Source organism: Ursus americanus, chromosome 10, assembly GCF_024610735.1.
Source record: "Ursus americanus isolate L20-20 chromosome 10, mUrsAme1.1.p, whole genome shotgun sequence".
Classification (NCBI taxonomy): Eukaryota; Metazoa; Chordata; class Mammalia; order Carnivora; family Ursidae; genus Ursus; species Ursus americanus.
Window position 1 is genome coordinate 488,036 of NC_142136.1, and position 60,276 is coordinate 548,311.

General features: G+C 59.7%; 1 protein-coding gene across 1 annotated transcript; it reads right to left on the reverse strand.

Annotated features, from left to right (window-relative positions):
• Window positions 1-39,514: 39,514 nt before the first annotated feature.
• GRK1 (G protein-coupled receptor kinase 1) lies at window positions 39,515-57,433 on the reverse strand. The gene is made up of 7 exons (XM_045772987.2): window positions 56,707-57,433; window positions 54,913-55,040; window positions 49,723-49,880; window positions 49,112-49,195; window positions 46,411-46,535; window positions 44,158-44,359; window positions 39,515-43,119 (listed from the first exon to the last, which is right to left on the reverse strand). Exons 1-7 carry the CDS (start codon window positions 57,403-57,405, stop codon window positions 42,821-42,823), a joined length of 1,695 nt encoding a protein of 564 aa, XP_045628943.1. The 5' UTR covers window positions 57,406-57,433; the 3' UTR covers window positions 39,515-42,820.
• Between the last annotated feature and the right edge of the window lie 2,843 nt (window positions 57,434-60,276).

The following is a 60,276-nucleotide window of genomic DNA, read 5'->3' on the forward strand; positions in this document are numbered from 1 at the left end:
CCCTCAAAGCACGGCTTATTTTTGCTTTTTATTTTTCTATTTGTCTCAGGGACCTGCCAACATGCCAGGCTAGGCCAGGCTCTCTTTGGTGTTGTATTTGAAAAAGCAAGGAAACCGCTGGTTCCGGGGCGCCTGGTGGTGCTGCCGGCTAAGCGTCTGACTCTGGATTTGGGCTCAGGTCATGATCTCGGGGTCATGAGATTGAGCCCCACGTCAGGCTCCGCGCTCAGAGGGGGGTCCGCTTGAGATTCTCTCTCCCTCCGCCCCTCCCCACGTGCACGTGCTTCCCCGCTCCACTAAAATAAATCTAAAAACCTTTAAAAACCCACCACCGGTTCCTCCCCTCCAGGGGCGTCTGTTCTGGGGTGTCTCTCAGCCCTCCTGTGGCAGCAGGAGGGGCTGACTCCCCACAGGTGCTGCCCCAGAAAGCACAGCACAGGGCTGGGCCGCCTGGTCACAGGGATTTCTGGAGAAGTGCAAATAACACCGAAGCCCCCAACCCCTCCGGGCCACGCTCGTGAGCTCACCGGGGGACTCCAACTCTCCAAAGAAAACAGGACGTGGGCCAGCCACCTGTCGCCCCACGAGGGGGCCGCGGGATGGAGCCCTCCCCAGAGGGAGGCTTGGGGGTCCCAGACCAGAGGTGCGTCCCTCCCCACGATGACAGACCTGGATCCCCTGACAGCATGGGGCAGGCCCCGCTGCATCAGGGAGGGGCCTCGGTAGCAGAGAGGGGGTCTCTGAAAACTCGTGGCTGCCCACTGAAGTAAGTGGAGGCAGGTGTTGAGCAGTGGGGGTGGGAGGGGACCAGCAGAGGGGGTGGCAGCAGAGAAAGCAGAGAGCACACCCATGTCTACCCGCATGGCTTGGCCTCGGAGTGAGGAGTTTGCTAACCCACTGTCACCTCCTTGGTCCCGCCCTGCCCCGGGGTGGCCTCTGCACACTCTGACGGGCAGCTAAGGACGCCGGAAGAAAGAACGGGAAACTGGGGGCGAGACCCACAGCTTGACTGCCGCTTCATGACCACACGTGCCCAGCACCTACTATGCGCTGGCTATCCTGGGGGACTAGAGCCACGCCCACGGAGGGGTGCAGGGAGCATCTCGGGACTTGAGACCTGCTTTGTGGGGGAGCACCCCGGCTGGAGGAAACAGCTGCATCCCGCGGCCTGGGGGCTGGGCCCAAGCAGGGCTGGTGGCGGGCTGTTGTGGGCTGGAGAGGGGCTGCCGGACCTGACTCTGTGTTTGTGCCATTTTGGGGTTTGGAGAGATGAGCGGGGCTGGCAGTCTCCCATGAGGGAGCAAAACGTGTCGGCCTCGGCGGCCCCGCTCTGCTGGGGACACTGGGAGTCCAGCGTGGCTCAGGCCTCTCTCCCCGCACCTGCCCACCTGGCCCTGACTTGGCCCGGGGCCCAGCCGCGTGCATGAGGACTCGCGGCCCACATTTCTCACCCAGCCTGGGTTAACCGTGCTGCCACGTTCCCGAGGCCACCCCGTCCCCGGAGACCCTCCTGCAGCCCCAAGGCCTCACACTCTGCCTCTTAGCGCCCGCCGCGGGCAGGCATCTGGCGGCAACCCTGGGGGCCTAACGAAGTGCCTTCGTTCCTGAACATAGTCTTTAGATTATAAAATCCGTTGAACTTACAAGACTACCTGCTCAGTAGGTGTAAAAGTTTAAGGCATCTCCTTCCTTCTCTCTTAGAATACCCCAGAGCTTTGGGTTTGAGAAAGACAGCCTCCCAGAGTGGCGCTTTGACACAGCTCTGTGGCCTCTGCTGACCGGGGGCCCTTCTGGGGCATCGCTCCGTTCCCAATAGGACGCTCCAGCAATTCTGGGGGGGACTCGGTTCCTAAACATGGCCGGTGACCAGCGTCTCCCGAGCCCTCGGGAAGTGCCAGCTGTGGACACTAGTTTGAGGTGGCCTGTGGGGACCGGTGTGCCTGTGTGTCCACACTCGCCTGTCCCAACTTAACCGGGTGCCCCGCTGTCTGGAGTCCGCGGCCGGCTTCAGGAGGGTGGTGCGGGCCACGCGGGAAATCTAGCTCAGAGCAAGCGGGTCCCAGGGAGAAGACAGGACAAGGGCGAGCGGCTCCCTGTGCAGAGGGAAGCGGCGAGGGCGCTGCCCAGGGAGGCTCGAGGGCGGGGAGGCTCCGCGGGCCCGGGGACTGCCGCAGCGCCCAGCCCTAAGGCTCCCGTTCACCCGTTGGCACGTCGGGATCACCCCTAATGTGGGCACGCGCGGACCCAAGCCCTGGATCCGAGACAGGAGGCTCGGGGGGGTCCCTGCGCAGCGGCGGGGGGGGGGGGGCGGCCGCAACTCAGAGGAGCTGCTTCTGCGACAGCGGCGACGGCTGGCCGTGGCACGAACGCCCTGCTGGTGGTCCTCGAGAGCCTCTGTTTCCCCACTTGTAGGTGAGGATGAGGAGGCCCACCCTGCCCACCTCGGCGGACGGGGCCCCCAGCACCCGGGGCCGCTCACCATGTCCTTGAAGGCCCCCAGGACGGCGGCCGTGAGGATGCCCAGGAGCACGCCCAGCACGTTGAGCGCCGCAGAGGCCCAGAGCAGCCGGTGGAGGTGAAGCACGTCCTGACAGCCGCGCACGCCCACGAACTCGTAGTAGGTGGGAGGGGGTTCCGTGCTGCCCAAGGACAGGCAAGTGTCACGCACGCGGCAAGGGGGTGACAGGGCAGGGCACAGCGCACCAGTGCTCAAGCCAGTGCTCCGACGCGGGCAAGCTATGGCGTCTGCCGTGAAGGCCCTGCAGACCCTGTTGGGGGGGCGCCCTGGGGCCATGGTGGCAAGGCTGTCCCCCACGGCATCTGGAAATCCCTCCGGGGAAAGAGTCCAGGCCTCTGAGCAGGAAGAACCATCCGAGCCCGCCCCCCAAACCCAGGCCCAGGCAGAAGGGTGATGACTGGGTCCCCTCAGAGCAAGCAGCACTCATGAGCACGGGAGGGTGAGCCCCCGCGGGTCTCCGTCCTGCCCTCCCAACACGGGCCTGTGGGGCTCCATGCACAGGTGCCGGGGCCGGGGGCCTGCAGCCACGACCCACACACGTGCTGCTTCTCCCGTTTGGGCTTGGAAATGGGATGGAACCCTCATTTGGGGGAAGGGGGTTGCTGCTAAAAGCCCTGGGGTTTTCAACAATTCAGGGGAGGGGTCCCCAAGAAGCAATCGCTAAAGTCCCTGCTGGTTTTAATGTCGGCGTGCCCGCTATTCACACAAAGCCGGTGCCCCAGGGCCTGTCCTGGGGAGGCCCCCACAGCGCTGTGAGCTTGCCGGCCGCCTGGGCATGTACTCCCAGCCCGTGTCAGAGAAGTGTGCCCTCCGCTGTCCACAGAGGACGGGAAGGGAAGCCTTCTAGAGCCAGCCGTGCGCCGTGTTCTCACCAGCCGGCCAGGCCCAGGGAAGGGAGCCCCAGCTGCAGCCGCCCCAGCCAGGCTCTGCTAACCCGGGAGAGATCCCTGGGAAACTCGGGACACTCACATCCAGAGACTCAGGCTCCCACAGAGCCACGGCCAGGGGGTGGGAGGCCATGCCCTCCCCCATCCCATACCACCTCGCTGAGCCTCAGTTTCTCATCTGTGACATGGCGTCAGCTCCCCTTCCTCACAGAGGAGATGGCGGGGTGTGGGGCCAGGGCCGGGGGCTGGGGGACCGGGGCTGGGGGCCCAGGGGGTCAGGAGGCCGGGGGACCAGGGCCGGGGGCCCAGGGGGTCAGGGGTCGGGGGACCGGGGGGCCGGGGCCAGGGGCAGGGAGCCCCACCTCTGGCAGTCGTAGAGCTCACAGCAGTAGCAGGTGCTGCTCCTCACCTTCAGCAGGCATGTACCGCTCAAGGAGGGACAGGTGACCTACAAGCAGAGAGACCTTGTCAGGCGCCTGCCTGTCCTCACCCCAGAGTGGGCAGGGCTGCCGCCCTGGGAGCCAGGACCCGGCCACAGCTCCTGGGTCAGTCAGGCAGCTCCTCTTCCTGAGCCTTGTCTCTTGACCTTCCCCTCCCTCCACCCATTCCAGGTGTAGTGGATGGGGGGTGGCAGGGCCCTTCCCTGCTGGAGGGGTTCAGGACCCTGCTTGGCCTAGCCAGGGGGTCCAGGCAGCCATCGTTTAGTTGTTTAGTCGACAAGGAGAGGGAGGGGGTTCCAGACACGAAGGCTGCGGGCAGGGACTGGTGGGGGTGTCTCCAGGAGGGACAGGTGGGGGTGTCTCCAGGAGGGACAGGTGGGGGTGTCTCCAGGAGGGACAGGTGGGGGTGTCTCCAGGAGGGACAGGTGGGGGTGTCTCCAGGAGGGACAGGTGGGGATGCCTCCAGGAGGGACAGGTGGGGGTGTCTCCAGGAGGGACAGGTGGGGGTGTCTCCAGGAGGGACAGGTGGGGGTGTCTCCAGGAGGGACAGGTGGGGGTGTCTCCAGGAGGGACAGGTGGGGGTGTCTCCAGGAGGGACAGGTGGGGGTGTCTCCAGGAGGGACAGGTGGGGATGCCTCCAGGAGGGACAGGTGGGGGTGTCTCCAGGAGGGACAGGTGGGGATGCCTCCAGGAGGGACAGGTGGGGGTGTCTCCAGGAGGGACAGGTGGGGATGCCTCCAGGAGGGACAGGTGGGGGTGTCTCCAGGAGGGACAGGTGGGGGTGTCTCCAGGAGGGACTGGTGGGGGTGTCTCCAGGAGGGACAGGTGGGGGTGTCTCCAGGAGGGACAGGTGGGGATGCCTCCAGGAGGGACAGGTGGGGGTGTCTCCAGGAGGGACAGGTGGGGGTGTCTCCAGGAGGGACAGGTGGGGGTGTCTCCAGGAGGGACAGGTGGGGGTGTCTCCAGGAGGGACAGGTGGGGGTGTCTCCAGGAGGGACAGGTGGGGATGCCTCCAGGAGGGACAGGTGGGGGTGTCTCCAGGAGGGACAGGTGGGGGTGTCTCCAGGAGGGACAGGTGGGGGTGTCTCCAGGAGGGACAGGTGGGGGTGTCTCCAGGAGGGACAGGTGGGGGTGTCTCCAGGAGGGACAGGTGGGGGTGTCTCCAGGAGGGACAGGTGGGGATGCCTCCAGGAGGGACAGGTGGGGGTGTCTCCAGGAGGGACAGGTGGGGATGCCTCCAGGAGGGACAGGTGGGGGTGTCTCCAGGAGGGACAGGTGGGGATGCCTCCAGGAGGGACAGGTGGGGGTGTCTCCAGGAGGGACAGGTGGGGGTGTCTCCAGGAGGGACTGGTGGGGGTGTCTCCAGGAGGGACAGGTGGGGGTGTCTCCAGGAGGGACAGGTGGGGATGCCTCCAGGAGGGACAGGTGGGGGTGTCTCCAGGAGGGACAGGTGGGGGTGTCTCCAGGAGGGACAGGTGGGGGTGTCTCCAGGAGGGACAGGTGGGGATGCCTCCAGGAGGGACAGGTGGGGATGCCTCCAGGAGGGACAGGTGGGGATGCCTCCAGGAGGGACAGGTGGGGGTGTCTCCAGGAGGGACAGGTGGGGGTGTCTCCAGGAGGGACAGGTGGGGGTGTCTCCAGGAGGGACAGGTGGGGGTGTCTCCAGGAGGGACAGGTGGGGATGCCTCCAGGAGGGACAGGTGGGGGTGTCTCCAGGAGGGACAGGTGGGGATGCCTCCAGGAGGGACAGGTGGGGGTGTCTCCAGGAGGGACAGGTGGGGATGCCTCCAGGAGGGACAGGTGGGGGTGTCTCCAGGAGGGACAGGTGGGGGTGTCTCCAGGAGGGACTGGTGGGGGTGTCTCCAGGAGGGACAGGTGGGGGTGTCTCCAGGAGGGACAGGTGGGGATGCCTCCAGGAGGGACAGGTGGGGGTGTCTCCAGGAGGGACAGGTGGGGGTGTCTCCAGGAGGGACAGGTGGGGGTGTCTCCAGGAGGGACTGGTGGGGGTGTCTCCAGGAGGGACAGGTGGGGGTGTCTCCAGGAGGGACAGGTGGGGGTGTCTCCAGGAGGGACAGGTGGGGATGCCTCCAGGAGGGACTGGTGGGGGTGTCTCCAGGAGGGACTGGTGGGGATGCCTCCAGGAGGGACTGGTGGGGGTGTCTCCAGGAGGGACAGGTGGGGGTGTCTCCAGGAGGGACAGGTGGGGGTGTCTCCAGGAGGGACTGGTGGGGGTGTCTCCAGGAGGGACAGGTGGGGGTGTCTCCAGGAGGGACTGGTGGGGGTGTCTCCAGGAGGGACTGGTGGGGGTGTCTCCAGGAGGGACTGGTGGGGATGCCTCCAGGAGGGACAGGTGGGGATGCCTCCAGGAGGGACAGGTGGGGGTGTCTCCAGGAGGGACTGGTGGGGGTGTCTCCAGGAGGGACTGGTGGGGGTGTCTCCAGGAGGGACAGGTGGGGGTGTCTCCAGGAGGGACAGGTGGGGGTGTCTCCAGGAGGGACAGGTGGGGGTGTCTCCAGGAGGGACAGGTGGGGGTGTCTCCAGGAGGGACAGGTGGGGATGCCTCCAGGAGGGACAGGTGGGGATGCCTCCAGGAGGGACAGGTGGGGATGCCTCCAGGAGGGACAGGTGGGGGTGTCTCCAGGAGGGACAGGTGGGGGTGTCTCCAGGAGGGACAGGTGGGGATGCCTCCAGGAGGGACAGGTGGGGGTGTCTCCAGGAGGGACAGGTGGGGGTGTCTCCAGGAGGGACAGGTGGGGATGCCTCCAGGAGGGACAGGTGGGGATGCCTCCAGGAGGGACAGGTGGGGATGCCTCCAGGAGGGACAGGTGGGGATGTCTCCAGGAGGGACAGGTGGTGATGCCTCCAGGAGGGGGCAGTGATCAGGGTCAGATGGGGTCATGAGGACAGTGAACAGTGCTGCACCCAACCCAGAGGCGGGCTGCAGGATCGCTGGGTGTCACCAGAGGCATCTGGCAGCTGCCACCCCACAGTGCCACGAGGCGTGGTGTGTCCGTGGGTCAGGAAACATGCTGGAAGCAAAGCATTCAGATTCTGACAGGGGCACAGAGAGCCTCTGGGGCCTGGATTAGCAGAATGAAGCCACCCATGCCACTCATGTCCCGCGTACCTCGGTCTGGTAGGCGTCGTGCACGTACCCCGCCTCGCTGGCGAAAAACTGGCATCTTCCCGTGGTGAGGGGCCTGGGCTCCTGGGCACAAAACACGCGCGTGGAATGCCGTGGTTTCAGCCCCAGTCAGGAGGCCCGGGGCACTGTCAGACCCTTCCACCCGCATAAGCCCCCCTTCCTTCCTCCCTCCCCTCCCTCCTGCCGTCCCCCCACCAACCACTCAGCACACATGCACCACGGCCCTATTCGGTTCTCCCTCCGCAAGCCTGTCCCCAGCGTTCATGGAGACTCGCGGGGCCAGACTGCAAAGGTATCAGGTTAGACACAGGCCGCCCCGCGGGGACACAGCAGTAACAAGGAGTTTGGGCCCCATCACTGTGTGTTTCTCCGTTAGCCGTTTTTCTCAGAGCACTCCCATCTCTGACTGAAGAAGAGCACAGGAAACCACCCGTGACAGCAGCGTCCGGACCGCACAGGAGCGGGGCTGAGCAGCCGCGTGGGTCCACCTTCCCGCAGGAGACGGCCGGCGCTTAGGAAATGGGAAGGATGGACGGAGGCGGACGACAACAGGGCTGTGTAGGGCCCGGGGCCGGGAGGCTGGTGTCCCCACCGTGCAGGTGCCCTGAGGCCCCACAGTGACCACCCCTGAGCCCTCACCAGACGCTCACTGATACCGCTCTGCCTCTCCCTCCGGGGTGCTATCCCTACAGGGCCTTGATCCAGCAGCACCAGCTCAGTGTCCCACCGACTGCGGGCGCTGGCGGCCCAGGTGACAGACGGCAGCATCCTGCGGACAATGGGGTTCCCGTCCTGCTGGATCGGCGCCCTTCCTCACGCCAAGAACCGCGTGGAAACACTCTTTCTGACTCTGCATCATGGCCTTGCTGTAAGGGTCCAGACACACAGGTCACCCTGTCCCGGGCTGAGTCCAGCCCCGTAGGAGCGGCGGCCACCGGTCTGGGACAGCACATCTCACGACTGTTTCTGCTTCGGTCCGCCGGGCCACCATAATACATGCCACGGACGGGGCGGCCTGAATCACGGACCCCTGTTCCCGCAGCCCTAGCGGCGGCCCGAGACCAGGGTGCCAGCCTCTTCCTGCCTTTCCTCCCATGGCAGACAGAGGGCTCCGGTCTCTTTTTGTCCAGACACTAATCCCACCGCGGGGGCCCCGTCCTCATGACCCCGTCTGACCCTCATCACTTCCCAGTGGCCCGCCTCCTGATGCCACCACATGGGTTCTGGGGACACGGACGTTCAGCCAGCTGGGCACCACCTTCAGTCAGAGACCAAGAATTGGTGTAAGACTCGGACTTTTCAGTAAATTCCTTCCTCGCACAGAAGCACTGGTAGCTTGGTTTCATTTTCTGTCTAATCTTCAGGGTCCAATCAGGACGAAATAGTTCTTAATAGTTTGAATTAAATAAAATCGTGACCTATTTTAGTCCCAGCTGTCACACAAACTTGGCTTTCGAATGTCTGCTGACCCTGGAGATTGAGTTTCTCTGTGGATAAGCCCCATCTCTGCTGGGGCTGGAGAGAGCCCAGAGTCCCAGTCCTTCTGGTCTAGGAAAGTGGGCGGTGGGTGTGCAGAAAGACCATTGACAGGGTTTTTATTCCTGTTCCACATAGATTAACATCAAGACACCATACTCACTAATATCAGACTCTAAGTCCCTAAAGCTCAGTTAAAACCCTGTGTGTCTCCCGCAGGATCCGGTCCCTACAGCCCTCGGGCCACATCTGGCTCATCGCCTGATTTTGTAAATAAAGTTTTATTGGCACAAAGCCATGTTCATTTGTCCACATATGGTCTGTGGCTGCTTTTGTGCTGCGACGGCGGAACTAAGTAGTTGTGGCCAAGGCCACGTGGCCATAGGCCTGGTGCCCTGACCCTGACCCTTTCCAGAGAGGGCGGCTGCCCCTGGCCCGTTGCACATGTGGAGGGCAGCTGTGAACGAGGAGCCGGGGCCCCCGGGAGGAAGAGGACACCGTGACCTCGCCGTCAGTGCAGCGTGGCCAGTGCCAACCGCAAGGCTGGTCTGCAGGCCACAAGTCTGTCCTGACCCCATCACTTCCCGTGTCCTGTGATGAAGCAGCACCACGAGTCCCACAGCCCAGGAGGTCCGCTTGACGGCCCCGCTGCGTCGAAATCAGTGATTCCTGACAAATCTGCCGGCGACCACCTTGCGAGTCCCGGGGGCGGGCGTTCCGCTCCACGAGGCACCCAGCCAGTTTGGAAGGGGGGAGCCCGGAATGATAGCGGGTGACATTCACGCCTCGCTGCAAAGACAGACCACGTCAACAGATCCCACTCATCCACGAAAGGAGACGGGGCGGAGGGAGAGCACGCCTTCCCTTGTCACTCCCACAGCGCGGTGTGGAGATCCCTGCTTCACAACGAGTGGTTTTGAAGAAATTTCTCTCCGACATGTGCTGCGTGGGAGGCGGGGCTGGCAAACACCCGTGCACAGGGCTAACCTCCAAACCCAGGGTTCCCCAGGCTGTCTGCCCGACCCAAGGCCTCCGGGCTCTGCTCAGAAGCCACGGCAAGCACGGCCGGCAGCGGGGAGAGAGGAGCCCGAAGCGGAGGCCGTGAGCAGACTGAAGGCCTGAGGCTGGGACTGACCCGGGAGGGGAGCTGATGCCCGGCGGGCACTGGCGCAGTCCTCAAGGTCCAGCCACATTGTCACCGTTCCTAGGTGCCGGTCAGGCCGGCCGCAGGCGGGCGCAGAGGGGCCGCGGCACAGGAAGGGGCGTCCACCCTGCAGGCCCAGTGGTCCGGAGGCGACTGGCCTGAGCTCTGCAGGCCTGCGTGCTGGAGCCTGTGCTCCCCACATCCTGGTGTCCCCACGTTTTGTCCCCCAGTTGTTGGCATCTTAAAATCATAATTTAGGGAAGCGGTAAAAGCTGGTGACGAGTTTGTAGGAAAGAGCCTTCGGTCAGTTGATTTTATCATCTGTTGGACGATCACCCCCAGCCCCCGAGTCAGCTGCCCACGTTCAACCTGAAACTCAGCTCCTTCGGACCCACGTCCACATCTTCCCCAACGCATACGCCCTGCACGGGAGGACGGGCCAGCCCTGCGGACACCGGCCACGTGCAGCCAGCGGAAAGCAGACAACCAAGCCGAGGAATAAAGGAAGGTGCCAGGATGTGAGGAGTGGGCAGTGCGGCGGGCTCAGCCTGCGGTCTCCGGGCGGGGGGCGGCAGCCCTCACTTCCAACCCCCAGCCGGGGGGAATGGAGCCGTGCACGTGGTCCTAGCTTTTTTACAGACTTTTATTTGGAAATGATTTCAAACTTACAGAAGAGTGGACAGAAGAAGAAGAGGTTACTATAAGGCAAACCGGATGAGGCTAAGATTAACACCGGGTGCCAGCACTTCCTGAAGACCTGAGAAGTGCTCACGTTTATGCAGGACACGATGGAGCCTCAGGGAAGGGCTGACGGCTTTGCCTTCTCGGGGCAGAGATGGGGCACCAGGTCGGGACCACCGTGGACTGACAATGGGGCCGGGCCCCTGCTCCCCCCTCTGACTCTGCCCCCAGGGGGCTGGGCCTCACACACCGTCCCTGAGCTGGGAACCCAGAGCCACCGTGTACACTCCCGCAGCTCCCTGCGCCCAACCACCTTACCATGCTCCCCCAGCCCCTTCCTCTCCCCGGTCACCAGCCAAGCAGGACCTGGGGTCGAGCAAAGACGCTCATCTTCAAACACCATGTCACCACTTCTCACGAAAACCCAGCCATTTCTGGCTCTGTAGTTAACAGAGGAAAAAGAGGGTCTCATGAAACCCTCTGACCAGACTGTGGGTTCCCAAAAGTCCACATCTCGTTTCAGCTGGAAGAACAGGGTCTGCCCGGGAAAGGGTGGTCTTCCTCGATTTGGCAGACCCTGAAAGGCACACGACTCTAGGTCACCCTCAACCGCACCCTGGGAGAAGAGCGTCACCCCATTGCAAGTAGGAACGGGTCCGAGCCCACAGCTGGCACCTGGGTTTCTCTGACTGAAAAGCCTGCACCTTTTTATCCGAACTTCCCCGGACTCCCTAGTCGGTGGCCCTCTCGGCATGGGCTCCGGGCGGCGGTGTGCCGCTTGCTGGCCACCCGGCTGAGTCCAGGCTGCCTCTTCCGACGGCTCCATGCCTGAGGCAGGAAGGCTAAGGCCAAGCGGGTCCTCCCTGCAGGAAAACTGTCTCAGGGAAACAGACACCCTCGGACGCCCCGTCTCACAGGACATGCGGAGACGAAGTTTCCCTGGCCTCGACCTCAGGTGGGAACGTGCCGCCCGCCGTCAATGTCAATGCTGAAGAGAGTCCTTCCTTGGGAAGGGGGCAAGTCCTGCGTGGTGGGGTGACTCAGGTGAGCCAGGGTCCCCCAGCTGGGAGCCATGGCTCAGACGGCTCACTCCCAGATTTCCACTTCATTTGCATTTATGGTTAAGCATTTGCCTCTGTGTCTCGGTGTCACGTGCAGACGTGTTTGAAGGTGCGTGTGGGGCGGTGATGCTGACGACACATTCCCGTTCTCACGCAGGCCGGTGACTTGAGTCATTGCTTGCCATGATTCGACATCTCACCGCTGTCAGACCTTTCTCTCGTGCTGCGGGACTCCGGGCCTGTCCCCACGTGGGGTGAGTGCAGGTCTCCTGCCGGCAGGGTGGGTCACAGGACCAGGCGACGGCCTCTGAGGACTGCCCATCCTTGCCCGCACGACGGGAGCCTCCAGAATGCCAAGGGGGCACTCACAGCACAGCCGGCTCACCACAGTTTCTTCTCAGAATGTGTCAAGTGTGCACTTTTAGAAGGAAAAGAACACACACGTTGAGAAGGGCACATCTACACTCAGAAGCTTTCCACACACATGCTCTGAGGCCTCAAGGATGGCGGTGCCCCGCTCAGTGGGCAGAGAGGCCCGCTGACCCGCGAAGGTCCGTGGACCGGACTGCTGGGCCCCAGTGGAAAGGGTGTCCTTCCACCCACCCAGGCTCTGCTCAAAGACCCCCCCCCCCCAAAAGCCTGCCTGCCCTCCGCCCCACGAGGGACACTGTTCTCCACCGCGTCAGCCGCGACCACCCCATCCTGGCACCCTCGGGGCCTGAGCGGAATGAACACCGCCGCCCCCTCCCCGGCCCGCTGACACTCAAGAGAAACCATCATTCACCCTTTCTACAGTAGGGTGACACTCCGAACAGGGCTCCCTAATCCAGGAGACGCTTCCCGGGACCAGAGTGACCAGCTGGCCCCAAAGCGCGGCCAGGCCAGACACGGCTCACCACCCCGTCTGCCTGCGGCGGAGCCCCCGCGGGAGGAGTACAGGCTTGTCCACGACGGGCTTGTCGCTGAGCGGACGGGCAGGAGGCTGAGGCGGCTAACTTCTGGGAAGCCGGTTTCCCGCACCCGGGGGACTGTCTACTCAGCTTGGCGGGAAAGTGAGAATGTTAGCGACTAGCTCATTCTGACGAGACCCTGAGGGGCTGGGCTCGGTCTCTGCTGGGAGAGGAATGGCTTTGTGCAGCAGACACGCGGCCTGGAGCTCTAGCAGTGCTGTTCTCACCCAGTCCCCGGCGGCCCCACACCAGGCTTCACACGGGGCCTCACGGGGTCTTGCGGGGTCGCACACGCACCCCGTCTGCCGACCCCCAGGTCCGTCCGCTAACACCGCACCCGCACGGACATCCGTCCCGGGCGCTCCTCCAGAGCGGCACCCTGAGGGCGCACGGGGGGGGGCGTCCTCTTTAGAAGGCCCTGGAATAAGCACCCCCAGCCAGCATGGTCTGAGCCCCGAGACCTTGCTGTTCACCCACCTCTGTGCCCGGCTCGGGGAGCCCTCGGTCAGGCTCCAGATGGGAAATCAGATTCGGATCAAAGGACACGCTTTCTGTTCTAACCAAGGGAAATGCCCCAGAACCACGAGAGCAAATACTGGCCGGGGACTCGTAGCTCAAACGATCTTTCCAAAAATAAAAACTGAGAAACAGAAGTGTGCAACAAAGTCTAGAGAAACACGGAAAACGTGCTAGTAACGTAAATACGTGAAAACAATGAACACCGAGAGGGACAGCCATGGGACTCTGGCTGGGTTCCGGCCTCTGCCGCTTCCAGGCACCAGCTGGCCGGCACGGCTCGGGGCAGCACGGGAGCCCTGCAGGCACCCGGCCACCCCACAGGCCAGGGCTCTCCTGGGAGGCTCTTCCTCACCTGCATCTGTCGGCAGAGGCCACATGACACAGAAGCGGAGGAGGGGTCGCCTCCCCCACCCCCAGGGGCTTGGCTCGGCCCTGGGAACCCGAGGCAGTACCCACGGTTGGTACCAATTTCCCAGTCCGTGTGGGCTGCTGCCACGAAGGTACCATGAACTGGGGTTAGTGAGCAACAGACATGTGTTCCTGGTGGTCCGGCAGCTGGAAGTCCAAGGTCGGGGGCCGCCAGATCCGGCATCTCGTGGGAAGCCAGCTCTGGGCTCAGGGACAGCGTGGCTGAACCACAGCAAGGTTTCAACAAGAGGATTTGTGGGCACAGAGCATTCCGTGGGAGGTGCCCCCCGACACCGTTGCTGAGCAGTGTGCTCGCTGGTGAACTCGGAGGCCACGGGGCAGCAGGGACACGCTGTCCATTTGCTCCCGGCCCAGCGCTCCTCAGGCTGCAGGCGTCTGTCACGGGGTCTCAGGAAACAACCAGCCGCTGCTGTCCTTTAGCAGGACAGGACGCTGGGGAGGTCGCCACGGCTCACCCGGCACACAGCATAGGCCGAGCCAACACCGGCCCCGCCGGCTCTTATGTCCAGCATCCAAGGTCAAAGGCAGCCACACATGACGGGCATCTTGTTTCAGAATAAATGTGGGCCAAGGACGGGTCAGAAACAAGAGCCATTTCCTGACATCACAGTAAAGCTTTTCTAAACATACAAAAAATTTTTTAAATATCCTACCTAATTTGACCATGGATGTTACATTTGCTTTGACTGGTCGCCTTGACCGATTGTAGCGGACGTCAATACCTTTATGCTCGTCATCCTCGTCACTCTCATTTCTCCTTCACTTGGAACCCGCTTGCCGCAACAACACGAGCCAGCGCTCTGAGCCGTGGCCACGGGAGAGCCGCGGTTCCACAGCGCGGGGCTGGGGCGGCTCCACCACGAGGGCCCACGGAGGCACGCGTCATCTCGGGTTCACACCGTGAGATGAGACAGAGATAAAGGGTCTCCCAGCGACAGCGTCAGCGAGAAAACGCCGTCACAAGCTCCCAAGACGCGAATTTGACCTAAGTGCTCGGGCAGAGGGTTCAGAGCCGTGAGCCAGGAAAGTCACGCAGGAAGCCGAGCGCTCGGATGCAGCCAGATGCCAATGCTGATGCCTGTGCGTGTCGGCGTGCACGTGTGCACGCGAGTGTGTGTCTGCGTGTCAGTGTACATGCATGCCCACGAGTGTGTGCACTGCGTGTGCCCACGTGTGTGCTGAGTGTGTGCGTGCACTGGTATGTATGCGAGTGTGTGCACGTGCGTGTGAGTGTGTGCTCAGCGTGTGCATGCAGATGAACGTGTGCCTGTGCCCATGAGTGTGCACACAGTATGCACGCGTGTGCACGTGCGTGTGCGTGCCTGTACGCGTGTGATGCACACAGGTGTGTGAGTGTACCGTGTGTGCATGTGAGTTGTCCGAATGTGACTGTGCATGTGCACACGTGTGCGTGGGTGTGCACGTGTGCTGGGCCAGTTTTGCAGGGAATGAGGAAAAGCCAGGGGAGAGACAGCATTTGGCAAACAGTGGAGAGAGGAACCGGGAAGGTCAGGGAGCTCAATTCTGCAAAACGAGTTTTGTTTGTGTAGATGTTTTTAAACCCCCGCCAGCAACGAGAACCAAATGGAGGAGAAGGAACTCACTATGTGCCGAGCTGCGAACACGCCGTCCACAATGGCACAGCAGAAGGCCGCCGCCACGCCGAAGCTGATGAACACGATGGCCGCGACCAGCTGGGGCAGAGGGCAGAGAAGCGAGTGGGCGTTACGTGCTCCCGACACCCGTCCTCCCAACACAAACCGTGCAAAGCCCCCTTGCTACCCGGGCTCGCGGCCTCTCCCCCGCCCCCCCCGCCCCAACTCAGCCGCCCCGGGCGGGCTGCGCTCCTGCTGGGCCTTCCACACTGCAGACTGGGGGCTTCTGACCCCCGGGGCCTCCGCAGGCCCCGTGAATAAGCGGATTATTAAACAGTCTGCAGTTTCCTGCTATTGCAAACTCTGCGACAAAGACCCTGCATGTGTTCTGTGTACAAACCTGGCTTTCTGTGTGGGAATCTCTGCAGGGCGGGCCCTGGAGCCCACAGGACCCCACACGTTAAGCAGGACACGTCTGGGTCTCTGCACCTTAGCGTCAGAAAGTGCCACATTGTCCCGTAAAGAGGCTCTGCCGGTTTTTACTCCATCTAGCGCCCATCTCCTTAGACCCAAAACATGCTTCCTATTAATAATTAGATGTTTACACGCTGCCGTCTGATGGGCAAAACAGGCTCGTCAGTATTTACAGCCGCATTTCTATTAGGTTAAGAAATTTTCTTGCATTTATTGGACATTTCTTTAAATTTTTAAAACTTTTTTTGTGAAATAATTTTAAATGTACCAAAACAAGTAGCAAAATTCCCCTATGTCATCCCCTGAGATTCCCTGCGTGTTAACACCATGAAAACCGCAGCCACAACTTCTTGCCTGGAACCCTCTGTAGCAGAAGCCCCCGCCCGCATGACCCACAACATGTGTATTTATTTACTGGGTCCGGGACGCTGCATACAGCAACTTGGCACAGCAAACTGCAACCAGGACACGGTGCTGGTGAGCAGCTGTCTGGGTCTCCAGTCTTGGAAACGTGCTCCAGACTGTTTCCCCGGTTGTCCAGGTTGGTTTCCCCGTGTTTGAGCTGCTTCTGACAGCAGTCAGGCTCACCGGCTACTGTTCCAAGGGGCCCGCTCCCTCTCCATCCTTGTTAACCTGAATTATTTATTTGTTCAGCAAAGCACAGGGAGCTGGTATGAAATGCCACCTGCTTGACACTCCAGGGGACAGAGTGGGGCGGGCTCTCTGGCTCACCCTGGACCCCCGCCCAGCCAGTGCCCAGTGGAAACTGTCCCCTGACTTCACAAGTCAGCGTTTTGTCCAGGTCCTTGGGGGCCCCTGAACTGGGACTGTCTGGTCCTCAGTTTCCCCCTCTGGAGACAGAGGTGCTGGCCCCAACCATTCTTGCATTGAATAGAATCTTCCAGAGCGCCTCCTTGGAGCCTGCCTCTCTGGGGCCGGGGGCCCATGTGACAAAGCCAACAGAGGTCCTCGGCTCTTCCGCACGGTTGTTCAGACAACAAAGAACAATCATCCCGTGGCACGTGGCAGTTCCCAAACCAACTGTTCCAAAAACAGCTCAGGCGCGTTGACTCCGCCACAACCAGACTGTCGGCGCGCGGGAGGGAATCACGCCCAGCAGGCGCCCACGGAGGGCCGTGGCACTGGGAGGGGCCGCCCACCCACCGCGCTGACCGTGGAGGTGGCCAAAGGCACAAGCGCTTCTTCATTCTGGTGGGGACGGAGAAGCCACATGGCTTCGTTCTCGGGAAGCTTCTGCACACGGTGGAAGGATCAGGACGGGACGAGTCACGGGAACGTCGTCTGCAGAAATTACGGGATCAAGCTGCCCTGTGTTTGTATTGCCGTTGTGAGAAATGCATTAAAACATCTATAAAAGATTCAGCCGGCAGTTTTTCAAAATAAATAAACGAATGAATGAAAATCCTGCATGTAATTAGACTGCTGAGCCCTCGAGTTTCCCCTGCTGACTGTTCTGTCGGCCCCAGAGCTGTGTGGCTTGGCCTCGCCCGGCTCAGGCCTTTCGGGAGGAAATGCTGAGCCCCTCCTACTGGCCCGAACCCCACGGCGGCACCACACTGCTTAGCATCAGGCCCCATCATGCCACCTGCTCCCGGGAGCAGCCTCATAGCCCATAGGGAAGGGCCCTGTCTGCAGAGGGGCCACCATGTCCGCTGGGGCTCGTCCTGGCCAGAGGAGCTGAAGCACATGAACAGAACCACCCTGGAGTACAGAGTCCGTTAGCTCACGTGTCCCTCCCAGGTGGGGCCCTCCCGGGACGGCCGGACGCCCTGCAACTTCAGGAGGTCAGAATGCAGCCCCGCGCCCCTCCGCCAGGCCTCCCAAGCAGCCCGTGGTCTCAGGAAGGGGGGCAGACTCTCTGGCACGAATCCAACGTGAGGGAGAGCCCCCTCCTCCGGCGAACACCCCCGAGCACCTGCTTTGTCTCAGACGCCATGCTCACGCCGGCCCACCGTGCTCTAGATCCCCTGGCACCCTGGGCGGCGGACAGGCCTCACCACCCACGGCATGAACTCTCTTTCCGTGGCACCCCCCACTTCTATGTCTGCCTCCCTTGTCCCCAGCCACCTCCCCGGGCCACTTCTGGTGTCCTCAAGGAGCAGGACTGTCCCCAGTGATGGCTCTGCTAGAGCCCGGTGGGGCCTGGGGCAGCCTGGCTATCAGGCCCTCGTCAGAAGTGGGGGTCCCCCGCCCTGTGCATTGTGCACCCACACCCCGGCTCAGGTGCTGGCCAGGATATCCGCCAAGCGCTTGCCACTTGCCTGAGAAGCTTCTAGAAGTCGCCCTGCCCCTGATGTGCTGACGGCCTGCTACTTCTCTCACCACGAGTGTGCAAGCAGGGCGTTGTCAGGACCTGCTGCCCCAGCGAGCTCATCGTGCACGGACTCGACGGCCCTCAGAGAAGGCCACACTCCACGTCCTGGCCACGCGATCAGCTCTGACCCAGCAGTGGCCAAGAGACCTCCCATGACACCTCCATCCGATTTCACCCAGAATGTGGGCAGTACCCTCTGCCGTTGCCCGGCTGCCCGCAGCTCTCTCCACCTACAGACATGCTCTGGTTTGATCTTATGCAAACTGTCCCACCACTTGAACGTTCTCATCAGCTTTCGACAGACCCTGCATTTCTACCCACCACCCTCGAAAAGTAAAGTTCAGTGCTAGCATCACGCTCCACACTGCGTGGGGCTGCTGCACACGCGCACTCAGCGTGGAGGCCATGAGCCCACGAGGACGGACGTAACCGCTGGGTGAGGAGGCCGTGAGCCCACGAGGACGGACGTAACCGCTGGGCGCGGAGGCCGTGAACCCACAAGGACGGACGTAACCGCTGGGTGTGGAGGCCGTGAGCCCACGAGGACGGACGTAACCGCTGGGCGCGGAGGCCGTGAGCCCACGAGGACGGACGTAACCGCTGGGCGCGGAGGCCGTGAGCCCACAAGGACAGGGGTAACAGGCCTCACCGCCCAGTCCCCCCTCCCGGGATGAGGGGAAGGGCACCTTCAGATCTCCACTGGGCTTACAGAGTTCACATTGCAACAGGGAAGCCAGATTAAAAACCGAATACCGATAGATAAGGTCATGTTGATAACGCAGGAAAGAGAGAAAAATGTGGGTGAAAGCTTGTCACCTGGTGGGAACACTGACACCTGGTGGACAGGCCTCTTGTCCGGGGCATTAGACACACCCAGTGACTCAGGGTCACCAAAGGGGTCTGGGTCTTACTGGGAAGGTGGTGCTCTCAGGAGGGTCTGTGAAGACCTGCCCTGGGGCTTGAGAGCCCTCTGGCTGCAGGGGGTGGACGGGGGCAGGTGGAAAGGGGACAGTTAACTCCTGGGGACGATGACTCAGGTAAGTGATGACCAGGTGGGAACTGATGCAGAGCAAGGGGCTGGTCTGCCGGTGGTACCTGGAGGGGACACGGGAGAGGCAGAGCGGTCAGGCCACAGGCCTCGGGAGAGACATCAGCACTGGTGGAGGGGGCGTTAATCAAAACAGGCGGGTGGAGGGAGGCCCCCAGCACAGGTGGAGGGGCTCAGTCTGCAGCCCAGGGGCATCGCGTGGACAAGGCTGGCGGGGATGCCGTCAAGGAGATCGCCAGGCCCTCAGCAGGGATCCCGCGGGCGGTCCCGACACCCCGAAGCAGGGGCCAGGACTCTCGGGCCATCCCTCACCAGGTGTCCCTCAGTCCCCTTTGTACCATCTGCCCCCGGCTGTGATTGGGGTCCTTTGCCGGGGGACACTGAGGGCTCTGAGCCTCACTCTGATGTGATCACCACACAGACCACCCTGCCTCCCCCCACAACCCCAGGCTGGAGTCCGTGTGTCTTCCCTCCACACTCCCGCCATCCCCAGCTTCTGCTCCCCAACCACAAGGATGGGGCTAGAAATTAATCACGGGTGGAAAAATGGAAAATCCACAAATACGTGGAAACCAAACACCACACCCTTAAACAAACAACAGGTCACAGAAGAAGTCAGCAGGGAGGCCGTACCCCAGGTTGAGGTGAACGGGATGACATGAAAGCCTAAGGGGGCCCCGTTCAGGGGAGCGGCTGAAGCTTGGTGGGTCTCACCCCTGTAAACACACCGATAAAGCCGAGGGATCTCCGATCAACCTCCAAACGCCCTAAAGAACTGGAAAAAAAGAGCAAACTAAACCCAAACCAGCAGAGAAAAGGGAAGGATGAAGGTTAATGCAGAGATAAAAGACCCAGGGGAAGAGAAGTAAAGACAACCCGTGTTCCTGGAAGCTGGTTCTTCAAAAACACCAACAAAGCTGACAAGTCTTTAGCTGAACTCAGAGAACAGGAGAGAAAAACCAGATGACTGAAGTCAGGGATGGATTTAGGAACATTATTATCAACTTGACAGAAATTAAAAGGATTATAAGAAGAGGCTGTGAGCCCTTGTGCCCCAACAAACGTGAGCACGGAGATGAACCAATTCCTCGGAAACACGAATCACCAACACAGACTCGTGAAGAAACAGTGGATTCCCACAAACCCACATAAGGTAAGACTGATTCGGTAACCAAAACCCCCAAACACAGGACCAGACGGCTTCCCTGGCGGTGTGCAGGGAGAGACATGAGCGGGTCTGCAGACGGGGGCCGAGGTGAGACCAAGGGGACCCTCGGTGGAGCGCCCCCCGCCCCCCGCAGCTGCAGGGACAGCGCCCAGGCCCACACTGCCACAGGGGATGAGGCCACACGGGTGAGCTCACATTTCGACCTCCCCGTCCCAGCTTTGGGACAGGTCCTTCTGGGCCTCCCCTGTCTCGAATGCCGCTCCCTGTCCTCCCCAAAGTCCCTCCCAGGCACCCTGTGCGGGGCTCCCTACACATGTGATGCAGGAGACCAGAGCCCGCCCGGTGCCCAGCCCGCCGTGCACAGGGTATTGCACGTCTGTGTGTGTGTGTGTGTCTCACACGTACAGAGGCAGACTGGCAGTTCGCACTCTGCTCTCGGCCCCTGGCGTCTCCCGCCTGCCTCTGGGGCCGCCTGGACGCTGAGCTGGTAGTGAAACTGACAACTCGTGCATCCGTCTGGGTGAGGAGAAGCCAGTAACTCCCCATTAATAGAAAAATGTGGAAAGCTGACTCACTGGGCCTTCTTAGGCCATCACAGGAGACTGACATAGAGATGGGCAGAGATAAGCGTGAAGCCACCTGTAGTAGTCGGATTCTACCCCGTAAATTTTAACAGAGTGAACTATTTACAGATGAAATGGTACTATGTCTGGTATTTGCTTCAAAATAACATGGCAACAGAAGAAACGGGTGGGAGGTAAGCCGGCCGTGAGGTTCATCGGTCCCCTGCCTATTTCTGAGGGTGCTTAAGTTTTCCATCAGAGGAAATTAAAAAGAAATCAAGACAGAAGAAAACATTCTTACATATCTGGACACCCTGGAAGTGCATTCTCTCCGTTTGCTGTTTACTGACGTGTGAAGCAACCCCAATGTCCTGAGGCCTGGGTGCTGAAGAACGGTGTCTGACAGCGGCTACCATTGCCGGACAGCCGCTCGAGGCCAGCGCGGTGCTGGGTGCCCTCACACAGGTGCTCCCAGCAGCCCTGGAGATGAGGAAACCGAGGTCCAAAAGGGTCGAGTGAGTTTCCCGAGATCACATCGCTGCTCGCAGGGGAATATAGGCTTCAGTCTCCATCAACATTAAGTAAAATGTTAGTGAATACATTCATCCCACAAAGTTAGCCTGGAGAGCACCTTCCTGACAAGAACTGAGACAGTGCAGGAGTCACAGACAGCTCCTGTCTGAAGGCTCTGGCCTGGCACACAGGGAAGCCTGCAGGCGGGCCGGGCCGCACATTGTCTCCTCTCACTAGAGCCTCCAAACCAGACCTCCAGCATCCATATTGGAAAGGAAGAAGCACAACTATCTCTGTTTGCAGGTGACATGATCTTATGGGTGCAGAATCTTAAAGAATCCACTGAAAACTATCAGAACAAAAGAATGAGTTCAACAGATCCACAGGATACAAGATCAACACAGAAAAATCTATTGCCTTTTTCACACATGCAATGGACAATCCAAAAATGAAGTCAGGGAGACAATTCCATTCATAGTGCCCCCCAAAAGAATAAAATACTTAGGAATAAACTTAGCAGGAGAAGCACACCACAGAGTCAACACCACAAAATATCACTGAGGGAAATGAAAGTAGGTCTAGAAAACATAGCAACACATCCCATGTTCATGGGTCAGGATACGTCACATCGTCAAGCCAACAACACCCTCTAAACGGACTCATAGATGGAGCAGAACCCCCAACAGAATCCCAGCTCACCTCACTGCAGAAATTGACAAGCTGATTCGAAAATGCATATGAAATTGCAAAGACAGAGAATAACCAGAACAATCCTGAAAAAGAGGAATGAAATGAGAAGACTCGTGTTGATTTCAGAACTCACACAGAGCAACAGTAATTGAGACACTATGCGCGGACACAAAGACAGACCTGTGGTCGAAAAGGACAGAACTGAGAGCCCCAGAGCAGACGCACACATGTGTGGCTAAGTGGCGCCCAACCAGGGCATCGAGACCATTCCGTGGGGAAAAGCCTGACCTCCCACCAAGTGAGGGGCCACATGGAGAAGGTGGAATGTGGACCCTACCTCACACAAACATTCACTCAAAATGGACCGAAGACTTACACGTAAGTGATGAAACTCAGAGAACAGAGGGGTGAATCTTCATGACCTTGGAGCTGGCGTGGGGTTCTTAGAAATGGCACCAAAGGGGGCGCCTGGGAGGCACAGTCCGTTAAGCATCTGACTCTTGGTTTCAGCTCAGGTCCTGATCTTCCCAGTTGGGAGATCGAGTCCTGCGTCAGGCTCCGCGCTCAGCACACAGTCTGCTGGAGATTCTCTCTGCCTCTCCCTCTGCCCCCCACTCATGCTCTCACTCTCGCTCTCTCTCAAATAAATAAATAAATAAATAAATAAATCTTTAAAAAAAGAGAGAGAGAAAGAAATGGCACCAACAGCAGGAACAACAAAAGAGACAATGCACAAATTGGTCTTCATTGAAACTGTAAACGTCTGGGCCTCAAAGGGCTGCCGTCGAGAAGGTGAAGAAAGCCCAGAGACAGGAGAGGGTATTTGCAAGTCATGACTCTGACGAAGGGCTCGGCTGGGGACTGTGTAAAGGACTCTGACAAGTCAGGGATGCAAAGATCAGTTACCCAACTTGAAAATCCGCAGAGGATTTAAACGGACATATGTCTACAAAAAGAGACGGAAAAGACCAATAAGCCCATGAAGAGAAGCCCAAGGTCACTAGTGATCAAAGAAACAACGAGATTCGTGTCACGCCCCCAGACATGAGCACGAGCGGTGGCCGGCTTGGAGACGCTGGGAACCCAGCGCGGCTGTAGTCTGCGGCTCTGCCAGAGACTGCCGTAGGACTCGGCAGCCCATCCCAGCAACAGAAACCTGTGTCTTCCAATGTCGATAGCGGAACTGTGCATGAACGCCCAAGGTGGCAACGACCCCAGTGACCGTCTCCGATGAATGATACACAAACAGCGGCCCATCCATTCGCCAGAACTCGACTTGGCCATAAAACAATGGCGTCCCGAACCGGGCCACAGCGTGGGCGAACCTGAGTGACAGTAGCCAGGCACACCACAGTCCAGACCCAAAGTCGATCAGCGGTCACCTGGGGCTGGAAATGGGCACGGAGACCCGAGGGCTGACTGCACAGGTTTCTGGCTGAAAGGATGGAAACATTCTCAAATTGGCTATGGTGATGGTTGCACATACCCGTTTTATGCTAAAAGTCACTGAATTTTATGCATTAAGTGGGTGAATTATATCCCAATAACGCTTCTTTAAAAGGGGGAAAGAAATAGGTGTCCGTGGACCCGAGTGGGTCTGCACCGCCCGCGAGGGTGCCGGCCTGCCGCCCACCGGGCATGTGGCCTATCCCCCCGCATCACAGGCTGCTCTGTCCCCCCTCCCCGGGGGAAATCGCATAGAGAAGCATGTCAGGAGGCTGTGAATGCCACAGCCGCCTGGGCAGGAAGGGACAGCGCGGAGAGGCGGGAGCCTCGGGGGACAGAGGCCCGGGGAATTGGAGAGTGGGGTTCTCCCCATGCAGCTGCAGCTGGGGGCCCTCTCTCCACGCTTCGTGCCTTACCGCCTTCATGCAGCTTTAAATCACTGACCTCCGCTGGGACAGTTACATTTTAATGTGGTCAAGCATGGAAGGAAATCGGTTTCTCCCACTGAAGATCCTTAAATATGGCTCAGCTGAGGGCCCGGAAGGAGCTCTGTAAGAATCTTTAAAGGCACCCCCTCCAGGGCGTCCTCGGGGCAGATGCAGGAGCAAGGGCTGCTTCTGTTTCCCAAGTGCTGCCCCCACCTCCCTCCTGCAAGAGCCTCCGGGAAGAGGGGGCCTTCAGGAGCCGAGTGTGAGGAGGGTGAAGAGGGTGGGTCCCACGCAGAAGCCCTGGGTCCTCTGTCCACCTCTTTACGGCCAGCGGCCCAGAGCAGGTGCCCACCCTGCCAACACTTGGGACAAAACACTTGTCTCTGCCAGAACCGAAACCTTTGACCTGCTCCTTCCCCGGCCCCATCTCAGGACCTGCCCCTCACTCAGCCAGGCACCTTCTGCCCCAGGGGCCATCTTCTCAGTGTGAGGTGTGACAGTGGCCCCCACAGCCAAGCCACAGACCTTCGCTGTCAGCCGGGCAAGGGGGACCCGTGGGGTCATGTACTGCAGCCCCTCGCACACAGTGAAATCCCGGGGCGAGTGGCTGCAAACGTGGGAATAACGCAGGGTGAGAGCCCGGGAGGCTGGAGCTGGAGACCAGTCCGAAACGGCCGAGTGTCTCCAAATCCCCTCTGAAAACCTCTCAGAATTCAACACTCACCGTCACCATGAATTGGAAAATTAACTGACTCTTCTTGGAGCTCCATCCCCAAAACAGTGCATCAGCAAACAGATGCCAAATTGAAATCATTAATAAAGATACCACGTTCGGAAAACTGATCGAGGCTGGCCTTCATACACCCAGTGTGTGCATTTCCTCACTGTAAAGCCCAGGGAGCCACGGGTCCCCTGCTTTCCCATCCACTTCCCCTCTCTCCTCAGCTTGGGAGAGCCTAACCCCCAACTCACCCCCACACCCTAAACTTTTCTTCCTGTGCCTCAACTTCAGCTGCGAGGTTGTAGGACACACCCTACGATCCTAGAAGCCAGCCTCACTTAGACTAATTGTGAAGGGCACCCACTAAGCCCCAGGTCCAGAGTTGTGCAGTGCACAGACTGGGGAACCTGGGCCCTGATCCTAGGTTGCTGGACTGGAGTGGGGGGCTCTCCTAGGAACACCAGCTGTAGCTGTAACACACTGTTGAGGGACAACACTCCTACGACTCCGCATTTGAAAGAAACAATGTGCATTCTTACCATTTGCCTTCTATTCTCCACCAGGTTGATGCCAATAATTCCTAAGAAAGCTCCGAAGCCCAGCTGGATGGAAGGAAAAACAAGGGAGAAAGCACTCCGGTTAGCATCCCTGAGGCTTAATGATGGCCTTTAACATCGAATAATGCACCGGACATTCCCACGCTTAAAAGCATTTTAAAGGGACAAGGCCGGCCAGTTCCCCCTCCGCCTACCACCTTACCCACCAGTGGCAGACAAGCTCATACCCATTTGGGTGGGCTCCTCGGGCTCGATCAAAGCCAGTGATTGGAATAGAAGTTGCAGAAACGTGGCCCGTCTCAACCTCCGTGTTCCAATATTTAACTCTTGATCACAGAAGAGGGTATCATGCGCCCCTCTCCTCCGGCACGGAGGGACAGCACCTTCCCGGTACTCAGAGCACTCACAGCCCATCTTCTCCACCTGCTCGTCAGGTGAGGGGCCACCTGACGTTTCTCCTGGACCAGTCTGAAGGCCGAGTCAGAGGATGGCTCCTCGGGTGAGATATTGGGGAACCAGGACCAAGGTTACTTGGAAGAAGAGTTGCCAGTGGCCCACGGATGTGGCTGATGCCAATCACAGGTGAGCTTTGGATTCAGGTCACCTTGGGGAGGGGAGGAGAGGTAGGAAGGAGGCTCCAGCAGTGGGAGGACGCCGAGGGGGGTCTTCCTGTCCTCAAGGAAGCCTCAGCTCCCGCCCCCGAGCTGCTGGAGAAATGTATCCTGACTGTGCTCGCCTCAAAACGAGGGATCCAGGGCAGGGCACCGGGACCCTCCACTGAGTGTGTCCCCCTGGCGGGAGACTCTGTGCAGTAACGTCCGTCAGCTCGACCGGCGCCCCGGGAAGACGCCGCACGCGGCACGTGGCTCGCGGCAGGGGCAGGGGGGCGCCGCCCACGGGTCGGGCTTCCGTCGGAGTCTGGGGTGCTGACCCGCTGGCCCCGCGGCGGGGGCTCAGGGCCACAGCGTCACACTCAGTGCACCGCAAGTCAGACCCGCTGTGGCTACAGAACCCTCGTCTGTGGAGATGGACTCGCGAGCACAGGCGACGTTTTCACCGATAACTGAAGAATTCTCAAGGAGGAAAGATGAACGTTTCCTTCTTGTGCAGCTTCAAAATAGCACCGCCAGCTCCTCAGTTCCAAAGCCTCAGAAGCCCACTCCCCTTAAACGTATGAGAACCTGTCTGTGCGGCTGCAACGACTCCCACCCTCGATCAACAGCTGGAGGCGCTCGAACCCCCAGCCCCGGCTTTCTCCCCAGCGCGCCCTCCGTCGTGTCCGCAGACGCCGCATTCCCACGCAGGTGACTCCCCAGCGCGCCCTCCGTCGTGTCCGCAGACGCCGCATTCCCACGCAGGTGACTCCCCAGCGCGCCCTCCGTCCTGTCCGCAGACGCCGCATTCTCACGCAGGTGACTCCCCAGCGCGCCCTCCGTCGTGTCCTCAGACGCCGCATTCCCACGCAGGTGACTCCCCAGCGCGCCCTCCGTCCTGTCCGCAGACGCCGCATTCTCACGCAGGTGACTCCCCAGCGCGCCCTCCGTCGTGTCCGCAGACGCCGCATTCCCACGCAGGTGACTCCCCAGCGCGCTCTCCGTCGTGTGGGCAGACGCCGCATTCCCACGCAGGTGACTCCCCAGCGCGCCCTCCGTCGTGTGCGCAGACACCGCATTCCCACGCAGGTGACTCCCCAGCGCGCCCTCCGTCGTGTCCGCAGACGCCGCATTCTCACGCAGGTGACTCCCCAGCGCGCCCTCCGTCGTGTCCGCAGACGCCGCATTCCCACGCAGGTGACTCCCCAGCGCGCTCTCCGTCGTGTGCGCAGACGCTGCATTCTCACGCAGGTGACTTTCACCCATTTCCTTGTGCATCTCATCGGTCCTCCGCAGCTCACCTTCTGAACCGGCGGACTGACGCGGGGCCCACCTGGCCTGCTCCCCGAACCTGGCTCCCTCAGAGCAGATGCCCTGGACACCTCGACGCCGTGTCGGGGGTCCCCTCCTCACCCAGCACCCACGGCAGAAAGGCGGGGCCCCCAGGATATTGGCAGCTCTTAAGACTTCACTGATAAAACTTTTTCTGCACGCTATACATTTACTCATAAATAATACACAGGTAGATACTGTAGGTTTATGGCACAGAAACAGAAAATAAAAATAAAGTATTAATAAAAAGATGAAGCGAACAATATATGTGAAATATTTTTAAATATTTAATGCCACCTTTTCATCCTTGCTAAAAATGTTACCAATAATATTGCTAATCTTGATAATACTTTTAGTAAGAGTAACAGGATTAAATGAGCTTCCTTTAAAAAGCAGATCTGATTTAGCATTTATGACAGCCACTCGGGGGTCCGGTGCATTTTAAGGGCGTCCCCGCTGACAAGAGCAGATCCCACGGACTCCTTGTGCTCAGTGTGGGCCCTTGGAGCAAATTCTGTTGCTAACAACAGTGGACGTGAATTCACACATCAGAAAGTCCCCTCAGTAATTCCGGATCCGGGCGGCATTTCTTGCCAGATCTCAGTGGGCTGTCCCCGGTGTACCGTGCCGCATTCCTGCCCAAACTCTGAGATGACGAGCGGAGGACGCCCTTTCCTGCTGCCCCCGTGAGACTCACTGATTATTGCAACCACAGTCGGGGCTCCGTTGCAGGGCTCCGTTAAAGCCGCATATCTCTTCCCCCAGGCTCGGTGCGGTCAGCGTGCTCTCGCGGGGCTGGTTGTGTCCGGAGGCCCTGGGCCGAGTCTGGGCTGGTGTCTGTCCTGCTCCAGGGCTGGCACACTCGCTGGCATGGGCGTCCTCCACCTCCAACATCTTCCCCCATCACAGCTCTCCCTGCCCCCACCCTTCCGTCCTTGCTTGTAAGGGCCCTGGGCTCACGCCGGCCCAGCTGCACGAGGCAGGATGCTGGCACCGCTCCAGGCTGACCAACCAGAGTCCAACACAGCCATGGGGCCCAGGAGAGACAGGGGTGACCCTGGGGGCAGAGTCTGAGCACAGCCACCCACAGCAGCTCCCGTGCCCTACCCTCCAACCCCACGAGCTGGGTGGAGTGTGTCAGCACTCCGCAGCCCTCCCAGCAGACCCCGAGGAGAGCAGTACTCACGGTGATCCCTGGGTAGTAGCCCCCCACTGTCACGTTCTCCGTCCTGGTGGTGGCGGCGAGGCCGACGGTCAGGATGGAGACAGACACCACGAGCAGAGACCCCACAAACCAAAGGGAGGTCTTCTTTCTCCTCGCAAACCCTTCTGGAAGGAGGGCAAATGAGGAAACATTAGTAAGGGATTGGGTTCAGAGCGGGGTCCCAGCAGATGCGCTTCCCACCCCAGCCACTCCCTCCTCAGGTGACCGAAGCAGCCCCTGGAAGACCCCAGACTACCCACATGCATGGACCCTTCTTTCTCGGGGCAGGAAATCAGGGTCTCCCTCCTCACCCACCAGCCACCTGAAAGGTTGCCACTGGCTCCTCGATGTCCTTCCTGAAGGACACTTGTGTGCACCTGCACAGCCTTGCCCGCACCTCCATGTCCCCACGGTGAGAAGCAGGAACCCCTGGCCGCCTGCTCCCCTGCAGAGGGGACCCCCCACCTAATATCAGACCCCCCATGATGAGTCCCATGAGGGCAGGTGAGGATCTGTGTTTTCCCTGCTCCAGCCTTCTTGCCTGAGATGTCGGTGCCACTGGGGCTCATCCCCAAAACCAGTGCCCACCCTGGTCTGTGCGTCCTCCGAAGCCTTCATCCTGGCAACCCACAGCAGAGGTCACGCCAGACCATTTATCATCCATTGAAGCAAAGAATGTTCAGTAGGCCCTGCAGGAAATCTCTTAGAGGAGCCTGTCCCTCTGCCTTTCTCCCTGTCATCCTTTCTGCTGCCTGGAATGTGAGCATAAAGGCAGAACCCCAGCAGCCATTTTGGGCCATGAGGGAACCTTGCAAGTGGAAACCACTTTTGCAGAATGGCAGAGCAGAAAGACAGGCCTGGGTTGTCTACCTCCAAAATTAAGTAGCAGAATAAAGTCTCTGGATGACAGCCGCTACTTTGGATACCCCAGTATTTGTGGGCAAACCTAATTCTAGGTGTCACAGAACTCAAGAAAGCAACCAGAAAGGAGACCTTCCCATTGTCTCTCCTTCCTCAAGTCTTGACTTCTGAGTTTCTCATTCATGTGACTTCCTTCCCTGTGCTGTGGCTCGGGGAAGGCAGTCTTCATTGCAGGACTGTTTGCACAGAGACACCCACTCCCACCTCAGAGCAGCAGCCACACCGTTGAGGTCACGGCAAGAGGCCACACTGAGTCCAACCAGGCTGTTGGGATTTGCTTTTTTGGAAGCTTAACCATCTTGATCCCTGTGACTCCAAAACAAACTCGGGATGAAAGAAAAACGGGGTCTTCATCCTGCACCGAAGCTCTTCAGTCAACACTACGTGTGTTTGGTGGGCGAGGCAGCCGCGCACGACACGGCCACCTCCAGGCTCAGTCGCTGCACGCACTGGTTTTCGAGGTCCGGACATTTGTGACTGAATTTACAGGTCTGCGGTCCTTCAGCAAAGCTCAACGGCAGGTCAAGTTACAGCACCTGCGATGGGGACCCTTACACACTCAGAAATAAGTCGCCCGCGAGCTCAGACAAACGCGCTCCTCCTCAAAGACTTTGTGGCTACTTTTCCTCATTTACTGCATCGCACATCTTATGCCCAAACCGTCAGCCAGATGTCTCGGCGTCCACGTCCTCCGGAGCACAGCCTCCCGTGGGCCTGTCTCTCGGCCCCTCGGGGGCACCTGCCTGGCAGAACGCCCTCATCAGATCCCTCAGCAACGCTCCCACATGCTGGTCACAGAGCCAAAAACTAAGCACATCTCCTTTGGGGTCACATAAATCTTCCCGTGTCCCAGTCCGTCACCTTCTCCCGGTCTGGCCTTCCCTCTGAGGCCCCGGCTCAAGGAGAGGCCGCCGCTCTGTCAGCGTTTCCGTGATGGGTCTCAAGGTTAACCGGAGGCCCAGAAGGACAGCAGCGGCGCCTACACACGGCTCTGGGAAGCACGGCGCTGGCCCCCTGCGGGGTCTTGACTCCAAGCCCAACACAGGTAACAAGGAGAAGACTCCTGACCTTAAATACTCTTCATAAACACAGGACATGGCATAAAAATAAGGGAACAAGAAAGAAACCCAAGGAAGGAAGGTAGCATATCTTTATGATTACCCTAAGACATGCGTTTTCGATCAGGTTTTGTAGACAAAAGGGTCCTGCCCTGGAGGAAGGCCCCCAGAGCCCTCTGGACCGTCCCCCCATCCTCCTATCCATACGCAGGACCGTTAGCATGTGTGTCGTTACAAATGATGTGTCCTGAGTGTTAACTAAAACTCTGCTGTCGGGTTTATACAATACAGGCGGCTGCCTGGACTGGCCGTGTGGTCTCCAGCCACCTGGAGAGGAGGCCCGTAGACCAGGCCTGTCTGCCCTGTTTGCCTCTGGACCCCACACTTGGCTCAGATCGACGGGCAGATTTCCAGGTGCTGCCTGGATGCACAGACCTCAGTTTCCCAATCTGGACGGTGGAGGCAGTGACAGCCGGCTGCATTACCAGCCTCTTAACTGCTGTAAGGGTCCGCCGGAGAGCACGTGTGAGTTCTGAGCAGAGCAAGCATAGTGAATCTATCCGTCGTGGGTGGACGGGTAGCAGGTGCTTTTAACTGGCTTTCCTCCTACTGGGAGAGGAGTTTGAGGGGCGACGCTGCAGGCCACCAGCGGCATCGACCCCTTACCCCTGCGCCCCTGCCCCAGCCCCAGCCCTCTCCCTGCCGCAGCTCCTGGGGAAGCCTGGCCACATCCGGACGGAGAAGATCCCATCCCCGAGATGGTGGTGCCGCTTGGAAGCGTCCCAGCGACAGCCTCCCTGCCAGCAGGGCCTTGGCCTCCCAGATAGAAGAATGTGCTCATTTCATCACGTGGGGACCCTGGTCCCAGAGGCAAAGTGACGGCCCCCGGGGAAAGAACCCGAGGCAGCACTGTGCGACTCAGCCAATTGCTTCCTGTGTCCTGATTTTACAGGTGACACATGCACGGTGCTGATGCAGAAACGTAAAGTAGAAAGTACCCAACAGGCTGCCCGGCTACACTAATGTTTATACTTTTAAATAAGAGACCAACTCCTGGTTTAATTCCTCATCAGAAGGAAAAACAAAGTGCTTTCTAAACCACCAGTCATCGCAGTATAATAACGTGATAACAGCCAGTTAGTAACAGACCTCATTCTCATGGTAAGTAATCCGTTTCTGGAGGACGAAAACACGGGTGTGCAGAGCACTGTGCTTCAGAGAGGGGGAGGTGTGCGTCAGTTTCTTTCAAGGAAGAAGCCAGATTCTCTGATCGTCATTTAAAAATAAAACAACATTAACTCATCTGGTTTTTAATCGGAGACTTTCCAAAGATGCTGCAGGCCGCCGAGAGGCCGCACATGCACGTTTGGTGGGCTCCCCCGGCAGGGAGTGCAGGAGATGCAGTGGTCCCCTCCCAGCGGCGGAGGGCTCACGCTGGGAAGCTCGCCTCTCTGTTCCTTTCAAAGTCTTCCCTGAGCCCCTTCAGGAAAACACACCTCATCATTCTGGCCCACGAGGAGGCTGCATCTGCTCTGGCCAAAGAACCCGGGGTCCCGGGAGCTTGTGGGGCAGAAGGATGTGGGGGTTTGGAACAGAGCTGCGCCCAAACTACGGGATGAAGCCACCATCCTTTGAAACAAGGTCTAGAAATGTCCGAGCTAAGGCAGGGGAGGTGAGGGCGGTGTCTGTGGTAACAGACAGGGAGACACGGAGTCAGAGAGGCGTGCAGGGAGACCACCCGTGTCAGAACAAAGGGTCCCAAAGGTGCAGCCGTAGGGCTGCAGGAGGGAGCTGCAGACCCTGCCCGTGACCCTGGCCCAGGACTGCAGCCCACGGCAGTCCCTGGGCACTGCCAGGATGCTGGCGCCGGCTCACCTGTTGTGTCCAGCAGGGCCAGGGGCCCGGGCACCGGTGGCTGCATCCCCGGGGGCGGGCCGGCTCTCCCTGTGCACCAGCTGCCCTCTAGCAGCTCTGGCGGTGGGTCCCCCAGATCCGCGCCGCTAGCCCCGCCCCTTCCCTGTGGCCCGCCTCCTTCCCACCTGCACTCCTCCTCCTTCCCCCCCCCCCCCCCCCCGCCCCTGCTGGTCCCGCTCTGCACCTGCGCAGGAGCTGAGGGCCGGGAGGCAGACCAGCTGCCAAGTCCTGCAGGGTTTCTGCGGAGAGGTGGGGTGCGGGGAGGCTGCACGCAGCTCCCTGTTGCCTTGCATGGCAGCAAAGAGAGGGTCTTGCGAAGACCATTAGCGCCGGTTTTAAATTGTCCGAGCAGGCACCTGGCGACAGAGCACCCGAACCCGCAGCCGGCGGGAAGAGCAACCAGCCTCCCTAGTGCTTAGGCGGTGTCATCAGAATCAGTGCTGGGCCTTTCTGCCCCCATGGGGCTGGCGAATGGTTAGCGGTGAGGCCCCGGCCCTCGCTGCTGCCACCTGCTAGAGCCAGCCCGCCCTCCTGAAGGACGGGCCCAAGAGCCGCTGTCCGAACCCAGGCTGTCCGCTCCCGTCATCAAACGCTGTGTTTTAATTCCTGGGACCTGGCTGGACCTAGACGCTGGACTCCGAATCTGTGGGGTACAGCGATCGTGGCGAAGGCCACCACTCTACGGGGCCGTGGCTGCGACAGCCCCCTGCTGCCGCGTACAGCCGAGCACTGGGCACAGCCGAACGCTCACATCGGGACAGGCGTGCGCCCCACGTCGGTGTGCCAAAGTGTTCCAAGCGACGTGGGGCGGGGAGCCTGGTGCTGCTTTGGGAAAAGGGAACGCACAGACCAAACAGGGAGGAAGCGGTGCGGGAGTGAGTCACCAAGTGGGTCTCCCTGAGAAGGTGAGGGCTGCGAGGCAGGCCGTCATTTGGACGCCCGTGCCCGGGGAAGCTGACCGGGCCTGGGGAGCCAGCGCAGGTGACGGAGGGCCCCCGGGCCCGCTGGAGGGGGCAGCAGCACTCAGACGGCCCTCCCCGTCCACATCATGGCAGCCTCAGGCAATCCCCGTGCTGATCCCCTTTCACAGATGGGGAAACCGAGGTCCCAGGAGGCTAACTGAGTGGCCAAGAGCAGATCCAGAATTCTCCCAAAGCCTGCGTGTGTCAGTGCAGGGAGGGACCCTGCTTGGGATTCATTCCTTAGACCCCCTCCCCACCCAGTGTGACCCGTGCATCACCTCTTGTGCCGATGGAGCCAACGGACCGCGGATTTACCCGCCTCCACCTGACACGGACCTGTAGAAGCCGACCTCTGCAGAAAGCAACAGTCTGGGATCTGGGATTTTTTAAATGTACTTTAATTTAGCTCTTGCTAAGACAATTAAGAGGAAATCTGTCCCCTTCCGGTATGAAGATAATCGGAGGGACTGGACAAATCAGTATTGACATTAAGAAGATAATGTAGACACACGCTCACACCCAGCGGGGCTCTGAGTGCGCGCAGTCCGCAGAAGACCCGCTGGGAAGGCGAGGACGGGGACACCAAGAGCAGCTGGGGTGACGAGGACGGGAGGGTAAGGGGGCGAGCTGCTGAAGAGAGTGCAGGAAGAGTCCGGCTGTGAGCGAGCAGACACGTTTGCAGTTAACAGCACGTTTAGGGGAGAGACGGGAGAGACGCTGTGAACGCATCCTGGAGACAACGCACAGTCTGGAAAGTCACCAAAGGATAAACCACGCAACAGGAAAAGGCGCTGCACCGCGCCAGGGTTAGGCCGCCTCAGTCCCAGACGCGTAGATTTGGGGACAGATCGCCTTCACCGGCAGGAACACCACAGCAAGGCAAAGCCCGAAGGAAGGAAGGGGGGTCCCCGTCGGGGGGTGCGTGGGGGCACGCAGGATCTGGGGGTGTCACGGGGTATGCATGGGGGGCATGCAGGATCTGGGGGGTGTCCGCGGGGGTGCGTGGGGTTCCTGTCACTTCAGTGTCTTTTTCGCTGGGGACTAAAGCCTGACCCTGAGCTGCTAATGTGTGAATGAGGGGACTCAGATGAAGATGGGGAACCACACAGGACACCTGGGGGCCCAGTCGGGGAAGCCTCTGCCTTCTGCTCAGGTCATGATCTCGGGGTCCTGGGATCGAGTCCCACAGGATGCTCCCCTGCTCAGCCAGGAGCCTGCTGCTCCCCCTGCCTCTGCTGCTTCCCCGCTTGGGCTGTCTCTCTCGCTGTGTCAAATAAACAAATAAAATCTTAAAAAAAAAAAAAAAAAAGACCGGGAACCTCCATGGCTAGTAAGTCAGGCTTTGAAGGCTCAAAGCTGCTAACATTGTGGCTGTTGCCACTGAGTCGGAACAAGGCCCCATGCGGCACAGACTGTAGCGTGCGGACGTTAGACCCTCAGCGAGAAGAGGCCACGTGTGTTAGGTACGGCGGCGGGAAGCACGAGCCTGGTGTTGGACCGCGTCGACGCGGGGGCTGGAGAGGGGGGAGCCCCTCCAGGGCGGCGGCCCCAGTCGCGGACTCCAGTTTCGACACATCAGATGGATCGGCCCACGGTCAGGGAATGAGATGCGGGTTTCCTGACCCCAATGACCAGTCTCCTGGGCGCTCCGGGGCCGCAAAGGAACAGCGTTAACAGGGTTGGCATTTCCCTTCCTTTGTAAACTAGCTTAGCAAAGCTCACCAGTTGACCACAGTTTGGTAAATTGTTACGTCCACAATTATGACATCTGCGGTGTTTTCTAAAGCACCTAATTTAATAAGATCACTGTTGGGAGGGAAAACAGATCATGCATGAAAACACCCGTGATAGCAGCTGCCCACGTCCTGCTTCGAGCAGCATGCCCTCAGCCTTCCCACCCCCACCTCCCCTACGGAACACGGGTCCCAGCGTGCCCCCAGAAACAACGGAGCCCCGCCCCCGCCCCCGAGCACCGCGCCTGGAGCCACCGTGGCCCCCGCGCAAGTCCCTTCAGCCGGGCGGGTGAGCTGGGGGGCGGCTAACCCACTGAGCGCCAGCCACACGCCTCCCTGGTCATCGCTTTTCACACACGGTCTTATTTAATCTCCACAATATCATTTCACAGATGAAGACACCGGCCCCGAGAATTTGAATATTTCCAAAGTCAAGTATCTACTCAAAGGCAGACACAAAGTCTAAAGCCGTTCAGCCCCATTTCATCTTCCACACGGGAGAGCACGTGTTGACCTGACTGCAGACATTAAGTTCAATCTTTCACGCGCACAATGCATTTCTTGAAGTCCCTCTGTGCACAAGACGGGGGGAGCCGTGCTGTCGAGCGCCATCAGAGCACTGCAGCTACCCGTGAGCAGCAGGAATAAAGGCTGGCGTCAGCCCAAAAAGCGGTCGGAGCAATCGCCAGGCTGCAGCACTAACAGAGGGCCCGCGGACGAGCCCAGCCGAGGGACACTCAGGCCTCCCCGACGGCCAGCACAGCCTGGCCCCCCGTGGGCACCCAGGCCTGGGGCACTGAGCTCCAGGACAGACAGGAGGCTGGTGCTCCCCAGGGCGCACGTGATGCTGGGAGGGGGCGGGGTGTGTGTCAGGCCTGAGGACTGAGCTGGGCCGGGAGAGCTTCGAAGGCACAGAGTGAGGCCATGTTGGAGGGCGGGAGGCGCCCCGATTCTGGGCCGCATAACACCTCCCCTCCATCTCCTGACTTCCCAGCAGGAGCCCTGGACCTGGAGGCGCCAGCGTGCACACGCGTGCAGATGGGAGACTGTGTGGCTGCGGCGTGTCTGGCCATCAGCCCTCGAGACTGTCCCTGAGACCCACCTCCTCCCTGCCCGGTGGGAGGGTGGGTGCTCGCAGTGGGGCTATGCCTGTCCTGCTGGGGGGACTGGCCCACCTCCCCTAACTCCTCTCTTACTGCCTCTCCGTTTTCTGGGTCAGGCTCTGGAGAAACCAAGATGGAAAAGACGTGGGGATTTCTGCCCGTCCCTCCTACCACAGGCCCCCCTCCCTGACGCCACTGACCCTGATCAAGGGAGCGAGGAGAAGAAGAATTCAGAATTGGGTATCTTGACTTATGGTCAGGTGAGTTAAAAATACATGACCAGGCCGCCCGAGGAGGCAATGCCCATGGGAGGCCCCGCACTGCAGCTGTGGAGCCTGGCCGGGCAGCCAGGGGCAGAAGCCAGGGAACCAGCCTTCCGTGGGCTCCAAGAACCAAAAGCTTTGATTCTTTTGGGCAAAAGCAGGTGCGAAGCAGTGGGGGGCAGGGGTGACCCTAGTACATGCTGGTTCTACCAGGAAATACGTTCACGTGGGACAAGCGTTTGCTCAGAGTGGCGCCCATCTCGAGGCAGGCACTCGATAAATGCATGTTGAGGGAAGGCTGCAGACACCTGACTTCCAAACGGCACTTAGCAGTGGCTTCCTGCCAGGTCGGGGTGCATGCTGGTCACGTAGTTCCTCCCCTCACTGCACCTCACTGTCAGGGCCCATCTTCCGCAGCAAAACTTGTTGGACACCTGTCACCTCGGTCTGACTGGCAGGAAAACCAGTTTATTTAAGCTGATAGGGGTTGGCAGGCTGGGGGGACCATCAGGGGTCGGAGGGCAGGGAGGACAGCAGGGGGCCTGCGGGCATTGGTGGGCTGGGAGTATGAGGATGTGGGCGCTTCCAGCTCTAAAAAGAGCAGGATTAGAAGAAACATAAAAATTAGCCAGGATCCACGTGAGTCTTCCACAGACATAGTCTGTTTCCTCGGGTTTGTTCCAGAGCCACGTGTCTCCTAGTCCCTGCACGGGTGGCAGGCGTGCGTCCCTGGGCAAGGCGCGTGCGTGTGCACGCAGCCTGGCTCTCGAGCTCCAGGGAGTGGAGAGCAGACAGCAAAACACGACTCCCTCCTGTAACCAAATGACCTTGAAATGAAGCTCAGGGAATAAATAATGTAGACGGGGAACTGGAGAGATGGCCGGTGGCAGTCCCTGCCTGTCTGTCCTCACCGGTGAGGTGGGACAGGACAGGAGATGTGCTCAGAGACATGAATTTTTTAGATTAAAAACACTGTCCAGGTCTTGCCAGAAGGGCTTGTAACCACGATCTCTCTAACGAGCCCAAGCAGGAAGGCTCAGCTGCGTGCCCGACGTCTCCGATTCCAAGGTCCTTGTGCTCACACACGGCCCACCCCCAGAAGCTTGAAGCCCCCCATGATTCCCTGGAGCAGGAGCACCTTCCCCACTACAGGCTCGCCCGGTGTCTCTTGTTTCGGCCAAACAACCCCCAAAGTGCACGTCTGTGCAGCCTGGACGCCGGCCCACGCACACACTCAGTACTCAGTCGTGGCACGCAGGGAAAGACGGCGGCCCCCAGGCTTCCCCGGAGTCAAGGCTGCGCCAAGGGACCGGCAGGATGGGCCCAGGCCAGGCCCGAACGCAGGCCACCATGCCCCACACGCCCCTCTCATTACACCGTGCATCACGCCCTGGCCCCTGACACCATTTATGCTCTTACCCGCTGATCCTGGAGGAAGAAGGCTGCCCTTGGAAACACCTTTTTTCCACTATAACTGGGGCACTGAGGTTGGTTTTCACAAACTCAGAGCCAGCCTCTTGTCTTCATTTTACGTGGTGTGGGTAGTGCCGGCAAGCCCGACTCATAGTTATGTGTAATGCCATGTTTTCAAATTGAGGTCTGCCTTGCAAACCATTCTGCTGTCCGCCGGCCTGGCCCGTGGTCCCTCCGTCTCTTCCAGACGAGCTCGCCTGCACGGGCGCCCACCCTGAGGGTGAGGAGGGAGCCCGGGAGGCTGGGCTCATGGGCTGAGCGCTCGTAATCCAGGAGGCTGATCCAGGAAGACCGTAGACAAGAGCACACCCGCTGACCGTGAGCATGGCGTAGGAAGCCCAGCACAGGCGTCGGCGAGACGTTCTGAGCAGGCGTCGAATGGCACCCCAGCTGTCCCGAGAGCACTCTTGGCCGTGCACTTCAAGCCCTGCCAGGTCATCCTAGCGTCCACGCCACGTGGTGCCAGCTCCAGACGTCCTTCCTGTATCTGGTGTGCAGGTGACTGTCCACTGTGCCTGGGGCCTGCGGGGCCATGTTCATGACACTGGGTCTCCCTGCAGGAACCTATCTGGGCAGCTGTCCCCCAACACAGTGACCACGAGAGGAGCACCAGCTCACTGCTTTCCTCACCTCTGTCCACACCAGGGGGATACGGGGAGAAGGGATGGGGAGGGACTCATTTCCACAGGACACTGCCCTGTGTGGGGGACACAGAGCCTTGGCACATCTGAGGGAGGGTGGCCCAGGACCCACTCTGCCTTACTGGTGTGCTGGGGCCGGGCTGTGGGTGTCCCTTGCTGTTGATGGGCCCTGCCTCACTGGACTGGTTCCCTTGTGGCCCTCCTGGGGGGCCATTCCTCCCGGGGTTCTTCCCTTTGAGCCTGTGGCACCCCCCCCCCCAGTGCCTGGTGCGGGTCCCAGGAGGCAGAGGTGTCCTCCTCAGTCCGGGGCCAGCCGGCTGCCTCCTCCTCCCCACCCTCAGCCTTCCTAGGTGTGTCCTGTGTGCTGCGTGGGCTTCAGCTGCCCTCACAGGTGGGTCGGGGGGAGGACCACCATGCCCGGTACCGGAGCTGGCTTCATGCTGTCCTGAGATGGGAAGGTGGCTTATGTCCTGGCCTCTGGGTGACGGCAGTCCCACTCTGGGCTGCCCTGCAAGGGCTTGGGAAGAGTGACCATCAAGAACACTGTTGCCAGTGGGACCCACAGGAGTAAGGACAGCCAGACCTACTGCCAAGAGCCCCCACAACAGCTCCACCGACCCCCCGTCCTCCCCACTGATCTGAGGCCCTGTGCATCCCAGGCTCCTAGGGCCCTGCATGGGGATGAGCAGAAAAAAGCTCTAGGCTAATTTACGATGGGTGCTGGGTCAACCACGGCCGTGGAGGACGTATCTACTCACCCAGGTGGATGGGCGTCTCAGCACCTGGCCCAGACGTGGGCACAGTGGGGATGCGAGGGCCGCACAACAGGTGGACAGCAGAGCACAGACAGGAAAAAGACAGCCCCCGTGCTTCCCTGCAGCATCGGATACAACGCCCAGCGCCTGCACTTCCCTGCCACGCACAGCAGCGCGTCCTGCCCTGGCCTCTGTCAGCCACGGTGTCCACCAGCACCGCCCCACGCGGCCTCTAGTCCACCTCTGTCCAAGGCGGCCACAACGCCACTCACTTCGGCTGTGTCTCAGACAGCTGTGTGGAAAAGAAGGGAACACCTGTAAACACCTCTAACTACTGTGAGTAGCAGAATAAACCACACAGGTCACCGTGCTAGAGGCCCAGGTGGAGGTGAGCAAATCCAGGTACCTTGGAATTCGAAGTCTGACAAAGAGGGGCACTGCAAGCAGATTTAAAATCTGATAGTCATGAAGAGACGATAAGAGATGCAGATCGTGTGTGTGCATGTTTGTATTTGCATGTGTGCAAGTGTTATGCACGTGTGTGCGTGTCTGCGTGTGTGCAAGTGTATACACGTGTGCGTGTTTGCACGTGTGTAAGTGTATGTGCACGTGTGTGCGTGTCTGCGTGTGTGCAAGTGTTATGCACGTGTGTGCGTGTCTGCACGTGTAAGTGTATATGCACATATGTGCGTGTCTGCGTGTGTGCAAGTGTATACACGTGTGTGTGTTTGCATGTGTAAGTGTATATGCACGTGTGCGTGCGTGTCTGCACGTGAGTGTATATGCACGTGTGCGTGCATGTCTGCGCGTGTGTCTGCGTGTGCAAGTGTATACACGTGTGTGCGTGTCTGCACGTGTAAGTGTATATGTGCGTGTGTGCAAGTGTATATGCATGTGTGTATTTGCACGTGTGTAAGTGTATGTGCATGTGTGTGCGTATCTCTGTTCGTGCATTGCGTGTGTGTGCGTGTATATACACGTGTGCACACATGCATGTCTACACAGCTATGTGTGCATGCATGTGCATAGACATGTGTGTGACTTTGAAAGAAAGAATATAACTACCATTCACATCATAATCCAGAATCCATCCTCTGTTTTACCTTTTATTTTTGCCTTTTCTGGTTGAATAGAAACTGCATTTTTTGTTTCTTACAAACAAAAAGCCACACTGAGTCCTTGTGATCCCAGTATCTCCAGGGTCCCTCTGCTGCCCAGCCTCCCCCAGGGAGAAACACCATGGGTACCATCCCCACCACGGTGCATGTCTGGACACCCCCCGCCCACAAAGGTGATTCTTGCCAGGCTGCAGTCAGGGCAGTAGACGCCCAAGTGGCTGACGCCAGCCACCCTGTGGGGTGTCGAGGCCAGTTTCTGAAGGCCGTTGGCGGCTGGGGTGTGCAGGACAGTAGGGGCAGCGATGAAGGCTTCTCTGCAGGGGATGCCCCCTTAGGCCTAGTGTGGGCAGCCCCCGAGCCAGAGACAAGCCTGCAGGTGACCCACAGGCCCTGACGGCCACCCGAGGCCGAGCGTCCAGGACGGGCGGCGTGTCCCCTAGACCCAGGCCACAGCCGAGGGGAGGACCGCCCTACGTGTGGGACTGCCAGACCCCTGGGACTGTGCCAGGTTGGGGGCTGTGCCTGGAAGACCACCACAGCAGAGATCCCCTGAGACCGTGAAGAAACCCCCAGGCACCGGCCTCCCCCCACAAGACCCCAGGAGCGCTCAGGGGAGGGTGGGAGCATCCTGCAGCGTCCGCACACACGGGGCGTCTCACATTAGTGCCTTGAGCCCACGGTTCAAGTGTGTGCAGGGGTCGCCTCTAGACGGAAGCAGGGGTAGGGGCGCGGGGGCAAAGACCCCTTCCGGACAGAGAGACGGCTGAAGTCGCGGTTACGTCCACCAGACCTGCTAGTGCAGTGGGTCATACCTACTTACGGACATGTAACGTCTGTCGTCTGCAAAGGCGTGGTAGGTCCAGCTAACAACGCTGAGCACGGGGAGTGTGAGCGCAGCCCCACACTATGTGGACACACTCTAGAAACAGTACTTGCTGTCCACGTGAAATTGAAGTGCAGCCGGTGTCCCGTGTCTTATCTGGCAGTCCAGGAAGACAGGGCCCCTGCCGGATGCCGGTGCACACGGGGGGCCTCCAGGTCCAGGCCGCGGGGCCCAGGCCAGGCCTCCATCCACACAGCCTCTGAACTCACTCTTTGTTCAGGGCCGTGGGGACCTAGAACAGATTAAATGGGTTTAGAAAAGCCAGAAACAGGTCTTTCTTGTGCCAAAATGTAGTGGAGTGACACGTTTGGCCATTACCTAGTCGGTGTGCACCGTCCTGGTTTAGGGAGGGCACAGTGGCTTGTCCCTGGTCCTGGGCCGCCCTCAGGGACATGCCAGGGGGCAGCTCACATGCCAGAAAGCACTGGACGCCTCTCCAGGCCCGTCAGAGCAGACTCTGCCTCTCGTGGGCCGCGTGCACGCCCAGGAGACAAGGCTCTTCCTGGTCCAAGGGTGCTTTCAAGGGTTCATGTGCCTAACGTCTTCTGAAGAACACACGTGATTTCCTCCACCACCTGCTGGCCTCTGCACCCCGAATCACCGTGTGCCACACGCGAGTGCTGGGGACGTCACCTGCCCAGCCCTGCACCAAGCAGGAGGTGGGTCCCAAGCAGTGACCCTCCAGAGCTGTGGGCTGCAGACCCCTGTTCCCCGAGGGTGGGGGGAGCAGACCGCATGGGGACGTCTGCAGGCAACGGCCCCTGCACACTCGGCACTGACGGTCTGAAGATGGGGCCCACACTTGGGGTTGGCTCCCCTGAGGCAGCTGGGAAAGGACGCAGTGAGCCCGGCACAGGTGCTAAGACTAGGTAAGATCCCGTCTTTTGCTCTCCCTCACAGGTCCCAACGTCAGCTCCCCCAGATAGTGAAATGCCAGGGCACCTTCTGACACCCGTGGGGGGAGCCTTCCCACGTGATCCCCACACGCAATCGGGCGTCTCACAGCCACATCACGTAGCTCTCTGCCTGGACCGGCACGTAACAGGAGAGGAAGAGCCAATGCCACCAAATCCCAACTTGGGTGTGAACGTCGTCTAGAGGCCGCTGCCACAGAAACCACATTCTTCCTGCTCGAAAGCGTAAAGCATTTGGGGAGACTTGAGGTGAAAGCTGGAAACATGGGAGCCGCTGACAATGCTGCCGTGGGCCCGAGGCCAGAGGGGGCACGTCTGGGCTCATGCGGGTTCGGACCCCACCCGCAGGTGCTGTTGCCTATGGGGATCCGGAGACGGCCTGTCCCCGGCCATCAGCCCGCCTGCCCCCAGCTTGCCCAGGCGAGGAGCTTGAGAAAGGGCTTTGCCGGGAGGCAGAGTGTGGTGGTCAGCAGGTGCTCGGATTGGGGAGAGAAGATTCCTGCACACCTGTCTGCCCAGGGGGCGGGCAACTTTGGGCACAGGGGCCATCAGCTGGAGATGTTCTCAGGACACAAAGAGGCCGAGGGGGGGGCTGCTGCAGTCGCTCTCACCCCCCCCCAGCCCCACGCACTCCTCTCCTCCGGGACACCTGGGCCCCAACCTGGGCAAGGCGACCCCTTGGAGTCTGCAGCATTCGGCACCTGGCAGATGCCAGCATCACCAACATGCAGGTGGTGAGCGGCTCCGGGGGCCAGAAGCCCAGCACAACCCAGGCCTCTCTGCTAGTGCCCAGGAGCCCGTGGGCCAACCAGGAGAAGGCCTCCCACCGAGGGCAGGGCTCTGGGGAGTTGCAGTGAAGGTGCCAGGAAACACGCCCTGAGCGCCGTCTGGTATGAGCAGCCCTTTGCCCCGGCGGCTGACACCGCGGCTGCAGGACGTCCACAGGGGTCCTGGGTTACGCATTGCGGCTATTCCATCTGGGAGCCGCTGTTGTGTCTCCTGAGTGCGATGGGGCAAAGGAAATAGACTATTCACAGGCTGGGCTCCTGAACCGGCCGCACGTCTGTCCACTCCTTGCCTTTCTCCGGACAGCACAGCGGGCGCCCGGAGGCTCACAGAGGTGTTTTCGCCCCCGCAGGCTTCAGAGCTCCCTTTTTCTGCACACTTAGGAAACGACACACATCCCTGACTTGGACGCCGGGGCTGCCTCCTCCACGGCGACCCCCTTCATGTCGTCGGGCATCTGCCCATCAGAGCGCCACACGTTCAGCTCCGCAAACACGCCCGTCTCGATCATCTCCTCCTGCCAGGGAATGGAGCAGCTGCCGGTCGCAAACTCCTGGAAGAACTCTGCATCGGCTTTGTCGAAGGCCACGCCCTTGACCGTGGAGAAGGCGCCCACGTCCTGGATGTTCTTGGCATAGACTGTCCTGGAGTCTGGGACAAAGGGGGGCGTCAGCATCCCTGTGGGGAGAGAGAGCGAGCATGGCATGTAAAGTACCATAAATGGAAGGGAACGGCTATGTGCTCAGTGAGCAGGGCCGCCCTGCCAGGTGTCCCGGTGGCTCAAGGCAGGTCTCCGGGTGCCCCACGGCCCGTTGAGCACGACGCGAGGGCCTTAGCGACGAGTCTGGATGTGCTTCCCTGGGCGCCCATCGCGAAGGATGGTGTGCTCTGTCCCGCGTCCTCACGCCAGCCTGCCCAGGGGCTTCGCGTCTGCGGGTGGGACGTCCCGAACCCAGCACACCTCTGGACTGAGCTCCCTGTCTTCTTTCCAAAGCTGGCTTCTCTCCCAGCCTGCTCAGGAGCTGTGGTGCCCTAGTCGCCAGGTACAGAATGCCGGCCGCGTGACCCCCATTGGCCCCACTGCCCTTCCCTTCTGCGTGGCCCTTGGGCTAAGCACCCTGCCAGACCCGTGCAGTGGCCCTGGGACCCACCCTGGCCCCAGCCTCTCCCGGCCCCCGGCTTCCCCAGCAGAGCTCCTTCCCTGCAAAAGTAACTTCTCTTCTCAGGCCCCTGCGGGGAGTCCTGTGTTCACAGAGCCCCCTGTAGGCTCTGGGGGTCAGGCCGCGTCCACACGCATGTGTCTGTGTGCAGCGTCCCGCACACGACACCTGACAACACACACTGGCTGAACGAACGAGTTTCTCCCGAGCAGACGGCTTGAGGAACCCTGCACTGTCTCAGGCCAGGGGCTCCTTAAAAGTACGGGCGTCAAAATCCACAGCAGCAGCTTTGGGTCCTTAGTTCAAAGGTAAGCAGCACGGCCCCTCCAGCCTCCACCAACCCAGGAAACCTATGTGTTAATACCCAGGTCTGGGGCGTGGGGTGATAGGAGGTGCAGACGGGGGTCACCCGGGGGCAGGAGGCTGGCTGGGGGCGAGCTCTACTGGCTTCGCCCCGGAGCCCGGGAGATGCCAACGGGCGGGGCCAGGCAAGCAAGGACCTCCCGACGGACCCTCCCTCCCAAAGCCCCCCAGGTCCAAAGACACGCGGTCGTACCAGCCTCGAGCTGTCTCCAGTTAATGTCCTTAAAGAGGGGGTTGGCGCGGAGCCCATCACACGTCCCGTCTCGGAACCCCAGGCGCTTCTCGGGGTCCTTCTCCAGCAGCGCCTCGCAGAAGTCCTTGCTGGCCTGGCTGAACTTGTCTGGGTACTTGACAGCCTCGGAGAGGACCCTCTGCTTCAGCTCCTTGTTCTCCACCTGCACAGCGGGACACACCACGTCACGTGAAGCCTGCCGAGCCACGGAGCTCTGCCCAGCTCCGCCGGGACGGCCAGGATGCCTCCCGGGAAGACACCAGGCACAGGTGACGCCGGGCGGAGGTAAGGAGCGGCCCTGAGTGTGCTCCCCCCTGCGCGTGAGCATGTAAAGGGCTCAGGATCTCCTCGGAGGAGCAAAGCCCTAACCGTGGTGGTCCAGGTTGGGGTGTGGTGCTCGGGGAGCTCTGGTTGTGCCTGGGCGCATTTATGGAACCATCCCTCACCCCCCGGAGAAACTGAGAACTGTAACGAAGAGCCAGCTTTACAGAGCGAGCCGGCACAGGTCTCCCGACTGGGGAGAACGGGCCAGCCTGTGGGGCCTGGTTCTGAGTCCGCTTTACGGAGTATAATCTACACACCACAGACCCCCATTCCCAGTGATGGGGGTGAAAGGCCTGGACGGTCAGCAGGGAGCCCCACAAGGACCCCAGAGGCGCCCTGTGCCCCTCGCAGCCCGTCTCCACCCCGGCTCGGGCAAACGCTGGCCGTGCATTCTCACCACACGTTAGATTCGCCTTTCCGAAAACTGCACAGCAAGGGCTCACCCACAGCTCCTCTCTGCGTCTGACACTCGCGCGCCCACGGGCGTGAGACGAGAAGCCAAGGTGGGCCGCTGTGCACTCTTTGCCTGAGTCCATCAGCCTCATTTACACACAGAAAACCGAGGTTCTGGTCAGGGCCGTGGGGTCAGGGAGCGCTCTGAGCGGTGGCCGGGGGCCAGGCCCCTGCGCGTGGACCCCACACCACGTTGCCTCATCTTGTTCTTCTGAGAGGTTGCAAGTCAGGAGAGAACACGGGTCAGTAGAGTTCAGGGCGGACATGCAGAGACACGTGTGTGAGCCGCGTGAGACTCTCCGCTCTGGGAAGACCGGGGACAAGGCTTGTTCCCATAACGGTCCCAGGACTGGAGTGGGCCTGCGGACGGACACACCAGGAGGTCCCACGGAAGAAAGTGCAGGGCGTGAACCTCTGGGCACGTCTAAAGACTACTGTTTGCACGGCCCCGTGATGCCTCCTTGGCCCTGGTTCCCGTGGCCCGGCCGACCGCGGCCACCACGCCTCGGAGCCGCCCACACCTGACGGGCGAGAAGAGGCTGGCTTTGCTCCGTCCGATCTGAACAAGTGACGAGGCCCCCAGATCCCATCTCTGGGCACACCTCTTCCCTGTGCTGCAGAGAAACCTTACAAATGGAAGTTTGCGGCAACGCTGCCTCGAGCGAGTCTGTGCTATTTTTCCACAGCATGTGCTCACTTCGTGTCTCTGCACATTTTGGCGACTCTCACAATATTTCAATCTTGGTCATTACTATCCTATTTGTTACGGCAATCTGCGATCAGTGATCACGACTCGCTGAAATTCAACCCTGAGGACAGTTAGCTATAACGTATTTGTTAATTAAGGAACATGGACGATTTTTAGACATAACGCCACTGCTCGCTCAGGAGACCACAGCACACTGTAAACATCACGGGAAACCAAGAAGTTCGTTTGACTCCCTTTACCGTGGAACCTGCTTTGTTAGTTACGGTGGTCTGAGCTGGACCCGAGAGGTCTCGAGGTGAGCCTGTGTTTGTGGTTCTGGGGGCCGTAGCCAGAGCACCCCGCAGACCCTGGGGCAGACGGGGCAGGAGAAGGGCGTGCGATGCGATGCCCACTGCCCCCCATTCTGAATGGTTGCCGTGCCAGATGGAGAGCCCGTGGGTCTACAGTAGAATCACGAAGTGGGGAGCCTGTGCCCCTGTCCTCCCAGGACTGCCTTGGCCTGGGGGTGTTGAGGGCTGCTCGTGGGGGTGGGCTTGGGGAGGCCCAGGCACGGCTGGTCCTGAAGCACATCTTAGTGTGGGGAGCTCCATGAGATGAGGTCACCTGGCCCCTCTCCTGCCCAGGAAGTGTTTATGATGAGAAAACTCGTGCTCAAGGTCTGAACAGTACCCCCCCCCCCGACAGTGGTCACAGGGCGGCTGCAGGACAGGCGCTGCGTGGCCTCCTACCTTCTCTCCTCGGGCACGGAAGGGTCCTCTGGCTGCGATCATCTCATACAGTGTGACCCCCAGGGCAAAGTAGTCCACAGAAAAGTCATACTCCTCGCCCCGCAAGAGCTCGGGGGCCATGAAACCTGCGGGGCAAGAACCACGCCCGGACTCAGACACAGGGCATGGTGGTGAGCACGATGGCCCCACGTGCGCGACCGCAGGCTCCTGGCCCTGCCCCTTCTGTGGCAGGGCTGCCCTGTGCCCCACGCGGTGGGGAGCCGCGTCCCTGCCCACTCCGATAGTTGGAGCCCCCCAGGTGTCGCAACCAAAAATGTCTCCAGACGTTGCTGAGCGTCTCCTTCGGGCACAACCGCCCCTGGTTAAGCATCACTGCCCTCACATAAGCTGTGAAGCCCCATCCCCCCTGTGGCACGCCACGGCAGACAGAGCGGCGGTCCTTGCTTGCCACTCAAGCACAAGTGTGACCCGTGGCGTCACGGGTGCGTGGGGTCAGGCACCACTGGCTCCTTCCTGAAAGGGCACAGAAGGACCAATATAAGCCAACACATCCCAAAGAACAATGCAGACGCCCACTGCTGCCAGGCCTGTGCCCCATTCAGGGCGTTGGGCCACATGGGGAGCCCTGCATCCCTGAAAGCACGTTCTGGGCCTCCACTCCCTAACTGCCACTGTTCGGGAACCAGCCGGCATGTAGGCAAGGTGGACGGGCCAGTCTCTGGGGCCCACGGTCCACTCCCCTGGGACCAGGGGTAGGTGTTACGGGCACAGGTGGCCTCTGTGCCTGATGGCTTCAGGCATTCCGAGGGAAGCAACACTAATGTGTCTGTTGATTTCTGGCCCCTCCTGCCCAATGCACCATGCTCACAGCCAGTCTCCATGAGGGGATGTGCTCAACGGCAGTGGGCGAGCCAGTGGGACCAGACTCCCTTCTCCCGTACAGGTTGCAGGTGTGAAATTCCATAGGCCCTCCCGGCCCTGCTGCCCCTGCACCCCTGTAGGCCCCGCTTCCCAGGAACTGCTCTATTGTTCAGACAGTTCAGCTGCTGTGAGACATGTCTCCAGACCACTTCTCGATTAAAACAGGGGCTGGGACAAAGGCACGCAGGCCGCAGGGAGGGGATCGATTTCTGCAGCAAACACCCCGTGGCACCCCTCGTCTGCTCCCCAACTCACACCGCGTGACACCGCGTTTGTATCCCAGAGGACCTACATGGCACCTGGGACATAGTGAGCACCGGTAAACACCTGTCACCTGGACGAGCAGGTGAGTGAGTGAGCCAGTGAGTGAGCACTCCTCAGTCTCGTTATTAATTCCTCCTCACGGTGACCCAGGCCTGTCTCCGGGCTGGAAGGCCTGTGGGTTCAGAGGGCGCACTCACAGCTCCTCTGGCCCCGGTCACGGCTCGCTGACTGCGTCCAGAGGCTTGGCTCCAGGGGCTCCAGCAGGCAGGGTGCAGAGAGGCCAGGGAGAGGGACACAGGACGCTGCACCCCAACTGACACCCTAACCTCCCTATCTGCCATGCCTCTTTGGAGGTCACGCCTTGCACCTGACCCCAAATCCTTGAATATGCGTCCCCTGCTCAGAGAAAGGCAGCGGCCACAGCGCAGCCTGGGGGGCCCTCTGGCGGCCGGCAGGGCCCTCACACCCGCAGTCGGACCGCTTGAAACGCAGCCTGTTTCTCTGGGGTTTTCTCCTAATGATCTGATCACCCTAAAACAGTAGTGTTTCCACTCACGTGGTCGCACTCAGAGCTGGAACTTCACAGATTCTGGCCAAGGATCTGGAAAACTCAAGATAGGAAGGACCTCCCCGAAATGAAGCCACAGAAGAGGACAGAGCCGCCGTGGCATCAGGGACAAACCCAAAAGGAGCCCAGAGCACAGGACAGGAGGGTCCGGGGACACAAAACAAGGTCCAAGTGCCCCCAAATCCCAGGGGCAGCAGTTTCTACTCAAAGTCAAATCAATCCAGTAAAGGATTTGCTGAGAATCCCTGGACCTTTCGGAACACAGGGGCAGGGAGACTGACCCCCAGGTGCCCGCAGACCAGAGGTGGCACCGTGGCACTGAGCTCCCCCTGCAGTCTGGGCTGACTGCTGCGCCTGCCGGACTCTGGAGGGGCCCCTCTGTTGTCTGTGGGCTCTGCTTCCCTCCCCACCTGGGCTGAGTGGAGGTGGGGGGTCAGCAGAATGCGTTGTGCACGTGCACACATGCAAACACTGACACACGTGTGCACGCACACACACTTACTGGACACGGGCAGCCCCCTCCCCTGCAGGGCCAACCCCACCTGCCTCACACCCCACCCTACACTCCCTTGGACGGCGAAGGCCCTGGCCACACAGCAGTGGGGGCTGGGTACCCTCGTGGCTCTCAGTCTGCCCGCCTTGTGGGGGGTGTTATACCATTGACGGCACAGCTGGTGATCCGCTGCAGACCCTCGGGGCTCCGAGCAGCAGGGCTGAGCACTCCGGACAAACACACTCTCCTAATGTCCAGGAGCTCCCATCGCAGGGTGCAGCGCGCCAGAACCAACAGGGGGGAGGGATCACCCCTGCAGCAGGTGCCAGCTGCCAGGCACACCCATGGGCCACAGCCAGTGGTTCTACTATTTGCTATCAGGGATACAGACCCCTACGGCCTCACTCCCCACCTCTGCAAAGAAGCTGCCCCCACTCTTGATCGCAGGTGCTAACCTGGGGTCCCTGCATAGCCCTTGGTCTTGGTCTGCCCGTCCTTCAGCTCCACAGCCAGCCCAAGGTCAGAAATTCGGATATTGCCTGAAAGCAAACATGGGCTGAGGTCACACGCGGCCCCACAGAACAAAGGCACCTGGTGCTCCCTGAGCCTGCAGGAGCCAAGGGCAGGCTCTGTACACACGCACACACGCACACAAGGGCACGCATGGGCCCACGAGCACGTATGCGCCACACACACCCCCAGCAGGGCCCTGAGGCCTCTGCTCCCACAGCCAAACTGCAGAGATGGAGGGACCCCAGCAGCACCTGCAGCTTTGATTGGGGCTTAATCCACCCAAAACTGTTTCAAGAATACCCTCATTTGCATGACTTAGTGACACAAAGGGAGGGTGTCTAAGGGACATAAAGGAAACCTAGATCTCTGTTACCTTCTGCTGAGAGTCCCATAAAAGGCAGAAAGAGTAACCAGCCTATCTTCTTACTGATGTTCCCTCAGGCCACAGAGGAGAGCCTGGCGAGGGGAGGTTGGAAGGGGAGGCTGGGAGGAGGAGAAATGGGGAGGGGGGGAAGACGGGGCAAGGGGAACCTGAGAGGGGAGGCCACCACACCGTCATCATCTAGAAGTACGTTCTCAGGCTTGAGGTCTCGGTAGACAATGGCCCTCTGATGCAGGTGCTCCAGGCCACTGATGATCTGGGCTGTGTAGAAGACCGCGCGGGGCTCCTGGAAGCCAGGGTTCTCCTCGTTCATGTTGTAGATGTGGTACCTGGGGTCAGACCACACAGAGGCCCATGCTTCTCTGGAACGGAGAGCACGGTGCCCACCGTGTCCATGGGAAGTAAAATCTCAGGAGACAGTGAGAGCCTCAGAACCCCGTGCTGCGTCAGTGGAATGTCCCATCATCGTGGGGCCCCAGCATCAGCCTCAAGAGCCTGCAATGGTGCCAGCTGGTGCCCATGCCCTCACAGACCCTCCACCACAACCATTAGGAGAGGAGCAAGAGGGAAGAGCGCACGCTCTCCCCACCTCCCCCACACTCGCCTGCACAGCCTAAATGGACCCAGAAGCCATCTCGCCATCGCTAGCCAAAGGAGGAAGGGCGGAGGGCGGTGAAGAAGCCCAGGCAAGCAGCCAAGTCACCTCAACCATAAGCAGTCAATACACGGTCTGTGTAAGCATATGGGCTATTTCACCAAGGCGAGCACACAGACTCCTGGGTGGGTCTGCTGCGGGTTTCCTTCCAGCTTCCCTCCTCCCCTAGGGCTGCGGTTTCTCATCTTTTCCACTATTACATTCTACAGAAAAGCAAAACCTAATGAATAAAAGGAAACAGACTATTTACAGCAGAGCAACCAACAAGAGGCAGGCCAAGAAACGAGAGAGAAAACCTCAATTCAGCCATGATGACAAGATAAATGGCTTTTGTGTTATGTTCATATTATACTATAGTGTAGTGTGATGTATTTAGTACAGTGTAGTAGAGTGTAAGATAGTATGGAACAGCATAGTGTCATGTAGTACAGTGTGACATAGTGTGCTATACCAGTGTAATAGAGTATAGCGCAGTGTAGTACGCGGTGGTATAGTATAGCATGCTGTAGTATGGTGCGGTACAGGACAGCGGGGTGTAGTTGGTGTCGTACAGGACAGCGGGGTGTAGTACAGTGTGGTACAGACAGCGGGGTGTAGTACGGTGCGGTACAGACAGCAAGGTGTAGTACGGTGCGGTACAGGACAGCGGGTGTAGTACGGTGCGGTACAGGACAGCGGGTGTAGTACGGTGCGGTATAGACAGCGAGGTGTAGTACGGTGCGGTATAGACAGCGAGGTGTAGTACGGTGCGGTACAGGACAGCAGGTGTAGTACGGTGTGGTACAGACAGCGAGGTGTAGTACGGTGTGGTACAGGACAGCGGGGTGTAGTACGGTGCGGTATAGACAGCGAGGTGTAGTACGGTGTGGTACAGACAGCGGGGTGTAGTACGGTGTGGTACAGACAGCGGGTGTAGTACGGTGTGGTACAGACAGCGAGGTGTAGTACGGTGCGGTATAGACAGCGAGGTGTAGTACGGTGTGGTACAGACAGCGGGGTGTAGTACGGTGCGGTACAGACAGCGAGGTGTAGTACGGTGCGGTACAGGACAGCGAGGTGTAGTACGGTGCGGTACAGGACAGCGGGTGTAGTACGGTGCGGTACAGGACAGTGGGGTGTAGTACGGTGCGGTACAGACAGCGGGGTGTAGTACGGTGCGGTATAGACAGCGAGGTGTAGTACGGTGTGGTACAGGACAGCGAGGTGTAGTACGGTGCGGTACAGGACAGCGAGGTGTAGTACGGTGCGGTACAGGACAGCAGGTGTAGTACGGTGCGGTACAGGACAGCGAGGTGTAGTACGGTGTGGTACAGGACAGCGAGGTGTAGTACGGTGTGGTACAGGACAGCGAGGTGTAGTACGGTGCGGTATAGACAGCGAGGTGTAGTACGGTGTGGTACAGACAGCGGGGTGTAGTACGGTGCGGTACAGACAGCGAGGTGTAGTACGGTGTGGTACAGGACAGCGAGGTGTAGTACGGTGCGGTACAGGACAGCGAGGTGTAGTACGGTGCGGTACAGGACAGCAGGTGTAGTACGGTGCGGTACAGGACAGCGAGGTGTAGTACGGTGCGGTACAGGACAGCAGGTGTAGTACGGTGTGGTACAGGACAGCGGGGTGTAGTACGGTGCGGTACAGGACAGCAGGTGTAGTACGGTGCGGTACAGGACAGCAGGTGTAGTACGGTGCGGTACAGGACAGCAGGTGTAGTACGGTGTGGTATAGACAGCAGGTGTAGTACGGTGTGGTACAGGACAGCGGGGTGTAGTACGGTGCGGTACAGGACAGCAGGTGTAGTACGGTGCGGTACAGGACAGCGGGTGTAGTACGGTGCGGTATAGACAGCAGGTGTAGTACGGTGCGGTACAGACAGCGAGGTGTAGTACGGTGCGGTACAGGACAGCGGGTGTAGTACGGTGCGGTATAGACAGCAGGTGTAGTACGGTGCGGTACAGACAGCGGGGTGTAGTACGGTGCGGTATAGACAGCAGGTGTAGTACGGTGCGGTACAGACAGCAGGTGTAGTACGGTGCGGTACAGACAGCGGGGTGTAGTACGGTGCGGTACAGGACAGCAGGTGTAGTACGGTGTGGTACAGGACAGCAGGTGTAGTACGGTGTGGTACAGACAGCGGGGTGTAGTACGGTGTGGTACAGGACAGCAGGTGTAGTACGGTGCGGTACAGACAGCGAGGTGTAGTACGGTGCGGTATAGACAGCGGGGTGTAGTTGGTGTCGTATAGGACAAGGGTGTGGTATGCTGTGGTACAGGACAGCGGGTGTAGTACGGTGCGGTATAGACAGCGAGGTGTAGTACGGTGTGGTACAGACAGCGGGGTGTAGTACGGTGCGGTACAGACAGCGAGGTGTAGTACGGTGTGGTACAGGACAGCGGGTGTAGTACGGTGCGGTATAGACAGCGAGGTGTAGTACGGTGTGGTACAGACAGCGGGGTGTAGTACGGTGCGGTACAGACAGCGAGGTGTAGTACGGTGTGGTACAGGACAGCGGGTGTAGTACGGTGCGGTATAGACAGCGAGGTGTAGTACGGTGTGGTACAGGACAGCAGGTGTAGTACGGTGCGGTATAGACAGCGAGGTGTAGTACGGTGTGGTACAGGACAGCAGGTGTAGTACGGTGTGGTACAGGACAGCGGGTGTAGTACAGTGCGGTATAGACAGCGAGGTGTAGTACGGTGCGGTATAGACAGCAGGTGTAGTACAGTGCGGTACAGACAGCGAGGTGTAGTATGGTGCAGTACAGGACAGCGGGGTGTAGTTGGTGTCGTATAGGACAAGGGTGTGGTATGCTGTGGTACGGGACAGCGGGTGTAGTACGGTGTGGTACAGGACAGCGGGTGTAGTACGGTGCGGTACAGGACAGCGGGTGTAGTACGGTGCGGTACAGGACAGCGGGTGTAGTACGGTGCGGTACAGGACAGCGGGTGTAGTACGGTGCGGTATAGACAGCGAGGTGTAGTACGGTGTGGTACAGACAGCGGGGTGTAGTACGGTGCGGTACAGACAGCGAGGTGTAGTACGGTGTGGTACAGGACAGCGGGTGTAGTACGGTGCGGTATAGACAGCGAGGTGTAGTACGGTGTGGTACAGGACAGCAGGTGTAGTACGGTGCGGTATAGACAGCGAGGTGTAGTACGGTGTGGTACAGGACAGCAGGTGTAGTACGGTGTGGTACAGGACAGCGGGTGTAGTACAGTGCGGTATAGACAGCGAGGTGTAGTACGGTGCGGTATAGACAGCAGGTGTAGTACAGTGCGGTACAGACAGCGAGGTGTAGTATGGTGCAGTACAGGACAGCGGGGTGTAGTTGGTGTCGTATAGGACAAGGGTGTGGTATGCTGTGGTACGGGACAGCGGGTGTAGTACGGTGTGGTACAGGACAGCGGGTGTAGTACGGTGCGGTACAGGACAGCAGGTGTAGTACGGTGTGGTACAGGACAGCGGGTGTAGTACGGTGCGGTACAGGACAGCGGGTGTAGTACGGTGCGGTACAGGACAGCAGGTGTAGTACGGTGCGGTACAGGACAGCGGGTGTAGTACGGTGCGGTACAGGACAGCGGGTGTAGTACGGTGCGGTACAGGACAGCGGGTGTAGTACGGTGCGGTACAGGACAGTGGGGTGTAGTACGGTGCGGTACAGGACAGTGGGGTGTATTACCGTGTGGGACAGGACAGCGGGGTGTAGTTGGTGTCATACAGGACAAGGGTGTGGTATGCTGTGGTACAGGACAGTGTCTGCTCAGCGTACTGCAGTGTATGGTCGTGTAGGACGGTGCAGTTCAAGAGTGTCATGACCATCTCTGCTCTCTTTAAGTCACATTGTGTGCACTTCCTAGTCTCTTCTCTCCTCTTCCACATGGCCTCTCATGGGTTCCTTAGTCAAGGCCTCAGAATTCCTACCTGGAAAATGGGCCCAGAAACACCTGACAGAGATTCAGTGGAGATCAATCCAGCGGGGAGAATGGAGGCAGAAGGCTTACACGTAACACCAACAGCAGCAGCCCCGTCTGTGTGATGTGTGACACTCGTTCAGCTGTCGTACACGTATTAACGTATCCCCCACAACGCCCCGAGAACACCGGTATTATTCTTTATCCCCGTCTTACAGACCAGCACATGGAGGCAAGAGTGGTCCGATCGCCTAGGTTTCCCCATGGAGAGCCAGTGATCTGACCTCCCCCAGGAGCCCCAGGCAGGGCCCTCAGACCTCCAGCAAATCCAGGCACCAGATCCACTGACAGCAAAGCCACAGTTCCCAAAGTTGGCGACGTTGCGTTTCCAGCTCTGCCGTCACCCCCGAGAGCAGGTTGTAATGCAATGTCCCCAACTGGGCCCCCACCACCCTTCATTCATCTGCCCACCCACCTGGCACTGGCCCCTGGCACCTCGGGCTCCTGCCACCTCCACCCCCGCACGGCCACACAAACCCCAGGTCTGCAGGGACTCGAGGTCCACCAGCAACTAGAGAGCCATGGGCCACCTCCCCTCCCCGTGGCCCTGCATTTCAGTAGGACTAGGGACACACCAGCTCGAGTGTCAGGATCCCGGGGACAGAGGAGTGTGTGGATGGGGGCCCAGGGCTTCTCCTTGGTGTCACCATGTTCTCTGCACACATGGGCAGCCCCTGGGCCCCGGAGACCGTCTCCAAGCTTGACGGCTCGACCCCCCAGCCCCAGCCCCCGTGTACCTTATGTCGCCTCCATTCATGACGGTCATCACCAGACAGAGGTCAGTTTTGGTTTCAAAGGCGTAGGCCAGAGAGACTATGAACCTGCTGTGTACCTTCGCTAGAATCTTCTTCTCTACCATAGCACCCTGAAAAGCAAGATGTCACGTGAGTACCCAGGTTTAAGCAGGACAGCGATGCCACCGAAAAGACCAAGTCCCACACACCGGAAAACAGAAACAGAGTTGCAAAGGTACTTGAAGCAGCTTGCCTAGAGCAGCTGCAAATAACTTCCATCCCAGAGACCAAACCAGTCGTGCAACGGTGTGCGTGTGCAGAGGACTCCAGGCTTCCTGGGGCCTCCAGCAAGGGGGCAGGAGTCAGGCCGCCAGCCGTAACGAGACCGCGGGAGGATCCCGCACATCCCTGTTCGGAGCCGACCCTCCTTCCGGTCCCTCCTAACACCTGACCAGCTCACCCACTGCAACCCCAGACCAGGTCCTCCTGCCAGGCCCCTGGACAGCGGACAGCCAGGGACCTGCCCGCATCTGTCCATTTTCTGTCTTTAACACCTCCTGATGTCCATTTAACCCGTGTTTAAAGCTGTGTTTGGGTAAGGACGGTACAACTCCTTTGCGAAGGAGGGACTCCTGGCGCTGCGGAAGGCCCTTCTGCACCCATGCCGTGGGGCAGATGCCAGGTCTTCCTGAGTCTGAAGTTCAGCGAGGACCCTGAACTAGGGCAGAAGACACTGTGGGTCAAGACGACACGTGGACCGCTGCAAGGGACGCCTGCTTGCCCCCACAGCCCCAAGGCGACAGCACTATCGAGAAACCCTGGGGTGGGCACGCTTGACGCTGCTGTTTACCCCAAAAGCGGCATTTGCGTGTGTGGCAGGAAAGGACGGAGCCACGTGGGAGGGGGGAGCCCCTATGATATAGCAGCTTTTGCTGTCTTGCCTAATGGGAGTCTGACCCCGGCTGGGGAGAGCAGACCCCACCAGTAGTGCTCCAGGCCTCAGCTCACCCCGGCCCAGGGAAAACATGGCGGATGCTGCCAGGCCTGGCTAGACCCCCAGTGTGCCCTCCATCACGGCACAAGCCAGCGCCTGGAGAGGTCCAGAAAGCCGCAGTAAAGAATCAGCAGCTCCCCCAACCCGCCCCCTTAGTCCACGGTGGGTGTGACAACACAAAGGAGGCTGGTGGGAGGAGCTCCTGGGGGCTCAGTCGGTTGAGCGACCCAGTCAGCTCATGATCTCAGGGTCGTGGGATTGAGCCCCGCGTCGGGCTCTGTGCTCAGCGTGGAGACCGCTTCAGGCTCTCCCTTGCTCTGCCCCCTCCCCCGCTCACGCGCGCGCTCTCTCTCTCTCTCCAATAAATCTTCAGGGGCACCTGGGCGGCTCAGTCAGTGAAGTGTCTGCTTCAGCTCAGGTCATGGCCCCGGGGTCCTGGGATGGAGCCCCGCGTCTAAACCTGCTCCCCCCTCTGCCCCTCCCCCACTCAAGCGCGCTCTCTCTGAAATGTTTAAAAATTAAAAAATAAAATACGTCTCTAAAAAAAAAAAAGCTAGTGGCTGGCGGGTCGTGCGGTCCAGCCCACGGCAACAAACACAGAGGCCGCCTCCGAGGAGGGGTCACGGCAAACCCCGCGTGCGCGCAGAGCCCGGCAGGGGCGGCAGAGCTGCAGACTGCCCCCTCGATGCCCCTCGGGCCGGACCGTCGGCTCAGGACGAGGAGCCAGCCCATGACGGGCGCCGTGTGGGGCTGGACCTGGCCCCCAACGGTCCTCCCCGCACCGTGAGTGGCCCGCTGCCCACCTGGTACCCCTTCCTTTTCTTGAGTCTCTTCTTGTTGAGCTTTTTGCATGCGTACAGCTTGCCGGTGGCCTTCATCTGGCAGGCAGACACCTCCCCGAAGCCACCTTTCCCCAGGACCCTGAAGTCCAGGAACCAGTCCTCCCCTGTAGGCCGGGCCTCCAGCCACTTCCACTGCAGGAACCGCAGGAAGTACAGACTGTCCAGGTACTCCCGGAAGGGCGCCTGGCTCAGGTGCGCCAGGGTGGCTTGCAGCAGGGGCTGGAAGAGCCCGTCCCCGCTCGCCACGGGCCCCTCCCGGGCCTTCGCCACCGTCCCCTCGTCCAGGAAGCTGCAGAAGAGCTTGGCCTGGGGGTCCAGGTACTCGGCCAGGATGGCCCGGGCCTTCTGTGGCCGGAGGTCATCCTCCGCCGTGTCGTAGTCCTCGATGTCCTTCCAGAGCTCCAGAGCCGGCACGTGCCTCTCGTCAGCCCCCAGGAACTGCTGGAACAGCCGCTTGCCGATGGGCTGCTCTGAGCACACACTCGGGAACGCCAGGTCCAGGCTCTCCCGGAGGCCCTCGCACTTGGACAGCGGGGGCAACTTGAGCTTGGCCAGGTACTTCCTGTCCCGAGAAGATGGGCCACTGCTCCCGTCGAAGCTGCCCCGGGCGGCGATGAAGGCCGAGTTGGCCACCACCGTCTCCAGGGAACCGAAATCCATCCCGGCACTGGCCTCCTGCCGCGTCAGTCACGAGAGGCCTGACCCGCCACCCCAGACCCGTGCCCCCTGCCCTCCCCAGACAGCAGGCGTCCCAGCAGGTGTGAGGGTGACTGGGGCCGCACCGGGAGCCCAGGGAATCCAGCTGACACAGCTCTGGCCAAATCCCCGCCCGGGGCACAGAGCAGGTGCCAGAAAAAGACAATCCCCTAAGCTGCTTCCAGGAGGATTAGACGGCCCCTCCTCCCCGCCACTTCTTCCTCAGGGCCCGGCAGGAAGGACAAACTCCAGACCCCAAAGCATCTCAAGGACGCTGCCCCCTGTCGGGCCCCCAGCCCCCGCACACAGGCCACCTGCTTGTTCCCTTGCAGGAGTTGGAGGCCAGACGGAAGGGAGAGGGGCCAGGGAGAAACCCCGACCCCATAAAGATGGCCGGGGGCTTTCCCACAATATTTCATTTTGTCTTAAATAGCAAGTGGGAGGAAAAACAGTTGATAACAGGAATTCAGAGAGAAAAAAAACCCACAGTGAGCAGTATCCTGGGGTGTCTGAGGGTGAAACCACTGGCAGGGGACTGGTTAGTATGTGGGGACCTGGCCTGACACTGACGGTAGCCTGCCCTCAGGTCACCTGCCCGCACTGGGGACCTAAGGTAACCCCGGCACCTGCCAAGGGATCAGCTCCACATCAGCTCCCTCCCCTCTCCTGGGCTGTGCCAGCAAAGCAGAAATGCCCTAGAGAAGCTTCAGGTGAGGTTGAGACTAAAGCAGGAGACCCCCAGCTACACCCAGGGCAGAGGCCCCAAATAGACAGAAACAGGACTGAGAGGGAGTGAGGAGGCCAGGGACCTGGGAGACACACCTAGGGGACCTAGGTGGGGACACACCTGGGGGACCCACCTGGGAGGCATACCTGGGGGACCCACCTGGGGGACACACACCTGGGGTGCACATCTGGGGGGACACACCTGGGGGACACACCTGGGGATGCCAGGACCAACAGAAATGTCAGATTCACACACACATGGTCCTGTCTAGTAGACAGCAGGTACTCAGTAAATGTGTGGGGAAGAGAAGGAAGTGAAGGAGCTTGGCTATAGTTTAAAGAGAGGAGGAAGTGAGAGGTTACAGAAACAAGAACGTGGGAGCCAGAAACGGGGGGAGGACCAGCCCACCCCGTGCTGGGAGGCAGGGAGGTTCTGCAAGCGGGTGCGAGCAGAAGGCAGGGCAGCCCGAGGGAGAACTTGCACGAGCCGCCGCCGTCCCCTCCTTACGCCCTTCCTGCCTACCTGTCCGGGGTCACAGGACAGCGGCTGGGGTTCGCTGCAGCCTCTACGGCGCTTCGTCGGTGTGCCCTCAGCCCGTGCTCCCCAGCCGCGCCCGCCACCACAGTCACGCAGAGATCTTGCCGAAACAAAGACTGCTTCAGCGGCGGGCCGCGACTGTGCGTCTGTCCTGAGCTGCCTGGGGACGCGGTGGGCACGTCGCCGTGGTCGGTGCTGGTCCGGTCCCTCCACCAACACCACTGTCTCCATTACTGTATGTAACACCTGCAACAGATGACGGGCCTCAGCACCGAGTGGATGGCGTCGTCAACTTTACTGCTCTTTTTCAAAAATAATTTTCAAAACACAGTTTTCAAAACTATTCAGAGTATGGAAGAAAATATTCCACTTCCTTTGCCTTCCTGTATAAATGTTACGGAAGTCTTGTCATATCTACACAGAAACATCTTGCTGGACCTGTGCGCCAGCCTGGGGAGAACCGGCATCTTCAGGACGCTGAGTCTTGCAGCCTGTGAACACAACCGGTCTTCCTCTCCTGGGACCCCCACTGCTGTCCTCACCCACACGCAGCCTTCAGCAGACGATGTTCTGTCTCAGTAACACCTAAATAGTCCTTTTTGTTCTGAGCGATTGCCAGTGGTGCTGGTATGCATGTGTTCGTTGCTAGTGAATGAGAGCGTTGACTTGGGGGCCTTAACCTTGCGTCCTCTGCCGGACTCACTCGTTCCAGATGTTCTGCAGTCTTGGGCATTGTACACACGTAGAACCCTGTCATCTGAAAACGGGGGGTTTCGTTTCTTCCTTTCTGGTCTGTATGCCTTTTCTTTCCTAGCTTCTTCCGCTAGCTGGGAAGTCCAGCGCGCGGTTGACTCAGAGAGGTGAGAGCAGAAATCCATGCCTCGTTCTCAGGCGTGGGGTAGACACACCCATCCTTTGGCGCTGGATGGGATGCTGGCTTGTAGCGATTCCGCCAACGCTTTTAATCAAGTTTCTGTCTATTCCTAGCCTGCTGAGAACTTTTATCATAAATGGATTTTGAATTTTATCAAGTGCTTTTTCTTCATCAGCTGATATGATCCCATAATTTTTCTTCTTTAGCCTGTTTAAGTCGGGTATTTACACGGATTGATTTTTGAATATTCAACCAGCTCTGCGTCTCTAGAACATATCCCTCTCGGTCATGGTGTTTAATGCTTTTTATTTTTTTTAATTTATTCGTTTATTTGAGAGAGAGAGAGAGAGCACGATGGGGAGAGGGAGAGAGACTGTCAAGCAGACTCCCCGATGAGTGCAGAACTGACACGGGGCTCAACCCCAGGACCATGAGATCAGGACCGGGGCCAAAACCAAGTCCCAGACGCCCAGCTGACTCCACCACCCGGCCAGACGCCCGGCTGACTCCACCACCCGGCTGCCCATTTAATGCTTTTTATACATTCTTGGACTCAATTTGCCAATCGTTGGTTAAGGATTTTTGTGGCTATATTTGTGAGGGATTTGATCTGTAGGTTTTGTTGCTGCTTTTGTGCTGTCTTTGTCTGGTTTGGTGAAAGGTGTCCTGGCCTCATAAATCAGTCGGGGAAGTTCCC

Coding starts and splice junctions, on each gene's coding strand:
- GRK1 (XM_045772987.2), bottom strand. CDS start 57,405: ATGGATTTCGGTTCCCTGGAGACGGTGGTGGCCAACTCGGCCTTCATC. Junction 55,041..56,706: donor AGAAAAGGAAGGGGTACCAG/GTGGGCAGCGGG, acceptor CTTGCTTTTCAG/GGTGCTATGGTAGAGAAGAA. Junction 44,360..46,410: donor TCCGTGCCCGAGGAGAGAAG/GTAGGAGGCCAC, acceptor CCCGCTGTGCAG/GTGGAGAACAAGGAGCTGAA.